At 40.6% G+C, this 72,089-nt stretch overlaps 2 protein-coding genes across 5 annotated transcripts; one reads left to right on the top strand and one right to left on the bottom strand.

The window, feature by feature from the left end:
* The first annotated feature begins 25,674 nt into the window (after nucleotides 1-25,674).
* LOC307044165 (general transcription factor II-I repeat domain-containing protein 2-like) lies at nucleotides 25,675-27,363 on the top strand. 2 transcript variants are annotated; one of them, XM_079689242.1, is made up of 2 exons: nucleotides 25,675-26,759; nucleotides 26,960-27,363. In XM_079689242.1, exon 1 carries the CDS (start codon nucleotides 25,682-25,684, stop codon nucleotides 26,738-26,740), a length of 1,059 nt encoding a protein of 352 aa, XP_079545368.1. In that variant the 5' UTR covers nucleotides 25,675-25,681; the 3' UTR covers nucleotides 26,741-26,759; nucleotides 26,960-27,363. The 2 variants fall into 2 exon arrangements, with proteins under 2 accessions (XP_079545368.1, XP_079545367.1); XM_079689241.1 differs by having other exon boundaries at nucleotides 25,675-26,763.
* A 27,416-nt stretch (nucleotides 27,364-54,779) lies between these two features.
* LOC307044745 (uncharacterized protein) lies at nucleotides 54,780-66,958 on the bottom strand. Of its 3 annotated transcripts, none has more exons than XM_079690065.1 (5): nucleotides 66,925-66,958; nucleotides 55,751-55,843; nucleotides 55,530-55,648; nucleotides 55,297-55,350; nucleotides 54,780-55,175 (listed from the first exon to the last, which is right to left on the bottom strand). In XM_079690065.1, exons 1-5 carry the CDS (start codon nucleotides 66,941-66,943, stop codon nucleotides 55,026-55,028), a joined length of 435 nt encoding a protein of 144 aa, XP_079546191.1. In that variant the 5' UTR covers nucleotides 66,944-66,958; the 3' UTR covers nucleotides 54,780-55,025. The 3 variants fall into 3 exon arrangements, with proteins under 3 accessions (XP_079546191.1, XP_079546192.1, XP_079546193.1); XM_079690066.1 differs by having other exon boundaries at nucleotides 55,530-55,645; XM_079690067.1 differs by lacking the exon at nucleotides 66,925-66,958 and having other exon boundaries at nucleotides 55,530-55,645; nucleotides 55,751-55,934.
* Nucleotides 66,959-72,089: the final 5,131 nt, after the last annotated feature.

Here is a 72,089-nt window from a genome sequence, read left to right as displayed (position 1 = left end):
GGTGTATATCAGTATGTAGTGTCTCTACTTTAAAGAGTCCTCTCCTGCTGATGTTCAGGTGTATATCAGTAGCTAGTGTCTCTACTTTAAAGAGTCCTCTCCTGCTGATGTTCAGGTGTATATCAGTATGTAGTGTCTCTACTTTAAAGAGTCCTCTCCTGCTGATGTTCAGGTGTATATCAGTAGGTAGTGTCTCTACTTTAAAGAGTCCTCTCCTGCTGATGTTCAGGTGTATATCAGTATGTAGTGTCTCTACTTTAAAGAGTTCTCTCCTGCTGATGTTCAGGTGTATATCAGTATGTAGTGTCTCTACTTTAAAGAGTCCTCTCCTGCTGATGTTCAGGTGTATATCAGTATGTAGTGTCTCTACTTTAAAGAGTCCTCTCCTGCTGATGTTTAGGTGTATATCAGTATGTAGTGTCTCTACTTTAAAGAGTCCTCTCCTGCTGATGTTCAGGTGTATATCAGTACGTAGTGTCTCTACTTTAAAGAGTCCTCTCCTGCTGATGATCAGGTGTATATCAGTATGTAGTGTCTCTACTTTAAAGAGTCCTCTCCTGCTGATGTTCAGGTGTATATCAGTATAGAGTGTCTCTACTTTAAAGAGTCCTCTCATGCTGATGTTCAGGTGTATATCAGTATGTAGTGTCTCTACTGGGACATGTCTCCATGCTTTAATGTTCAAAAAGCTCTTTATTTTTCTCATACTGCCTGTGCTGCAGCACCTCTTTTCACCCTCTGTCTGAAACGAGAGCCCAGTCTGCTCTGATTAGTTAGCTGGCCGGCTCTGTTGTGATTTGTCAACCGCTTAGAGATGTCCCGCCCCTTAGCCTATCATGTACAATGTGCTGGAGCGCTAGCCAATAGAAGCGCAAGTGGTGCACATTGATGTCATTAAGTGAAAGGAAAGAAACTCCCTCTGAAAGGAACACAGGGATTTTAGCCTTTGCAGACCATTTACATGCACTAAAACCTACATAACGCACTACAGGAAAGGGAAACCCCAAAAATACATAATATGGCCCCTTTAATGTGATCCCTACTGAGTTTGTTTTTGAGCTTTCATACACTCACGAATCACAGAATGAAGTAAAACATTTACATTCAAAAGCTTTACTGTCTTTTATATTTACCTCAGTTGATTGGATCCTGGTTCTCTTGTATCAGATGTGGTGAGGCCAGTGCCGTCCACACTGTCCAATCAGCAGTGATTTATGGTTTGTTTGTTTCACGAGACAGAAAAGGGTAGCCTTTGATACCCACAAACAATCGTGGCACTGGGTGCTCTTGCTTCAAATTGATTCTCCTCTGTATCTGCTTTGGAAAATGCACTCGCTCAACCTCAGAGATCAATTGCTTTCCAGCCTTACGGTCTTCAGACAAAAACGGTACGAAAAAAGAAAGCCTGTGGATAAAAATACAATTACAGCAGCAGCAGAGCATGAACTGAATCATATTTCCAAATGATTAGTGTTATTCTTATGTATGTATGTGTGCCAAGCTATTTAAGGCATGGGTGACTTTAATAATAAGAACAGAATGACAGGACATATTGATTTGAAGATGGCAGCATCAACCAAAACACTTTATTTGCCTGTATTTAACACCTAAAAGGTTCAAATAAACCACTGGAGAATGGGATTAATATGTACCCAGAGTACTGCTGGTTGAATATTCAATAGCAGACTGTCTGACTTTATGACCTATGTTCTGTAGAGAGAAGAAAATAAAGTTTATTTCACATTGACACTTTCTAAATATCCCTTAACCTCAGAGCAGTGCAAAGCGCTTCAAAAACGCTGACACAGCACCGTGGTCACAAAGGTGGAACAATTATTATATTAAAGGATCCCTGGCAGGGCGAGGGGCACACTGAACAGATTTCAACTATTTTTACAGACTTCTGGAACCATCTAAGAAAATAACCTACCGATGTGGCAGCACTGACATTTAGAAATGTCTCGAGTTCAGGGTGAATGCTCAAAGTCACATAAAACAATTTAACGCACAAAGAATTGGGAAAAGAACAGATTTTCCATACCATTTACTTCTGGAAACATTTAAATGACAATGTCCAATGCCACTTAGTTACTTCCGGGTCATTTCCCTCACGAAGGAACCATCCTTAGCACGATTTACACTAAGATCGTAACCAATGTCCAATGTCAGGATCCTGCTGTTTTCCGTTTTTCGGAAGTGGTAAAATGCCATCTTATATATTCTGCTTTTAAGACTAATTCCTGGTACTCTCTATGTACTGACACACCCTTGAGTGCACTTCTACATTACTTCAGGAGGTAACTCTGATGATTGACTGCATTCATGTAATAAAAACCGAGGGATTGCATAAGCACCCCTGTGTAGAGGGTTACACATATATGCAAATAAAAGGAAATGTCATGAACAATCCCCAGATGTTTTAAATCTTTGTTGAAATGTGATTCCAACACCGTCTTTATACTACTCTGTTAGCACCGTATAATATGACACAGTGACTGACAACTTCATGCACTCATTATGTAACGTGCCTTCCACAGTGTTAGTGCACACAGTGTCCACAGCTAAAGGCAAAAAGAGAGACAAAAGATGTCACAGATCATGTTGGTGCCGTTGATTAAATTCGGCTTTTTAGGTGGATTAACTGTTCTTTTCAGACTAAGAAACAAAATACTTAGATAATCCTAGTGGGAAATTTTGTTTTGTCACATTTGCATCATATTAGAAACAGAATATAGAGTGTATATTAATATAAACATAAGAAGTTGAAGTATAATGTGCAATGAAAGTGCTTTTAATCCCAGGGACACATCGTCTGAGGCACAGGAACGAGGCAGGAGGTCCTCCCCTGCACAGAGACCCTCTGAAGACTTTTGGTGAAGGAATGATGAAGACTCAGGCTCATGATGAAGACATGATGAAGCTCTCGGTGCAATCCTTATCGGCCCAAACAGTCCGGAAGCCAATAGGCGCTTTCACACCAAGTACTTAGTTAATCAGAAGTTGGAACTTTTTTCTCCCAGGAAAGTACCACCTCTCTAGCAGGGACTAAAAAGGGGGGAAAGTTCTCATGAACTAAGTTCTGTTTTTGGTGTGAACGCAAAATCCCAGGAACTATCGGAACTAAAAGGGATAAATACGGGGGAAAGTATGAGGCACTTTCACGGTACGTCCACACTGCAGCTTTGAAAAAATCTTGGAGCTGGGCGTGTCTGAGAGCTTGGGGATTTTTGCGAGCAACGCGACCAACAACCGATCACATGAATATCCCGCCCCCGGCATACAAAGCAAAAACCCCCGGTTCTTCTCCACTCAGAATATGTGCAGAAAGGAGTATGACATTGTGTGCATTAATGTGATGCATATAGTCTATGATGTGGCAGAGGTAAAGTGTCAGCGGGAAGGGCTATGATGAATATGTATGAGATTAATGTCTATGGTGCTATTTTATGCTACATTCCATGCTGGCTAAAGATACTGTCTATGCTTGCTAGCAATGTTTAAACGAAGTAAACTGGATATAAACTCTCCAAACAGGAGAAAAAACTATCAGTTTCACCCACTGTCTCTGCCACCTCCCTCCATGCCTGGTTCCTCCGGTTTGAATCCCGGTAAATAGTTCTGGTCGTAAAGAACCGGGTGATTTGCTACCGTAATTTCTGGTTTGGAATATGAGGAAATGAACTGCGGTCTGGCTCTCCCAGCTTGCACGCGGTTGGATTGGCTAGCGCTTGTACTGTCAGATTTGCATAAACGGGATTTGATTGGCTGACGCTTCCAGCTCAGCTTCAAAAGTTGAACATTGCTCAGCTTTTGAATCCTGAAAATCCTGGAAATCTTCGCTTTGCTTCCCCACAATGCAGTTCGGCGAAAAGCGAGGCAAAGTGACGTCATCCCCATTCAAAGTCAATGAGCAGAGAATCGTTGGAAGATTTTTTTAAAGCTGCTGTGTGGACGTACCGTCACACCGGAGTACTTTTCCCAGAAATAGTTCTGATAGTTCCTGGGATTTTGCGTTCACACCAAAAAGATCTGGAACTAGATTTTTTTTCCCTAACTTTTTTACCCCTTTTTAGTTCCTGCTAGAGAGGTGGGACTTTCCTTGGAGAAAAGGTTTCAAATTTCTGATTGGCTGGGTGAATTGCAAACCACGCCCCGTAAAACTCTGAAAAGTTTTGTGAAGCTGCCATTGTATTTGCTGGCCTTAGCATTATTAGCATTAGCCCACCAACAGAGAGAGTCTAACTTATGGCAACACAAAATAAAACATGGGAGCGGTGGAGATGAGGAGGTGTCGGCGTTCTGGAGATTTACTCGGAAGGCTTCAGTAGAAGCTGCTGGGAGTCCCAGCAGCTTCTACTGAAGCCAGTCCCCAACTCCGGGGACTTCCGGCCGCGGATTTCGGGTGGCAGTATACACCGTGAAGTTGTTTGCGGCCTGCCAGTAAACCCAAAGCAGAAGAAGAAGAAGAAGAAGAAGAAGAAGAAGAAGAAGAAGAAGAAGAAGAAGAAGAAGAAGAAGAAGTGATGTCATCGGCTCCCTCAGGAACTTATTCCGGTGTGAACGCGATTTACTAGATAGTTCCAGGAAATAAAAGTTCCGGGGGAAAGTTCCGGGAACTATAACTAATAGGTAAGATCAAATAAGAAAGCTGAAAGTTGAAATGAGTACAAATCAACTGCAACAGGCTGCGTGCGCCAGAAATGATCAAGAATATGACTTTATTTTGGCGAACAGGGGCTCTTCTATTTTGGGATGGAACAATCCTCTCTGCTGGCAGCTTCACGTCCTCCTGGATGATTCAACAGCTGTATTTCTTTTATATAAGCCATCTTGCCAAGAAGTGAAGCAAGATTATGGATGACAGAATCAAATCAAACTCAGCCTTGTTCTCTGCCTACATTTTGGCTTTGAGCCTTCCCATCCCATTCACCAAAGGCCTCTCAATGTTATCCTCCGTCCTGTATCGACAGCCTTTAGATTGCTTTCCATGCTTGATTGATGAGAAGGTGAAACAAGCACGCTCTCCACTCTCTTAGAGAACTCTATATCCTGCGTGAGACACTCCATAATTTATTCAGGTTGCTCTAAAGAAACTGTGCTGTTCCTGTAATGTAAATCACTGCTGCTCTGTCCTTGTTGACGCCATGCTTTCTCTGGACGCTTAAAAATGGGACCACAAGTCCTATTTTCCATGTTCTAGTTTGAGAAGTAACTGAGCCAGCAGTTTCTTTAGATGCCAAGATGTGACCCACCAATAAAGGCATCAATTAAAAGAGCAGTGCATTTCAATGGAAGCTATGGCTGCTTTTCCTGAATACAGTAATCATGATGTTTCTGAAAACAATTGTTTGTGGGCTGGTAATTAATTATGCCCTGTCAGGATTATATGTAAAGCGTAGCTATTTTAATTTGGGGTCCTCGGTAACGCTCATTAATCTTCCCGCTCTGTGCCTGCGGCCATGTTGTTTATTCTCTCCAGAATTACAATACATTGTTTTTCCACTTCTTCATGTTGTTGCTCTTTGATTTCAAGAACACATAAACAGGTCACGCTATCACAGGTGTAAGCATATGGGAATATCATATGTGTGTTTCCAACAGAGCTCAATGCTGTTCACAGTGGTGGGATGTATTGAAGTACATTTACTCAAGTACTTATGTGCAATTTGAAGCTATATTTGTTTAATATCTAGTCAGAATATATCTCTACACCTGATATAAGACATACTAACTTCAGAAGTAACATTGCAGTGAGATATCGGGTCTTGTTTTTAGACAATGCGTCGTCTAGTTGAGTCAAAAAATCTTATTTTGAGTCCTATCTCAGATGAAACACATATTCTTTTACATACTTATTAGAAAATCACCAACTAACATCAGAAAACTGAACACTTTGGAGCGTTTGCGGCTTATATTCTAACAACATTTCCTGATTCTGGTCAAATATAGTTCCAAATGAGTTCTCCAGCTAATTACAAGATCTGATTTATCTAAATATCCCATTTTATTTCAATAAATCTTACCAAGCTAATGTTCACTTGTTATATTGGCAGATTTTTTTACTTATTTCAAGTGAAAACAGCTTGTTTTTGGAGCAGCATTTTTTGCAGTGCAGTATTTTTAATTGTCCGCCACCTTTTAATTCTTCTCCACTTAATTTATCCAACAGCTTCAGTTTCTTTACAGAGTCAGATTATTAAATAATGATGAAACAATTTATAAATAAACATTGATCTATAATTGTTGCTTTGAGTATCCAACAGCATGTATATAAAGTAATTCAAGATTAAGGAACTTTGCCATGGACGAGCCTATGCATAAAATATATCTACCTACCTACCTACCCACCTACCTACCTACCTACCTACCTACCTACCTACCTACCCACCCACCTACCCGCCTACCTACCTGCCTACCTACTTACCTACCTACCTACCTACCTACCTACCTACCTAGGACACATTTAGAAACATGCAAATAAGACACAACAAACTGCTGAGTTCACACTTCTCTAAAAGGAGCTTCCTGTCCCTCGTTCTTGGCAGTAAACGGCCTCCCTGGCTCTCAGTCTGTTCTCCTCTCTGTGATGACATTGTTTTGACAGTTGTGTGCCGGGTGTTTGATCCTCGGGCTCTCGGAAAGAAGCGAGGCCTCCGGGGGGTTTGACAGCGAGGTGCTTAAGAGCTCGGGGGACCCAGAAATCAGAAGCCGCTTTCAGATGTGATCCGAGCATTTTCTCCCCTGCAACACATTGGAAAACATGCTGCTCCAAAAACAAGTTTAACAATAATGAAAACAAGCTGTTTTCACTTGAAATAAGTACAACAATCTGCCAATAGAACAAGTGAACATTAGCTTGGTAACATTTCCTGAAATAAAATGGGATATTTAGATAAATCAGATCTTGTAATTAGCTGGAGAACTCATTTTGAACTTTATTTGACCAGAATCAGGAAAATGTTGTGTAACAATATAAGCTGCAAATGCTCCAAAGTGTTCTGTTTTCTGATGTTAGTTGGTGATTTTCTAATAAATATGTAAAAAAAGATGTGTTTTTTTCTGAGATACAACTCAAAATAAGATGTTTTGACTTAACAAGATGATGCATTGTCTAAAAACAAGACCCGATATGTGTTATGTGTTGTGTTACTTCTGAAGTTATTGTGTCTTACATCAGGTGTAAAGACATATTCTGACTAGATATTAGATACATATATTTGGCAAGATTTCGAGTTGTTGTCGTGCATCAGCCAAACACCCCAGACTTCTGCAGGCTGACACACAACGCACGAAGCAACAAGAGGATTCATTTACGTCTCCTGTGTGGCGTGAGTTATTCTAACTGCTCCAAACAAGGCCTAGCGTTCAGGCTCTGCCGTGTTGCCTCTTGTTCCTGCAAAAATGGAGATTTAATTTCATTGATTTTTGTCTTGTTTGTCAGCTCTGGCTGGGGAACATCATTTCCATAAAACCACTTCCTGGCTGTCAGCATGAAATGTGTCATTGATGTGACACAAAAAAGATTTTGGAAAAGTTTCAGACGGTTCATTTCAAGGATCGTTTCCCCTCTGAATAACTTTAATCTTTACTATTACTAAAAAAGTCATGTTTTGTTTTCCCAAAGCAAAAGGATCAGATGCTAGTTCTTGTGTAGTTAGCCGCAAGCTAGGCTAGTAGTTGTGTAAAAGACATATAGAACCACCCATAGGTCTTATGAAAAAACTGCCAGAACAAAGTATTTAAAAAGATTAACTCCATGTTTTATGACACTCGAATATTTTTTTACAAAAGAGTTCTTTAACTTTGGTCTAAAAGTCCTTTCTCAGTGTATGTGCACCCGAGACGTGTGGCTTCTTGGGCAGTTGTTTCTTAAAAAATGTCGTTTTGAGTTCATTGATTTTTGTCTTGTTTGTCAGAGCTGGCTGGGGAAGGTAATTTCCATAAAACCACTTCCCTTTTAGCATGACATGTTTCATTGATGTGACACAAGAAAGGTTTTGTAAAAGTGTCAGAGGGTTCATTTCAAGGATCGTTTCCCCTCTGAATAACTTTAATCTTTACTGTTACTAAAAAAAGTCCCAGTTAAGAATAAAATACTTCTTTCAATTATAAACATGTTTTGTTTTCCCAAAGCAAAAGGATCAGATGCTAGTTCTTGTGTAGCCGCAAGCTAGGATAGTAGTTGTGTCATTGATAAAGAAATACCCATAGGCCTTATGGACTTAAGAACTCCCAGAATATAGTATTTATTGGCAGTTGTTTCAATAAAAATTGAGATTTGATTTAATAGATTTTTGTCTTGTTTGTCAGAGCAGGCTGGGGAAGATAATTCCCATAAAACCATTTCCTGTTAGCATGACATGTGTCATTGATGTGACACAAAAAGGTTTTTGTAAAAGTGTCAGAGGGTTCATTTGAAGTTGAAAACCTTTCCAGTTAAAAATACTAAACTTCTTTGGGGAAAAAACATTTTAATTATTGAACATGTTTTGTTTTTCCAAAGCAAAGGATCAATTGCTAGTTCTTGATGTGCAGTTAGCCGCTAGCATGGCCAGTAGTTGTGTCATAGATAAAGAAAAATACCCAGAGGCCTTACACAACTTGAGAAAGCACTGTTTTGAATATAGTATTTAAAATACCTGTTCCATGTTTTATGACACTTAATATATATATTTTTTTATATAAAACCACTTCCTGTTAGCATGAAATGTGTCATCAATGTGACACTTGGTTTTTTGTTATAGTTTCAGAGGGTTCATATCGAGCAGGGGTGTCAAACTCAACATTTAAAAAAAAGAGTCAAATTCTGAGAAAAAAAGTCTAATTTGAGATGCATTGTGGGACATGTAGTTTATGGGCAACGTGCTTCTGTAAATCATCATGTGACCGTATAATAAACACATCATATTCTTTGCAAGCTCTTGTGGGGCCACAGAAAATGAAGTCACGGGCCGGACTTGGCCCCCGGGCCTTGAGTTTGACACCCCTGACTTAGAGGATCATTTCACCTCTGAATACCTTTACTGGACTCTGATTCTGAAATGTGAGTTCCAGTTAAAAACTTCTTTGGGGAAAAAAACGTTTTAATTATTGAACATGTTTTGTTTTTCCAAAGCAAAGGGATCCATTGCTAATTCATGATGTGTACTTAGCCGCTAGCATGGCCAGTAGTTGAGGACTAGATAAAGAAATAGCCATAGGCCAATTAAAAAACATGGGAAAGAACTGCCAGAATATTGTATTTTAAAATATCCCTCTACGTCTAAAACTAATACATTTTTTTCTACAAATAAGTTCCTTTGTCTTGTTAATAAAGTCCATTCTTGGAGTATGTGCACTTGATGCATTTTGCTTTTCAGGCAGATGTTCCTGTAGCAATGGAGATTTGATTTAAATGATTTTTCTCTTGTTTGTCAGAGCTGGCATGGGATGATAATTTCAGTAAAACCACTTCCCGTGTCACAGTCTGCTCCATCATTCACCAGTAGTTTTCCATTCACCTGTCTCACCTGTTAACCACACCCACGTTTTTGCTCACTCTCTTTCTCTACTGCACCCATTAGCTTTACTGCCAGTATTTAAGACACACACCCGTGGCCAGATCGTACTTTGCCTTCTTGCTAGTCTTCCACACGTTGGTTACCATATTGCCTACCCGGTTCCGACCCTGCCTGTCCCCGACCTGCCTGCTTTGCCTGTTCCCTGATCCTGCCTGTCCTCGGACTATCCTGCCTTGCCTGCTGTCTGAACCTCTGCCCGACCCTGACTCACCTTCTGCCCGCTGTCCTCTGGTTCGTTTGCCTGTAATCATATGGCTGATACTGTTCTGCTGGTATCCCTCTGCTCTGGTATTATTACCAATAAATCACATTACCAATACTCCGTGGTTTCTCGAGTGCTGCATTTGGGTCCTTCATAAGATTGTCACATCCCGTTAGCATGAAATGTGTCATTGTTGTGACACAATAGTTAAAGGGGGATCATGTAACCCCTAAAAACCTTTACTCTGCTGCTCTGATTCAAAAAATGAAAGTTCTAGTTAACAAAGATACAAAACTGCTTCGGGGGAAACATGTTTTTAATTATTAAAAATGTTTGTTTTTTCAAACCAAAGGATCAATTCTTAGTTTTTAATGTGCAGCCTCAGGGAGCCTTTAGCAAGTATTTTGTTCATATAAAAAAAATACCCATAGGCCAACCCAAAACTCAAGCAAGCGCTGCAAGAATGTAATATTAAAATATATTTCTTGCATGTTCTAGGTTTTATTCATTTAAATATTTATAAAAGGTAGTTTTTTTTACACAAATGAGTTGTTAATTACCAGTCCATTCCCAGAGTAACACTTGAGATGTTAATTGTCAACATCAATATTGGCTGCCATGTTAAAAATGTGTACGTGCAAATTTAAACAGAGATTTAAAATGTTATACCTCCTAAATTCAGACCCATTTGGAGGTTCTTTTTTTCGTTGATTTTCTGCCTTAAAACTGACTAGTAATTTAATCTGTAATCCAGATGTCATCGTTGCTGCTGAAGTGTTTTGACCGTTCATTTATGCCACCCACATTTTAAAACACCTGCTTTCCATATGGCTCATTACTTATTTATATAGGAGCATTTACAGTGCAGCGGTAATTTACAAAATGGATTTTGAACATAAATTAAAACCACTTTGTGTCAGTTTTGGTGCCATTTCTGGCCATTTACAATAACATCTGTTTGGTTTCAGTTTGTAAATACTATTCCTCTTTTTATTCCATGAACAACAACACAAGGGCCATTACAGAGTCTGCTTGGATCAAGTAATCACTAAGGAAAGCATAAAAGGGGACATATTATGCAAAATCCTCTTCTTCATGTCTCTTCTACATCAACATGTGTCCCCTCTTCTTCATGTCTCTTCTACATCAACATGTGTCCCCTCTTCTCCATGTCTCTTTTACATCAACATGTGTCCCCTCTTCTTCATGTCTCTTCTACATCAACATGTGTCCCCTCTTCTCCATGTCTCTTCTACATCAACATGTGTCCCCTCTTCTTCATGTCTCTTCTACATCAACATGTGTCCCCTCTTCTCCATGTCTCTTCTACATCAACATGTGTCCCCTCTTCTTCATGTCTCTTCTACATCAACATGTGTCCCCTCTTCTTCATGTCTCTTCTACATCAACATGTGTCCCCTCTTCTCCATGTCTCTTCTACATCAACATGTGTCCCCTCTTCTCCATGTCTCTTCTACATCAACATGTGTCCCCTCTTCTTCATGTCTCTTCTACGTCAACATGTGTCCCCTCTTCTTCATGTCTCTTCTACATCAACATGTGTCCCCTCTTCTCCATGTCTCTTCTACATCAACATGTGTCCCCTCTTCTTCATGTCTCTTCTACATCAACATGTGTCCCCTCTTCTCCATGTCTCTTCTACATCAACATGTGTCCCCTCTTCTTCATGTCTCTTCTACATCAACATGTGTCCCCTCTTCTTCATGTCTCTTCTACATCAACATGTGTCCCCTCTTCTTCATGTCTCTTCTACATCAACATGTGTCCCCTCTTCTTCATGTCTCTTCTACATCACCATGTGTCCCCTCTTCTCCATGTCTCTTCTACATCAACATGTGTCCCCTCTTCTTCATGTCTCTTCTACATCAACATGTGTCCCCTCTTCTCCATGTCTCTTTTACATCAACATGTGTCCCCTCTTCTTCATGTCTCTTCTACATCAACATGTGTTCCCTCTTCTTCATGTCTCTTCTACATCAACATGTGTCCCCTCTTCTTCATGTCTCTTCTACATCAACATGTGTCCCCTCTTCTTCATATCTCTTCTACATCAACATGTGTCCCCTCTTCTTCATGTCTCTTCTACATCAACATGTGTCCCCTCTTCTTCATGTCTCTTCTACATCAACATGTGTCCCCTCTTCTTCATGTCTCTTCTACATCAACATGTGTCCCCTCTTCTTCATGTCTCTCCTACATCAACATGTGTCCCCTCTTCTTCATGTCTCTCCTACATCAACATGTGTCCCCTCTTCTTCATGTCTCTCCGACATCAACATGTGTCCCCTCTTCTTCATGTCTCTCCTACATCAACATGTGTCCCCTCTTCTTCATGTCTCTCCTACATCAACATGTGTCCCCTCTTCTTCATGTCTCTCCTACATCAACATGTGTCCCCTCTTCTTCATGTCTTTTCTACATTAACATGTAGTCCCGTCTTCTTCATGTCTCTTCTACATCAACATGTGTCCCCTCTTCTTCATGTCTCTTCTACATCAACATGTGTCCCCTCTTCTCCATGTCTCTTCTACATCAACATGTGTCCCCTCTTCTTCATGTCTCTTCTACATCAACATGTGTCCCCTCTTCTTCATGTCTCTTCTACATCAACATGTGTCCCCTCTTCTCCATGTCTCTTCTACATCAACATGTGTCCCCTCTTCTTCATGTCTCTTCTACATCAACATGTGTCCCCTCTTCTCCATGTCTCTTCTACATCAACATGTGTCCCCTCTTCTTCATGTCTCTTCTACATCAACATGTGTCCCCTCTTCTTCATGTCTCTTCTACATCAACATGTGTCCCCTCTTCTTCATGTCTCTTCTACATCAACATGTGTCCCCTCTTCTTCATGTCTCTTCTACATCACCATGTGTCCCCTCTTCTCCATGTCTCTTCTACATCAACATGTGTCCCCTCTTCTTCATGTCTCTTCTACATCAACATGTGTCCCCTCTTCTTCATGTCTCTCCTACATCAACATGTGTCCCCTCTTCTTCATGTCTCTTCTACATCAACATGTGTCCCCTCTTCTTCATATCTCTTCTACATCAACATGTGTCCCCTCTTCTTCATGTCTCTTCTACATCAACATGTGTCCCCTCTTCTTCATGTCTCTTCTACATCAACATGTGTCCCCTCTTCTTCATGTCTCTCCTACATCAACATGTGTCCCCTCTTCTTCATGTCTCTCCTACATCAACATGTGTCCCCTCTTCTTCATGTCTCTCCGACATCAACATGTGTCCCCTCTTCTTCATGTCTCTCGTACATCAACATGTGTCCCCTCTTCTTCATGTCTCTCCTACATCAACATGTGTCCCCTCTTCTTCATGTCTCTTCCACATCAACATGTGTCCCCTCTTCTTCATGTCTCTCCTACATCAACATGTGTCCCCTCTTCTTCATGTCTCTTCTACATTAACATGTAGTCCCGTCTTCTTCATGTCTCTTCTACATCAACATGTGTCCCCTCTTCTTCATGTCTCTTCTACATCAACATGTGTCCCCTCTTCTCCATGTCTCTTCTACATCAACATGTGTCCCCTCTTCTTCATGTCTCTTCTACGTCAACATGTGTCCCCTCTTCTTCATGTCTCTTCTACATCAACATGTGTCCCCTCTTCTTCATGTCTCTTCTACATCAACATGTGTCCCCTCTTCTCCATGTCTCTTCTACATCAACATGTGTCCCCTCTTCTTCATGTCTCTTCTACATCAACATGTGTCCCCTCTTCTTCATGTCTCTTCTACATCAACATGTGTCCCCTCTTCTTCATGTCTCTTCTACATCAACATGTGTCCCCTCTTCTTCATGTCTCTTCTACATCACCATGTGTCCCCTCTTCTCCATGTCTCTTCTACATCAACATGTGTCCCCTCTTCTTCATGTCTCTTCTACATCAACATGTGTCCCCTCTTCTTCATGTCTCTCCTACATCAACATGTGTCCCCTCTTCTTCATGTCTCTTCTACATCAACATGTGTCCCCTCTTCTTCATGTCTCTTCTACATCAACATGTGTCCTCTCTGTGGAAAGAGACTCTGAAAGTTTCAGGAACAAAGATTCTCTCTCTTTTTGATCCATTTATATAAAAACCTGTCTGAAAATGAGCTGATCAGATTTTGGTCACTTTATGATGTCATAACAATGTTTTGTCTTGTGTAACCATTAACCAATCAGCAACCAAGGTACCCCCCCCCCCCCCCCCCCCCCCACCCCCCTTATCACCTGAATCTCCTCCTAGAGCACCATTGTGTTCTTTGTAACCAAATGTCTCTCAGAGGGGCGTGGGGAGGGGCTCCTTATTTTCATCTAAAGTAACAGACAGAATCAGCACTTTGGAAACAGGGCTGAAACAGAGGGGATTATGGGTAATGCTGCAATGATCTGTTTGGTGTGTCAGCCAATCAGAGACAGGTTCTGTATATATCTGAGACCTGTGATATATTAATGAAAAACAGTATAATAGGGGACCTTTAACGTGTGAAAGGCAAGATACCAGCAAACAGTCGTACAACCAGTCGTTTTTCCGTCAGCGGTGTAAGAAACCCTTCCAGTGCCTGTATGTTTGACAGAGTTGTTTGTACGATGATTTTTCACGTCATCGCGACGATCCTCCTGTAGCGTAGGCGTCTTCTCTTATTTCGATATTTGTGTTGTGTGTCCAGGTTATGTATCCGTAGAGTGCAATGCATGTCATCTCAGTGTTTCCCATATATCGTCCGCCACAAATGGATCTCATAAAAAAAAAAAAATTATTAGTATAATTAATTAATTAATTAATTTATTTATTTATTGTTTGTACTCTGATGGATAGTGAGGTGGGCTGATGATCGGAAGGTTGTGAGTTCAAATCCTGCCTGGAACACCACTACTCGTGTGCCCTTGAGTAAGGCACTTAGCCCTCGGTTACTCCAGGGAGAATGTCCCTGTGATTGGTCATTGTAAGTCGCTTTGGAAGAAGGGGTCTGAGAAATGCTTAAATTGTAAATGATATTTTTGGGAGAATAAACCCCACGGATCCTCAACTCCGGTGTGTTTCACTCATTAGCAACGCAACACAGAGCAACAAGATCGTTGTCTACAGCAGCCATGAACTCGCATGTATTATCTTATTTGAGAGGGGGGGGGGGGGGGGGGGGGGTGGATGCGGTGCCCCCACAAATAGAATCAAGTTCTGTGGGAAACACTGCATCTTCTTTAGCTTGGCAAGCTGAACTGTTGCAAAGGCCAATCTTCCGAAAAAAACTAAATTAAGCCGTTTAACTTGAAACTGCTTTGCTTCCAATATAAATCCTGACCACAGTTTAAACACAGTCCACAGATCACACGTCTTCACTCAGCGTTATCAGAAAATAATTTTAAAAAGCATGGACAACAGCCGCTCACGATGTCCTTTATCCTCCAGATATCTTATATATCATCACAATAAAAGCCTTGCATTTTGAGATATTGTTTATATATCAATGTTTATTTATTATTTAATATATGTTTTGTATTAGCTAATAATCTGAATATGTAAAAGAAACAACAGCTGTCAGAGAACTGGACTAAGTGGATTACAAAGCACGATGCTGGCCTGCAAAATGTAGTGGAGTAGAACGATTAAATTCCACACAGTTGAATAAATGTACGTTATTAGATTGCACCACTTCTGCTGGTAAAGTGGTAACGATGAATATGATTTATTTGTGACATTGTCAAACACAGAAAGCATACATACATAGACCCTCACATGTATGCATGTATGTATAGGGAGTAAAAGAGACCATTCTACCAGGGTCAACAATACCAAAAAAACACCAAACAACATTTAAATAAAATAAAATGAATAATAATAATAATAATAAAAACAAAAGAAACATATAAAAGCCGGTACTAATTCTGAGGCAGAATGTCATAATAAAATGAGAGACAGTAAACTTCAAGGATGACAGTCCACTGATGCATTATTCAACCCCTTTTTATTTCACAATATGTATGATCAGAAATACAGAACCAGATTTTTTAACATTTTAACAAGCTACGAACAGTATATACTCTCTGATTCACTCGGGTCCTTTGTCCAGGATGTGGAGGTTTCTGCTTCACATCTCTCGTGAAGCTCCTCTGACATCCAGCGGCTCTTCAAAAGCAGCTCCAGGGAGTCGATGGGAACCCCCGACGCTCCGCTCCGAAGAACGCTCCAGGGAATCCACATCTCTGTAGATCAAACTGCGGCTGGCAGTGATGTGATGTTTCACTGTGATGTGAAGATTGCAGCATGTCAGGCAATAACGAAAAACAGCACCAATCAACGCTAATTGTCAAAATACAGAATATACATGTATTTCTTTCTTCATTTCAGTACCTTGTGATGGATGATATGTTGGGGGATGGTAAGTCAACTTCTTCCTGGCCCTGAAGGTGTCTATCTTTGATTTGTTGTCCCTCAAATGAATCCCTTGATTGATGGAGTGAACTTTATCGTTTAATAACTGGCATGTCCTGCTTGCATCACATCTCAGCTTTTACTCTACACCACCTGCTTACAACCAAACAGCAGATGGACACAGTTATAGACAAGCCTAGTGGAAAATATTCAACAGCTAAATAGGAAGGTATTTACTGTGCTTTCATAGGTGGTGGAAACCAAAAGGACCATTTGTTCCCTATGTGCTGGTATGTGTTATGTAAGGGATAATGTGCTGCGACGCGGTCATTATGGGGAAAAGAACACCGACAGGCTGATCAGGAGCCCGACGCGAAGCGGAGGGATCTAGATCGGCATGAAGGTGTTCATTTCCCCATAATGACCAAATCGCTGCACATTATCCCGCTTATTACATGGCCATATTCTCAACAAAGTAACGTTATGACTCCCAATATTAATTGAAATGCTTTTATGGATTTAGAAAATGATTTTATTGATTTAAAAAATAGTTGTATGTATTGATTTAAATTGACATGCATCCGCTAAGAAACATAGTCCGTTGTTACCGTTTGAACTAACGTAGCAATGGCAGGAACTGCTTCGATAGCGTTTTTGAGGAGCTTTTTGATTACAGATTTGAAAACATCGCTCCTTGCTTTAAAAGTAGCACAATTCATTATGTCAAACCTTGGAAAGTATCTAGATATCCCTGCCCTAATGCCAAAGTAACTGGCAACTGAATATGTGTCGCCGTTTGATACCTATGTCTGGACCGTTGCGTAAAAAGGAGGATTTCTCCGCTGTTTTCTTGTCGCTCTTGTCTTGTCAGTTTCGGCCAAACTGTATACAGTTAAATCGAACGGACTTCTTTCTGCAGATGTGAGCGTCCTTAACAACGGTCAATAAGTCATTGACAGCGGTCTGTCTGACTCTGTTCGGTATTAACAATGTGTCACGTGTTCTGAATTGACCAATCAGAATCGAGTATTCAACAAAGCCATGTAATAATAAGAGATGTAACCTCATCAACAATTTATATGATGTCTTACAAAGGGACGTTTTACGGGCGTTTTCTTATCGAATTAAACAGTACACAGAAAACAAAAGCAACTTCTGATTTGACAAATGACATAAACAGTGTTTTCCTTGTTGAAAGTCCCGTCTTTTTCTTGTTTTTTTGTATCTACCATGACCTTGGGTTTCTCTGCAAACGTCGTCGCAATTCATACTACGTTGCCTGTCCTGGCTCACGGTCACATGGGCTTTATACAACTTCTAGAAACGTATTTTTTGTAGGTTTTAGTAAGAGAGTACAGAGAACAGGTTGAATCATCGACTGCTAACTACTTTACCATAACCAAAACGTTTAAGCTAATTTTCACAGGTTGTTTCCACTGCCTAAAAGTGAACAAAAATATTAATTATGATCAATTTAAATTGTATTTTTTCTCATTTTCAATGCAAACAGTGCATGAAAGCATGGAGTCAACAGACTTGCCTGTTCGATGTGTACAAGAAGTCACATTTCTGGCAGTAATAATAGTTCAATCAGGAGAGACGTGGTGTATGGAATACATGTTTATTATCGGGTCACATTATATAAATGAAACATAATGATGACAGTTTATAACAAGTGAATGAAATGGTGTTTGGCGATTAGGCCCAGGTTTGGTAGGATGTCATTCGGGAAGGGAAGAACCGTTTCCGATGAACCCCCCTGGGTCTAGACACTGGTGGTGGTGATGAGTGGTTAGGTCCGGTTGAAAGGGAGAAGGTTGAGCTTGGCCCTGAGTTGGAAGCAGGAGGCGAAGGGGTGGAGGAGGGTTGCTCGTTGACACCTGGAAGACAGCTGATGGAAAAGGGGAGAGCATATATAGAGGGATTAACAGGTGCGATAATTAGGCTTGTGAATGGAGGGAAGTGATAGGTTGGCTTGAGGAGTGGCGCTCCCTCTCATTTAGTGAAGGGAGCGAGTATTGCCATGACGTGCAATACGAAGTGATAGGTCTTCCTGCCTGAACTTGTGCTGAGCTTCATTTATGTCTTTCTTCTCAAGTCCACTGACCTATCCACGGTAAATATACTAAAATGCCGAGTTGTAGATTTCTTCCTTATATTGTTATCCCTTAAGAACTCCTTTAGTTCTGATATTTTCCAGACCAGCATGCCTCGTTCTCCTTTTAACTATCAGCCCAGCATGCAGCGGCGTGTTTCTGTTGCTATTTATGAGAGATTAATAGCTTTTGTTTAATTTCAGCCTTAGGGACGCTTGAGTATTATCAAAAATAACCCAGCGGAGAACCATTTAGATTCTTACTTATGGAGTTTTAATATCTTTTTATGATGGTAGAGTTGTAATGATGCACTGGTCCATTAGTGTTTTTATAACGGCCAAAGAGAGAGTTTGATATTAAGTTAGCATCTTATTGTTTAAAGCAAAAGAGAAACATTTAAAGGACAAGATAAACATGTTGTGTTTTAGCGTTAGAAGAGAAGATTATTGGCTACTACTGTTGTATGCTAAAAATGAAGCTAATCAGTCCACGGTTAGCTTAGCATAGCATAAATACTGGACGAAGAAGGGAACAGCTATCAGTCACCAAGTGAAAGATTTAAATTTCAATTAAAGGCACATTTCCTTTTTGTACAGGCAAAGATGACCTGATACTTTGTCACGCTTTTTTTGCAAAGGGCAGTGACTTTTGTTAGGAGTTTTGACATCATCAATCAAAGTAGAGAGACACTACATACTGATAGATACCTGAGCATCAGCAGGAGAGGACTCTTTAAAGTAGAGACACTACATACTGATATACACCTGAACATCAGCAGGAGAGGACTCTTTAAAGTAGAGACACTACATACTGATATGCACCTGAACATCAGCAGGAGAGGACTCTTTAAAGTAGAGACACTACATACTGATATACACCTGAACATCAGCAGGAGAGGACTCTTTAAAGTAGAGACACTACATACTGATATACACCTGAACATCAGCAGGAGAGGACTCTTTAAAGTAGAGACACTACATACTGATATACACCTGGACAGCAGCAGGAGAGGACTCTTTAAAGTAGAGACACTACATACTGATACACCTGAAAATCAGCGCAGGAGAGGACTCTTTAAAGTAGAGACACTACATACTGATATACACCTGAACATCAGCAGGAGAGGACTCTTTAAAGTAGAGACACTACATACTGATATGCACCTGAACATCAGCAGGAGAGGACTCTTTAAAGTAGAGACACTACATACTGATATACACCTGAACATCAGCAGGAGAGGACTCTTTAAAGTAGAGACACTACATACTGATATACACCTGAACATCAGCAGGAGAGGACTCTTTAAAGTAGAGACACTACATACTGATATACACCTGAACATCAGTAGGAGAGGACTCTTTAAAGTAGAGACACTACATACTGATATGCACCTGAACATCAGCAGGAGAGGACTCTTTAAAGTAGAGACACTACATACTGATATACACCTGAACATCAGCAGGAGAGGACTCTTTAAAGTAGAGACACCACATACTGACATGAAATCCGAAAATGAGCATCGTCTTGTTGAATTGTGCTGAATAAATAAATAAACCTGCCTCTCCAAGAAGAATATTTCACATTGCATGAATTCTTTCTAAATATCTATCTAACATTTTACTCAAAATTAAATATTTTTGTTCGAAGTCCTTGGAGTTTTATGATTTGAAGACGCTCCAGACGGAGGAAAGTGGCCTTGGGCGTCCTTTTAATTCTCGCGCTGATCCCAAAAGGCATCATCTGTTTGTATTTAAAATCTTCCAGCATGCCTCCTGTTTGATTAATTGATTTCTTTCCAGCTACTCACTACTTCAAACTCGTTCTTTATGTATCTAGAAGGAGCTTGAGGAAATTGCATTGGTCTTGTTCTCTTCTCTTAGATTCTCATATCTAAGTCACAGCCTTCGAGTCTTAGAAATCAGTTTTTTTAAAACGCCTTTGGGGTTTCATTAAAAAAATAGATGTATAAGAGGTCCATGCTCCTTCAAAATCTCCATATCCTGGTCACTTAACAACTACAACATGAGAGCGAGGATCCAATAAAATAGTCCCAGTCCACTTCTCCCTGATTTCAGACAAGATACAGGGTTACAAGCACTTTTCACTGAGGCGACCTTCTGAGAGCGTAATCACAGTCTGAGTAAATGTGTTCCTTTAGAGCCAAAGATCAACGTTAGAAGATAAATTGCTGTTTAAATTAGAGAAGCCGTCTTCAAATCTGAAAAAAAAAGGCACACAAGTTGCTTCTAAAGCCACGAAATGATAGATAAAGATGATGTTACATAAGATAACTGTAACCAGGGCCGCCGCTTGCGGACAGGCAAGGTAGGCAACTGCTTGGGGCGCCTGACCAGAAGGGGGCCCCCGAAAAAGGTAGATTAAGAAGGTCCACAGCAACGACAACATGAAACACCCTTTAATTTACAGCAACGACATGTCGGGAAACCCCCCAAGGCGGCCCCATCCATAGCGTGGAGGCGTGTGGTGCAGTGGATAGAGCCTTGGTGTTGGGATCAGGGGGTCACAGGTTCAAACCCCACTGCAGTCAGCATGTCGTTGTATCCCTGAGACACTTCACCCCAAATTGCTCCTGTGGGGATTGTAATGTAATTTAATAGCGCGCCGTAAAATGCTGCTTCTTATCTTAAGTTTCGTTGCCTTGCTCCACTCCGGGGGGGGAGGGTGCTGTCGGCTGTGCGTGGTGATGAGAAGTTGGTTCGAGGGGCCCCCAGTGAATGTTTGCCTAAGGCCCCCACAGACTCAAGAATCGGCACTGATTGCAACCATATGTGTTGATGTTTAACCAGGGTTTAAAAACGTAACTTAAAAATGTGTTACAATTACCTGTAATAAAATGTAATCACTAAACCAATCAGAGAATGAAATCCTTGTTTTGTGTCCTCTTAATCGCCTAGAAATTCACATCACACAGAAATAGGAGCACTAAAACATTTGATGACCATTTTGGTTTTCACTTCATAGCAGCACTGTAAATTGCATGAAATGATGAGCTGTTTTGTTTTATGTATGTTTATGTATGTGTTGTGTGTGTGAGGACCCCAGGAAGAATAGCCAATTCTCATGCTAGTGCTATAGGGGATCCTAATAAAGAATAAGAATTAGCACAATGCTACCTCTTTTTCACAGAGGTATACAAAGCACCAATACCATCTTGTAGATTGATATCTTTCTCGGCCAGAGACACTGTAAATGTGTATTCTCTTGTCATTGCACCTCCCTTTATAATACTGCTGCTCTCGATAATGAAAACCATGTTCTATTAAGATGTAGCTCGTCAGTTTTAGAATCAGAAATCTTGTCGAGATGAGCTGCAGTTGAAGTGAATAACAGCTTTGACCTTTACAGCTGTATAAAATAATTATAGCTACTATCTGTTATACTTTAAGAAGGATTATAAAACACATTGCCGTCCTTGTAAAGCCTTAAATAACACTTCAGCTGAAACTCAGATGAGGTCATAGTTTGGCTCAAATTGAACTTTTCTGGGCTGCTATTATTTATTGTGTGTTATTGTCGAATGTTCTGATAAACATTACTAAACAGAAAACCAACATACTTCCTTTTCATTTACTTTTGGTTGTGTCACGGTTTTAAGTGTGTGTGTCTGGTAGTGGGTGTGTTTCTGTTCTCCTTGTCACGTTTTCCTCCCTGTATATTGTCTGTTCTTTTTTCCCTGTGTTTTCCTGTCTGTCGTTAGTTTCCCTGGTGTGTCTAATTTCCTGATTGTTTTCACCTGTCACCATACTTGCCAACCTTGAGACCTCAGAAATCGGGAGCATTTCAAAATGCAAAATGGGGGGGGGGGGGTGCTAGTGGATCGCCGGAGCTGTTAGATTAACATGAATATGCTTATTGTAGTTCTAAGTGCAATGCCTTGCAGCCTGTAGCACCGTCCTTGATGGAGCATATGTGTGGGCTGGAAAGGAGTGAGTAGAGAGTAGAGTAGTTGTCGATTTTTGTTCTGTTTACTGTGATTATCTGCCTCACCCTCTCAGACGTTCAGTTGCGCGCGCTGCTAAAGAGACGTGTTACCATGGAAACCAAACAATTTCTGTAGCTGTATTAAAGTCCGAGTGGAAACAGTCCTGAGTAAATCTGATTCTGTCAGAAATCGGGAGAAATGCGGGAGAAACATGACCCCGGGAGGAAACCGGGAGAGGGCAATGAAATCGGGAGTCTCCCGCGAAAATCGGGAGGGTTGACAAGTATGCCTGTCACCCCTTCTGTGTCGTCTTCTTCTTCTTCTTCTTCTTCTTCTTCTTCTTCTTCTTCTTCTTCTTCTTCTTCTTCTTCTCTTGCTTTTGGCGGATTGCAAACAACTTAAAAGGTGCATACCGCCACCTACTGTACATGAGTATGCATCATCACATCATTCCAACTCATTAACCTATGTTCTAATCAAAATTAAATTAAAATAAATTAATCCCCTTCTGTGTCTCCTGTGCTCATCAGTGTCAGCCCCGCCCCTGATTGTTCCCACACGTGTTTTGTTACCCTGTGTTCAAATTCCCCTGTCTCCCAGTGTCAGTTCGTTTTCGTCTCTTGCCATGTTCAGGTCTATGTGCTCCTTGTTTTTTGCCTTGGTCTATGCTCTTTTTTGTACTCGTGAAAAGTTTTGTTCCTCACCACGTGAGCGATTTTCTATTTGTTCTCATTTTTTGCCATCTCATCCTGAGATTAGTTAGTGACCATTTTTTGCTGTATTTTGGAAAATAAAGTATCCTACCAATACTTTACCTCTGTCTCCCGGGTCGTGCAATTGGGTCCTATCTCCTAAGTTCTTAACGGGTTGTACTTTTGCTTTGTTCCACCACTTTTGATAATCATCAGGAAATGGTATGGATTTGTAGTAAAAGCAGGTTTAATTAACACGTGTTCTCGTACTTTGACTATTTGTATGCGAAAGCGGTTGCTCGTACAAACCAGAAAAGATAATTATCCCTCGACTCTGCAGTTTCCCCTCAGCCCTGAAGGGTTTTTCAGCTTAATGTTTTGTTTTTACTGCCCACAAATGTGCTGTTGTAGCTCAGTCTCACTGCTCTCGTTGGGGTTGTTTTCAGCTGCAGAAGGCACTTTCAGGAGGAAAAGCTAAAAAAAAAAAAAACACGCTTCACCACCGAGCAGCAGACAAACAAAGTTAGAAAGTAGCTGCAGACACATATATCTCTCAGAAGTTATTGAAGAGCAAACAAAGCTATAAAGAGACCACCTGGTCAGCGATATAAATCTCAATTTAATGATAATGTTGTTTGATGTATTCTGGGTGTAAAATAATGTCAAGGTTTTGTTTTTAGCTTTTTTTTGCCTCTCCCAAGTGGATGACAATTCAGTTATTTATGATTTAAAAGGTCCAGTGTGTTATTTAATGACATCTAGCGTCGAGGTTACGGATTGCAGCCAACTGAATATTCATTTAATTATTAAATATTTATAGTTTGAAACAGGTTTTACACTCATTCAAGTTCACTCTTTTTGATATTTCTGCCTTTTTAGTTAGATATGTGACAGTACGTTGTTACGCCCAGATCTAGGGGAAACTAGGCGCAGCTTTACTTTCATGGAACACATTTTGGTGATAACAAACAAATGTAACAAAGTAACATATTTACCAACACATGTTCTACGCCACTACATACTTACATTTAAATGTGTGCTGTGCTGCGTCAGTTCAGCCATTCTCCGCAAGGGTTTTTGAAATTGATCCGTGCGCAAAGCATTGTGGGGATTTGAAGGACGCGAAGTCTACCCATGTGCAGCCTCGAAATTACCCCCAAACCAAGGACGTGGCCTCGGTGGAATTCCAAGTATGCTGGAGATTGGAACAGTCCTTTGGCGGCACTCGATGACGTAGCATCCTTGAAATATTGGCTTGGAAGCCAGTTTCCTCGCGATTGAGAAACGGCCACAGACACAGGAGGATGGAAAAATCTCTACACACAATACACATAACGACATATAAATATTCTACTTAACTAACATGTTGAGTTAATTAGTATTTAAATGTTATGCTACTTTATTATTTTACTCTACTACATTTTGGAAGCAGATGTTGTTCTTTCTCACAACAATATTTATTTGACATGTTTAGTCCCTTATACATATTTACATTATTAGCTATTATACAAGATATAAATAAACTGATAAATCAACTTTAGACATGTAATTATCGGTTAACACATCCAGAAGCAGTACATAACATTATTAAAATGAACCCCGCGTTAACTTGCTGTGACAGTTTAAATTAGAGAAGCCGTCTTCAAATCTATAAAAAAAAAAAGGCACACAAGTTGCTTCTAAAGCCACAAAATGATAGTTAAAGATGATTACATAAGATAACTGCAACCATATCTTTTGATGTTTAATGTTAACTTGCTGTGGCAGAAATATTATTGCATTAATAATCATAATACAGTCATCTTAAATCAGGGGTGTCCAAAGTACGGCCCGCGGGCCAACTGCGGCCCGGGATCCATTTTTTATTGGCCCGCAGCAAATTATAAAAATAGAATAGAATGTGGCCCACACATGAAACTTGCACTTGACTGTATTGTAGTTCTTAGTTTGACCAGTAGGTGGAGCTACTCACTAGCTGCAGTCCTAATGCAGCTTCTCCACAAAAAAAAGTTTCAAATAAAAAAAATCCGCGACGACAAAATGGCAGAACCAAAGAAACGCAAGATAGCAAGTGAATGCAGAAAATTTCAAACACAGTGGGAAAATGAATATTTCTTCAAAGAAGTCAGGGGGAAATGTGTCTGTTTGATTTGCAATGAAACGGTTGCAGTGATGAAAGAGTACAATGTACGACGACACTACGAAACCAAGCATCCGACCTTCACGTCCTACACTGCTGCTGAGCGAGAGGAGAAAGTCAAGCAAATGGTAGCTAACCTGCAGGCTCAACAACAGTACTTTTACCGTGCTAACAAAACACAAGAAAATGCTACAATAGCTAGCTATGAGGTAGCTCAACTCATAGCGCGCCACGGGAAAGCTTTCTCAGACGGTGACTTCGTTAAACAGTGCCTCATTAAAGTCGCTGGAATAATGTGCCCCGAAAAGATGCAGGAATTCAACAACGTGAGCATGTCCAGAAACACAATTGTGCGGCGAATCGAAGACTTGTCAGCTAACATACAAAATCAAGTGTCACATAAAGCTTGTGCTTTTGATTTTTACTCGATTGCATGTGATGAAAGCACAGATGCCACAGACACCGCACAACTGTTAATTTTTTTGCGGGGAGTTGACGATAACTTTTGCATTACGGAGGAGCTGCTTGATCTTCGGAGTCTAAAGGGCACAACAACGGGTAAGGACATTTTTGAAGCCGTGTCAGGTGCAATTAACAAGATGCAACTTAAATGGGACAAGCTGTGTGGAGTTTCAACGGACGGGGCTCCCGCTATGACAGGCGAGCGCAAAGGAATGGCATCTATGGTGTGCGCCAAGGTGCGAGAGAGTGGAGGCGAGGCTGTAAAATTGCACTGTATCATCCACCAAGAAGCTCTCTGTGCCAAGACAGTCCAGCTTGGCGATTTGATGACCACAGTTGTGAAAACTGTCAACATAATTCGAGCACGAGGGCTCTACCACAGAGAATTTCAAGCTTTCCTATCTGATGTCGATGCTGAATACGGGGACGTACTCTATCATTGTGATGTGCGCTGGTTTAGTCGCGGCTCCGTGCTGAAGCGGTTTTATTCCCTGAGATCAGAAATTGACCAGTTTTTGAAAGAGAAGGACCGACCTCTTCATGAACTGAGTGATCCTCTATGGTTGGCAGACCTGGCCTTTCTAGTTGATCTTACTGGTCATCTTAACTCACTGAACAAGAGCCTACAAGGCAAAGACCAGCTTGTACCACAACTTTATGCACACATGAAAGCATTCTGTGCGAAGCTTCGTCTTTTTGAAACACAACTACGCAACTTCAACCTTGCGCACTTCCCTACGCTGTCCGAAATCAAATGTGCTCATCCAAAGGCCGACCTCTCTGCTAAAAAGGGGAAATATGTGTCTGTGATCACAACTCTTATGACAGAATTCAATCAGCGCTTCCAAGATTTTTCTGTCATTGAGAAAGAAATCAAGCTGTTCTCAACTCCCTTCCTGATGGATGCAGAAGAAGTGGAAGAGAGTCTGCAATTAGAACTCATCGAAATGCAGTGTGATGATTCTCTGAAGAATCAACATCAGCTCCTCTCCCTACCCGACTTCTACCAGAGCTTGGAAAAGGCCAAGTTTCCTCTGATGCGACGCCACGCAAAAAGAATGACGAGTCTGTTTGGCACAACATACATATGCGAGCAAACATTTTCTCTGTTAACTCTGAACAAAAGCAGATTGAGAACCAAAATGACCGACAGCCATCTCTGTGATGTCCTTCGCATCTCAACCACCAAACTTACTCCTGACCTTTCAGCCATCCTTCAGTCCAGAGCGCAGCATCACTGCTCCCATTAAGTGCAACGCTGTTCCCATTGTAGGTGAGTTAAAATATATTACACAGTATTCATGTGTTCAAAAGCCCAATTACTTAATAAATTCAGTCAATTAAAGTTGATAACATTTTTCAAAAAAACATTAGCTGATGTGTTAACAACCGCAATAAATTATTTGCATAACTAGGTTAAATAAAGCCTACCCTTTCCCTTGTCCTGTTATTTTTCCCTCTTTATACAGGGCTGTGAAGGGGGTCCCCATCCTGACAAAGAAGCAATCTGAGGCTGCAGTTTTGAGAATGAGCTGCCAACCCTTTTTGTAAAAAAAATTAAAACCCATACATAGAAAGATGTGATGTATAAAGTTTTTTCTTTAAGTATAATAAATTATCAAGAATAATTTACCTACATTTGATTGATTTTATTTGAAAATAGATAAATGAATACCCATACATAGAAAGATGTGATGTATAAAGTTTTTTCTTTAAGTATAATAAATTATCAAGAATGATTTACCTACATTTGATTGATTGATTTTTATTACTGTTAATACACTAGAGGTGAGGCGATATACCTTAACTTTAGTGAGTGGCCCAACCTTTCGCATATTTTTCTGTATGTGGCCCTCAGTGAAAAAAGTTTGGACACCCCTGTCTTAAATGTATATCATTCTGAAATGGGCCATAGCAAGTTAATTTACTTTCTGTACTTGATTACATTTTAATGAAAATGCTTATGACTTTTACTTAAGTAAGATTTTGATTGCAGGACTTTCACTTGTTACAGAGTAGTAGTATAATTTAGTTTTACTGCTTTTACTGAATAAAACATATCAGAGTACTGCTTCCTTTACTGAGCGTTACTCTGTTTGCTTGGTTCCTTCACTGAGGAGATCAAACGTTTCAGGGAGAAAAACATCCTGAAATCTACCTCAGGAGATCTGAAGGCCTCTGTGTCTCAGTCAGGGAGGTGAGGAGGAGGATGAGGAAGAAGATGAGGAAGAGGATGAGGAAGAGGAACAGGAAGAGGATGAGGAAGAGGCTGAGGATGAGGAAGAGGATGGGGAAGAGGATGAGGAAGCTCATTCGGGCTGCCAGCAAGCATAACAAATTATTTTACTTTCTGTACTTCAGTATATTTGGATGACAATACTTCTGTACTTTTACTTCATTCAGATTTTAATTGCAGTACTTTCACTTGTTACAGAGTATTTGTACAATTTAGTTTAGCTGCTTTTACTGAAGAAAACATATCAGAGTACTGTTTCCTTTCCTGAGGTTTACTCAACATGTCAGTGAGAAAAACATCCTGAAATCTACCTTAGGAGAACAAATCACATCTGCAGGCCTCTGTGTCTCAGACAGGGAGGTGATGGCAGGATGAGGAAGAGGATGAGGAAGAGGAAGCTCATTCGGGCTGCCAGCCAGCGTCCCCCAGGCAGCATGAAACACTGATGGACTTGATAGATTGGCGAGAGCTCCAGGGGGGTTTGGGCTGATCCGAAAAACTGACCGAGCTCCGGTGCTGCGGGGGGAAATAAATCTGTCTGACACCAACCGAACGAGATCCGCTGCACAACGAGCCTCCATCCAACAACTTATCAGCTTATTGTGGAACAATCAAAAGTGAGATTGTGTCAGAGGATAAACATGCCGTGTGTGGTGGCTGTCACAGTGAGGAATGTCTCCCATTGGGCGTTATATGGAGTTCATTTCCTGTCACAGCTTAAATTAAGAAATATGGAGGGATAGTCATTGTTTTTTGGACCTCTGATTGACACTGAAAATGTTTTATTATTCGCCTCAGGATGGACTTGATGCATGGAATAAAAAACGCATAGTGAAGCGTGACAAACCCAGTCGTTTTTAGTTCACAGAGACAGGCTCGTCAAAGTGGAAATCCTTCTTTCAATACAATTGTTGCACGTCCAATATGTGTGGTTATATATATGTATAGACAAAGGCATACATCACCTGTCAAGAGGGTGTCTGGTGAGCCCAAGGTGTTATTTTGGCAGGGTTTTTAATCAGCCAAAGTAAATGTTGTCTCTGGATCCCCGGGGGGTTGCAGTCAGGGAGGATGATGGAGGACGGGGGGAGATGGGGGAGGATGTGACAGTGATGTGCCTTCCTCCATTAGCCAATCCTGGTGTGATGGAAACAATGCTAAATCTCCTCTGCAGTGCCACAGATAACCAGAGATGGTAAAAGTACGGTACACACATCCTTTACTCAATTAGAAGTACAGATACTCAAGTTTAAACATACTTAAAAGTACTGACTAAACTTCTTTACTCAAGTAAAAGTAAAGAGGCTTTGAAATGTACTTCAGTAAAAAGTACCCATAACTAGCAGCTGTTTTAAAGAGTACCTGACCTCCCTTTATATTAATAGAACAATAATGTCATTGTTAGCTAATGAATGTTTCCATGCTGAACAACGGCAACATGACAACGTTTTCATTGGTCCCTCTTCTTTAGAGAAGACCAGGAAATGATGGATACACGGATCGTGTTCAAATCAATAGGCACGCAATGACTCTAAATAATAATGATCACGCCACCAAACACACATTCAGACTAAAGGAACCAGCCTGTTTGGAAAATGTGAGAAGTAGAAAGTACAGGTGTTTGTGTTCAACATGTAAGAAGTAGAAAGTACAGGTATTTGGGTTCAACATGTAAGAAGTAGAAGGTACAGGTATTTGGGTTCAACATGTAGGAAGTAGAAAATACAGGTATTTGTGTTCAACATGAGAGAAGTAGAAAGTACAGGTATTTGTGTTCAACATGTAAGAAGTAGAAAGTACAGGTATTTGGGTTCAACATGTAAGAAGTAGAAAGTACAGGTATTTGGGTTCAACATGTAGGAAGTAGAAAATACAGGTATTTGTGTTCAAAATGTAAGAAGTAGAAAGTACAGGTATTTGGGTTCAACATGTAAGAAGTAGAAAGTACAGGTGTTTGGGTTCAACATGTAAGAAGTAGAAAGTACAGGTGTTTGGGTTCAACATGTAAGAAGTAGAAAGTACAGGTATTTGGGTTCAACATGTAAGAAGTAGAAAGTAAAAAGTCGTCAGAAAAATAAGTAGTGGAGTAAAGTACTGATACCAGAAAGATGTACTTAAGTAGAGTAACAAAGTATTTGTACTCTCCTACCTCCCACCTCTGCAGATAGGAGAGAAAACACTCAGCCAGCCGTCTCCATCATCTGTCCTCCCACATGAATTATAATGGAGAAAATGGCCAATGGGTGATGGAGATTGATTCAAAAGAAACATGAGTGTTAATCAACATGTCTCGTTGTGCAACCAAGCAACATAAGACTCGCCACCCACTGCTACCCCGGGCTGAAGTTTGACGCCATCATGCCGCCTGTACGTAATTTATGATAGAGGTGTCACTCTCAGAACAATACGCCACAGCTCATGAGGAAAATAAAAGCTTTTCATCCCCAAAAACTAAAAGAGAAGTTGCCTGCGCTGTTAAATTCTGTTCATGTGATGATGGATTGATCCAAGGTGTCGCGTACAAAGTGAGAACTCAGTGATGCATCTAAAGTGGCTCTGAATGACAAATGATGCAGATGAAATGCTTTCAGGACTGTCGCAAAACTTCATGCAGACTTATAGAATTTATTATAAAGAATAGTTTGACGTACTGTATACCATTACTTTTTTTCTCATCAAGAGAGATGACAAGATCAATAAAATATCATCTCATTATGCTAAGCCTTCCTGAGAGATGGAAAACAATGGGAAACTGCAGGACTTAAATAGAACAGCACACAATAACACAACTCAATGTTTTTATTATACACAACAACATGAGATATAACATGCTAACGTTGTAGCTTAAGAGGAGGTGGGAGGCTATGCTATGCTAGGCTAGGCTAAGCCCTTTGTGGTCAAGGTATCTTTGGAGCATGAACTTACTATTGATCTCTTTATCTCACTCTTTGCAAGCTTACTGATATTATTCATACAATGTTTACCGTACAGAACAATCTAAATATACCAACTATAGTTGCATCACATTTACAGCAACTTAGCTTAGCTAGTTAGCTTATAGCTCAACGACCGGTAGCAACAGATAGCCTTAAATTCACAAGAACTTACTGTTTTAATTTGACATGTTTCAGTTATTGTAGGTATTAAACACATGAGATATAACGTGTTAAATAGTGAGATGTAATGGTGTTGGGAGGCGGATGCTATGCTAAGCTAATCACCTTTGGTCTAGCTAGCTGCATATGTATCATTTAGCCACGATCTCATCTTGCAAGAAAGCTAAATCCCATACTATTTATATCGTCTTTTCTATGTGTATAGTGAAATAAGAAACCATAAATATTGAAATAGAAAGTTGCAATGCAGACAGCAGCTTTTTCAAATAGCGTTATTGGATTGTCAAGAGCAACTTTCTGCGGTCTAAAGATTAAAGAGGCAAAGGATCCGATGAGATGACCTCAATGTGTCTTACAGTACAACCTCAGCAGCACACACTGCCTGCTTATCAAAGACAGTCCTATTTTTGTTGTGAATTGCACATAGAAGGAGACTTGTGGGCCGGCGTGGATGTCTATAGATAACCGAGGCAGCTCAGCGGCAACCGAAAGCGATGATCAATAATGAATTTGTGGCAGTTCATAGCTCAAGAGCAGGGTAGTGAGGGGTGAAGCACACGATTCTGTATCCACACGGGGCGCATACAAATATTCTGCTTCTCACAGTCAAAGGCAAGAAAAGGGATGTTGATATGCTCGACTTCTCCGAGGTCAACTGCTCTTGTTTTTCCCAGCCACAGGCAAACCATGACAGCAGCACAATATAAGAAGATAAGAAGGAGGGAAAAGGGGGGATTGGAAATATTAGATTTTGCTTCCACTGTCAGAAATCATTTGTATGTGATGCATAGTGTGGTGGAGAGGAGAGATATGTGAGGAGCATTTTAGTGATAGGGGATGCCATTTTGCACAACAATCAGTTCACATTCAAAGTAAATGGCCAACCCAGCCTCACGGTATTTCGTGTTATAGTCACGATATTTAATCTATTGATTCGTGTTCACCATCATGATTTTCCCCTTTTTTTCGTGTCACACAGAACGATTTTAAAAGCAATGTATTTCTATTGGTCTTTTTGTCCGTTAGGGTCTTGGAAGACCGGAAGCTGCGGGGTTCATAAAAACATGTTCTTACTCAATATCAAGCCACGATTATTGTTTTTATTTTAAATCGTATAATGTCTGACTTTTTTTGTCGTCTGTGAGGAAAATAAATGGGGCTCAGAGCCTCAGAATACTGAAATCTGTATTTTTTTAAATCTTTTTTTCCTTCTCATTTGTTATTCTTTTCAAAATAACACACTGTTATTTACTCACCAATAACACACAATTATCCTTGTTTTTATTTATTTGTTTGATTCCATCATCTCTGGCTTTTTTGGCGTCCGTCAGGAACTGAATTTCAAAATAAAAATAACCGGAAACAGACGTAGGCCTATAAGGGAAATTTCGAGCATCATTGCGATACACAGCGATGGCCGAAGACATAGAGATGATGGAATTAAACAAATAAATAAAAACAAGGATAATTGTGTGTTATTGGTGAGTAAATAAGAGTGTGTTATTTAAAAAAGAATAACAAATGAGAAGGAAAAAAAGATTAAACAAAATACAGATTCCTGTATTCTGAGGCTCTGAGCCCCATTTCTTTTTCTCACGGACGACAAAAAAAGTCCGACATTATACGATTTAAAATAAAAACAATAATCGTGTCTTGATATTGAGTAAGAACATGTTTTTATGAACCCCACAGCTTCCGGTCTTCCAAGACCCGAACGGACAAACATACTACCAATAGAAATACATTGCTTTTAAAAATCGTTCTGTGTGACACGAAAAAAAGGGGGAAATCGTGATGGTGAATCAATAGATTAAATGTCGTGACTATAACACGAAATGCCGTGAGACTGGGTTGAAATGGCATATAAGTCTAAAAGTGATTAAAATTGAAAGTCATATAACATACTAAAAGAGAAGCAAGACTTTTTTGACAAGATTTAGAAACCATTTAATCTGTTTGTGGAAGGTATGGAGCGAGCAGATGATGAGGATACTGAAGTGTGCAAACCTCATACTGTATGATTATTTTGAGTTCGGACTATGTACCGTGAAACTGCCTTGAATGAAACCAAAGGGGCTGGAAATGTCATTCAATTTTGAAATGTATGTAAGATATATGTTTGTAACTGTACACCGTGTACATGTGTCTTATTGTATAAAATGTTAATGAAAACATTGTTAAAAAAGTCATAAAGTGCTAATTGAATTGTTCTCCTGGCACAATATAAGAATATAAGAGGGTTGAAAAGGGGGGATTGGAAATATTAGATGTTGCTTCCAGTCTCAGAAATCATTTGTATGTGATGCATACTGTGGTGGAGAGGAGAGATATCCTTATGTGAGGAGCATTTCAGTCGTAGGGGATGTCATCTTTCCAACGAGGGCTGAGTGGTACACACACTGACAGTCTCTCCACTTCATTTGCACACTGAATGCATTCTCCTTCATTTATTCATTCATTTCCACGTGGCCAAGTGCTGTCACTTTGATGAATGGGAGCTGGAACTGGCCAATTGTTTTCACTCAACGGGACAAGTCTCACACGCTCTGAACTTAAACGTCCTTCTTGTCAGAGTGTGCAGTTCCCGTGCTTTCTGAAAGCCACACAAACACCCCCCCCCCCCCCCCCCTTCATATGACACCCCTGAGGCTTTTCTTATTAGAAACAACCTGAGGAGTAGACGCTGTTGGCTTCAATTGCATCTCCATGGTTCAGAAAGTGTCAAGCCGGGCGGAGATTATAAAGGCGCAGATTTCTGGAAGTGCTGTGGTGAGGCCTTGTTAGAGTCAGAGTTAGAGTCAGAGTTAGACTTAGATGGTGAGTTAGGGTTAGCCTTGGTTGCTCTTCGAAGAGGACCTGTTTACTCATTGCACCCCGGCTCAGAACCATACACGCTGAAGCTGCTTTTAGTGTTTAAGCTCCCCACTAATGGAACAAATGTCCAGAACACCTGAGGTCTTCACCAACGATGAGCTCTTTTAAGTCGAGTTTAAAAACATTTCTTGTTTCGGCTGCTTACCCAGAAGTCTTTGAACTTGTTTTAGCACCTACTGCATTTACAATGTTGTTTTTAAACTATTCTGCATCTCTTTTATGCATGGTTTTTATGAGTCTGTTATTCCATTGTGTTTATGTATTGTGTTCCTTTCTGTTGTCTCATTATTAAGTGTTAATGATGAGGTGAAGCACTTTGAATTGCCTCTGTGTCTGGCATGTGCAATATAAATAAACGTACCTTACCTGTCAGCAGCCTATGGTTTGTATCAGTGAAGCTTATCTGATCAGATTCAGATTACTTAATTGTCCATTAAATGTACATAGACTGGAAATGCGTCTTTGGCACTAGCAAATAAAACAACACTGAAAATATGAAGCAGAACAAACAAAAAATGCTTATTTCAGTCTAAAAGTGACAAAAAGTGGCATTCATAACTAATGCTAATAGAATTGTTCTTCCACTGGCGTGTAGTCGAATAAAATATCACGTAAGAGCATGAAATATTTCCTAATATGTCTTTTTGAAGTATAGAATTGAAAGAAATTCCTCTTCAATTAATTACACTATTAACTACGAGAGGATATACAGTATATACATACATTATGGTATCTTGAGTTTCTTGTCACCCACATTGTGTGAAATAAGATACAGTCTGTCAGTTTGTGGGTTTGTTTCTGTCAGAAAACATTGGATTTAACAAAGGACTAAGATGTTGCCACCCTTACTAATACCTCATTCACACCAACGCAACTTCGGTTCAAGCTCCGTGCTAGAGCTTTTCAGGTTCAGAACCGGTTCTTCGGTTTAGCTCTGGCTCTTTTCACACTGCCCAGAGTCCGACTGGTGCTGCGTCATTGAGTCATGACGTAACCGTTTGCGTGTCTGCTTCATAAAGCCAAACCGCGCAGAAACCCCTCACAGCTGACACCGACAATAACAACAATGGCCGATTGTGCTCCAGCTTCCTCTGTACCTCTTCAGAAGACCAGATTCCCAGTAGGTAGCTGGTCTCTTCAGTGGACCACTGCTGCTTGTTAAGTTTCTCCATCGTTGTGTACAAACTGGATAAAACGCAGGCTTTTTGTTGTTGTTCAGGAGTTGATCCCGCCCCTCCCCCCGCCCCTGCCCCCGCCTCGACGTAAGCGTGACGCATGCAGTGCTTTTGCTCTGGCCGGACAATTTTTTGGTGCTTGAACGGAACCGGATTCCGGAGCTAAGAGGCTGCTCCGCTGCGGTGTGAACAGGAAAACCCGGTGCTTTCAAGCTCCATCTCCGAATCGGCCCTGAAACACCGTTGGTGTGAATGAGGTTTAAGTCACATGCAGTTTGTAGCTGTTTGTGTTTACATTTAGACACCGTAAGGCTAGCTGTGTCCTCCTGGTTTCAGTTGTATACTAAGCTAGGTCAATCATGTGCTGGTGCTGGCTTCATATTCAGGGTACAGATATAAGCGTGACATCGATCCTCTTATTTAACTTCAGGGGGAAAAGTCAATGTGTGTATTTCCCTGTATATTAAATTACATTTAGAGCATAAACACGAATAACAATGGAATAATACCACGATTAGGGCTTAATTAAAAGAACCACAATGCACTGTTGGTTAAAAAAAGACGTTGTGCATACTACACCTGCTGAAATATACATGCATCGATATTATAGAATTTTCTTCAACCAAACATTTGATATGACACATTGCTCCGCTCTTACATTGGGTGTTTCGGTAAATTGGATTCCAGCTCCATTAAACCGACCAGTCTGAGATACTTCTTCTTCAACAAAGTACATTTTAATGTCTTTAACCGCATCTAAAGTAACAGAACCGGAGTCTTTCCAGTGAATATATCACTACTGCCCGTCAGGGGTGGGACTGGGAGCAGAGATCACACCTTGAAGAGGGAATTGAAATGGAAGTTTATGAATGTTATTTCTGAATGAATCATCTCAAGCTGTCAAATCACTGCTGCTGTGGCAATTCCTTATGGTGGAAGGAGAACTCAATGTACTCTGGCGTTAATAATGTGTAATCATGCACAAAAAGGGACTGTAATACAAGAACACAACCACAGACAAAGCTGTTCAGTCAACCTGACATAGAGCGTAATCTGAGCCAATTAAATGGCAGAAAAACATGTTGCATGACCCCTTTAATGTCTGAAGGATAACATAGGATAGCATTGCAAGTCAAAAAGTCAAGGTCATCTTGGTCGTCAATGTCTCTATGCGTTGGAGACAGACAGGGAGATCGAAGTGCTGTTTCTCACCATCCCAAAGATTACAAAATATATAAAAACATACACCTGTACAGCCACTTATATATTACACATACATACTGATACATAGACACATACACACACATTAAGAGACATCAATAAAAAGGCACAACACAATATGCGTAAAAAAGAATAACGTCCAGTAGACTACACTCATAAACAGATGAAGATGAATATATTACAAAGGTAAAAATATCTAAAATCTAAAGTGCAAACACATTAACGTGATGAAGGTGAGAACAAATGGTTATGCAACGCGCAGTAAAGGTGTGATAATCTGCATATCTGCCATCAGGGTCTGACTTTTATTCTTAGACGTTTGGTTTAAAACTTTTGCACCATGGCTCTAACTTGTTAAGTTGTGTCTCTGGGAAACCTGCACGGCTTGTATTGTGATGTCTGGATGAAGTTTATTGCCAAAAGGTTAACACATACACAGGAATTTGCTGTGGTGTGTAATGTTGCATACATAAACACTGCAAAAAATGAGCGTATATACACTTTAAAAACCTATTTTAAAGAGGCCCTTGTTTTTTCTTTTTTTTGTGGTGTTCCCTTTCCTTTGTCGTGATATCTTGTTTCAACAGTTACTGTATCACTTTATTTATGTATTGTTATCTTTATTTGTTTTCTATTTTATGTGTGAAACCTGTTTTTCACTGTTGCTGCTATGTAGTGCATGTTTAAGCATGTAGATTTTTTTAAAGAGGTATACTGTAGCAATGAATGTAAATGTGCAACATATACAGAGGAATGCACAAAGTTTACAGTATGAAAATGGACAGAATGAAGAAGATGTCTCTCATAAAGTTAACTTAAGTTTCAGTGGACAATTGGGTTCCCAATGTCTGATATATAATACTGATTTACAGCTTCCGTGCGTAGCATAACAGATAGTGGGAATGCTGATACAGCATTCCCACTATCTGTTATGCTCCGCACGGAATTCTTTATTATTCCGCCGGGTTATTTTGCGCCTCTTCTTCTCCCACATTCCACATCGCAGAAACTACGTTCAAACATCAAAGCGTTCAGCTCGGTCGGGAATCGATGGCTATTACTTTTCTCATTCATAACTTTCATAATTCCAGAGATACATCCCATAATTGATCACATTTTTAACATGGAAGTCAATGGAGAACTCCTCAGACTTCAACAATCTTCATGCAACTCCAACTGCTAACTGCTCCTTCATACTTTCACTCAGAAACCTCACTTTCTTTTCTGACATTATTCGTGTAACACAACTTTTAAATCTGATTCTTACTTTTACAGATATTAAACATTGTTCAGACCTTGGTAAAGAGGCCTTCCTCAGATTTTAGAGTGTGTGATGTCACAGCTAGAGTGGAGGACAGATTTAAATTTGCCTTCATATTTTCTTTAAACCTGCCATAATTCCCAAACCCTACATTCCTGAGACATAATTCTTCATGAGAAACGTAGGAAAACATCTCATAGCTTGAAAGGTAAAAAGAAATTAACCAAAATAATTGAACAAAATGCCTTTTGAGGGCAGGAAGTGACAAAAACGTTCAACACGCCTCCATTAAAGCCCATTGTAATTTCAGGCTGATATTTCCTCACGGCAGCAGCCGCACGCCTTTAGTTAAACTGCCAAAAAGGCTTCATTATTGACCCGAAAGTACACAAAAAGCACACTTCAGATGCTCAACTTCCTTGAGATGCTTCACGCTTTGAAATTTCACCGATATCTCCTACGGTTCTTCAACAACACGCTCACATGTAAGAGGTTTATCTCTCATTCAGAACAATGGAAACATGTGATCTCTGCACACCTCGTTAGCTCAAATATAAACACCTGTGTCATGGAACACGATGATGTCATCGCTCCAACTGACATGCTCAGAGCAGCAGACTTCAGAAAAAGGTTAATGGTCCTGCCCTCAACAGCTCTACGTCAATTATGGCATCCCTCGCCATAAAACACGATGTCGCTGCAACTCCGATGGACACGGTCCGATCATCCCCCAAACTTCGCTTGTATATCACCGGTCCATGTCTCAACAGCTTTACGCCAAATCTGAGATCTCACCATAGGCTGTCGCCATGGAAACGCATCCCTCGCCATAAAGCACGATGTCGCTGTAGCTCCAATGGACACGGTCCGGTCGTCCCACAATCTTCACCTGTAAATCACCTCTCCACAGCTCTACGTCAAATCTGACATCTCACCATATGCCGTTTCCATGGAAACCCATCCCTCGACATAAAACACGATGTTGTCGTAGCGCCTATGATAAGGGTCAAAACAGCACCACACTTCAGATAATGGTTAACGGTACAGCCCTCAACAGCTCTACGTCAATTATGGGGTTTCATCATATGCCGTTTCCATGGAAACGCATCCCTCGCCATAAAAGACGATGTCGCTATAACTCCTATGAAAAGGTTCAAAAAGTGCTCAAACTTCACATGTGTGCCAACAGTCCAGCCGTGAAGACATCTAGGGGACATGCCGTTGCCATGGCAGCACAATGCCCGCTATGAAACACAGTTTTCTTATAACTTCATCAAATGCCGTTGGCATGGCGACAGATCATTCACCATCAAGTTAGTTCCGAAGTTTGCAGGTCAAATATACTCTGTTGCTTTTCCAAGCCTTTTTACTTTCTTTTCTTCTCTCATCACACATTCAAGCCCCCAGTGTGCATGTGTCATTTCAATCTAAATTCTTCACTTTCTTCTTACATATTACATTTCAGCATAGCAGTTCAGCGTCAGCTTTTCAGCATAAAGCATTCCCACTAGCAATTTATTCAGGAATTGCATTCTCTAGTTATCAGTCTACTGTCAAACTTTAGTTGCAACAACAAACAACAACAACACTTTTAAAAAAACATCTTCTGCTGTAATGAAACATTTCAGAGCAGTTTTATTTCCACGTCAGTGATTTGACAAACAAACTGATGAGAAATAAAGTATGCAATCTAATCTTTATGCATGAATAGATGCACCATTGGGAATACATAGACTTCTCACCTGTCTCAGGCGATGGAGGGGAAGGAAAAAACTAATTATTATACTTTTTAGAAATTATTTTTCTTAGATTGTCAGCGTCTGTTTCCATGCCGAGTTTGAAGGAATTAAAGAAAGCTGTCGGTCTGGAGCTCCCTCTGTAATCATCTGTCTCTGGCGATGTCGATGGGTTGTCGACTTGCTTGAGTTACCTCAGAGTTTACAAAGAGTGCATATTCGCCCGAGGAAGCCTCAGCTCCATGTGAAACCCCATTGTTGAGCTGTATCCAGTTCCACTCAGATATCACTTCCTTTATGCATCTGTTGCTGCTCATCCCTCTGTTTTGTTTTTATTGATGCCAAGTGACAATGATAGGCTTATTTATAACATAATAGACATGAATCATTTAAATATTGGCAGCTCATAGGTGCTGAAAATGGCATCCAGGAAGCAGAATGGCAAACTGGCTACACTGCATTATCTCCCAGATTATTTTCAACATTATATACTGGTAGACAATGCTCTTAATGGCACTCTCTTCCTCAGAGATTATCTGTTGTTTTACGTCCCTGTGTGAACCCAAAGCAGGCTTTTTAAAATATAATTGGGAGAGCGGCTTTCATCCATTAAGGTCCCACACTTTAGAAACCAGGAGATACTAGAGAGGCAAACTCAGAGGACATTTTTAAACGGCAGCTGAAAACTTTTGGGATCATTTTTAATTAGCAAAATCCTCCTTGAATTAGTCCACTGGTCTTTATTATTCATATCATATTGATTCTGTTTGTCTTCTGTCTTTCTCACTTTTCTGAGTCTGTTCTCTGATGTTCTTGATTACTTTTGATTATTTGTTGTGTTTATTCTCTTGCCTATTTGTGTCTGTTGAAATGATATGTACTGTATCATGTTAATACGCTGCATGTTTTAATAGGTTTTAACATTCAAATGGAATGTCTTATTTTCTGTACTGTATGTTTTGGTGTTCTTTTTTGTTGTGTGCTTGATTGTTAAAGCACTTTGAGCTGCATACTGTGTATTAAAAGTGCTGTATACAGGAGGACAAAGCACTGCTCTGTAGCTCACAGCTGATCTATAAAGAAAAGTAAAAACATTATAAGGGCGCACTTAATAAAAAGTTGGACCACATTTGTAAGCCTCAATTAAATCTCTTCCTTTCATAAGAAAAGAGTGAACAACCACAACATTAATTTATAAAACCGTCCACTTACGTTCAGAGCGGATATGCTTGCTGTTTTGTTTTTTTATAAATCCTTTTAGTTGCTCAGTGGGCAAATAAATAATCCACTTCCGAGTGATTCTTTATCCTGTGAGAGATTACATCTCTCTGGGAGATCGAGGGGTAATTACCTGCTGTGTGTGGCCAAAAACTCCTTCCGTAGAAAGGTAGATATTTAACAGCCGCTCGTGAAATAATGGCAAATTATAAGCAGTAATTTCTGCATATTTGCTCACAGGGACAAGTATATTGTGTCTTCTTTGGTGAAACGTAACCAAGTAGTATACATAAGTACATCCCTGAGTTAATATTGAGGTAATATTTCCCATGTAATGTAATTTTCTACAAGTTTGAACAAAATATTCTACTTTTTAGTCACTACATTTATTTGACAAGATGAGTTACTTTGCAGGTTCATATTTTTATCAACAAAAATGACATGAATTATAATGTACTATTATGGATTAAGATACATCAGGTGTAGCTTCGTCTAGTTCAGGGGTGTCAAACTCAAATACACAGTGGGCCAAAATAAAAAAGTGTGTACTAGTCGAGGACCGGACAGGTTCAATGTTTATTGCAAAACTTATTGAAATGAACTTATTGCATATATTAAACCTGGAAATAACAAAGCTTAAATTATTGCCTATAAAAACAACATTAAACATTAAATAATCAATTGCATTCATTTCTTATGGCTCTATCTGCAGCTTTTCCAGAGTAATTTGTTATGATTACATTTCTCCACAGGCCAACAACAGCTTCAAAAAAACGATTTCCCTCAAAGAACAAACCAAACATGCACTGTTTTCGTGAGAGAAAGTGCAGAAGGAAACATCCATTAAACTCAGTGTGCTGCTCTGTGATGCTAGTTCAAGCAGATACTTGGCATCTCATCTTGGGTGCAAGTTCATCAATGTTTGGGCTCAGGCTCTGAGCTGAGGAGACCCTCAGGATGGAGTGAAGGTGTGCGTGCAATATACCGGCGGGCCAGATCTAAAAGTAATTAGAAATTATCATGCGGGCCGAAATAAATCCACCAAGGGCCTGATTTGGCCCCCGGGCCTTGAGTTTGACACATTTGGTCTAGTTGGATAATTAATACTAATAGTTTTATTCAATTCAATTCAATTCAAAACCTTTATTTATCCAGGTAAAATCCCATTGAGATCAATGATTTCTTTTTCAAGGGAGACCTGCAGCAGTAGGTTTCACATGAAAACATAAAAACATAAACAACAGAACAACAAAAGGACATCATACAGCAAAATGTACAGGGATTACAATTTACATATCTATCCCCATGTACAGGTTCCAACAGCATCTGATTTTGTAGCATCCAACAGAGCTTTAAAAACATGTAGTGGTACTAGCTTGCAGACTGTTCCATGTTAGTGGAGCTGCACATCTAAAAGCTTTCTTCCCTAAGACAGTCCTAGCACTTGGCACATTTAATAAAACCATAGCATGCGATCTCAGGCCATAAGTACTTTCAATTTGCCGAGAGATCAGGGAGCAGATATAAGATGGTAGTTTATCCAACATGGCTTTGTAAATGAAAAAGTACCAGTGACTGAGCCTCCGTACAGTAAGCGATGGCAAAACCGCCTTGGTATACAGTGTACAGTGATGCGTAAGTGATTTACAATTTGTCAAAAATCTCAGTGCACTGTGATACGCAGCATCTAACTTCCTCAGGCAATGGGCACGTGCATTCATATATAACAAATCACCATAGTCCAGCACAGGTCAAAAGGTCACAGTGACTAGCCTTTTCCTGGCCTCAAGCAAGAAACAGCCTAACCCTCAGCTTTTTAAGCAGGTTATTTACATGAAATTTAAAAGTGAGACAGTCATCAAGCCAGATACCCAAGTATTTGTAACAGGTAACCACTTCAAGTTATATTCCTTGCGTAGTTACAATATCCAAAACAGTCTCTGGTGTATTTTTAGCTTTAGCTTTAAAAAAGAGCATTACCTTGGTTTTATCCACATTTAAAAGAAGCTTAAGCTCAGAGAGCTGAGCCTGAATAATGTTAAAAACAGCCTGTAATTTAACAACAGCCTCGTTATTCGAGGGACCTGCACAGTCCATCACGGTATCGTCCACATAAAAATGTAAGGTTGCTTCTTCGACATTTTCACCTAAACTATTAGTATAGATAGAGAATAATAGCGGACCTAAAACTGAACCTTGAGAAACACCATTAGCAATGTTTAACCACTCAGAAGACAGCCCATGAAACTGAACACATTGGGACCTTTCAGAGAGGTAGTTCACAAACCACCCGACTGCATGGCCAATACTGACCAGCCTCTGCTTCAAAATGCGATGATCGACGGCAGTGGTGGCCGGCCCATAGGGGCGCTAGGGGCGCCGCCCCCCCTCTTCCCACATGTTTGATTGTCATTAAAAATTAAAAATAAATTAAAGAAAATATTTAAAAAATATATATATATTTTTTTTTTTTAATGAACAAGGTAAATATTATATAGTTGGTATGAGTAAAATGTATAATCTACAATAAAATCTCGTTTAAAATGTTTTTACGATGTCTAAAGTTACTGATAAGTCACATGTTTCCTGCCTGGCGTGTATCATTACCCTCTCTCGTCCGGGCGGTAGAAAGGAGCCCTCAGCCAGAGCAGCTGCAGCCAACAAGCTGACTGTTGCTATCTGGAAACTATGCCGCCGAAACATAATTTCAGCCAATCAGCGTCGTCAGATCTGATGCTCAAAGGGCGCCCTGTCAGCGCCCTGGCCTGTGTGTCTGTGAGTTGTTTGAACTCGTATCCAAGGTGACGCTACAGTAGTTGTCTGCAGGTGTAGACTCCTGTGCTAGTGGATCGCCGGAGCTGTAGATTAAAATGTACATGCTTATTGTAGTTGTAAGGGCAATGCTTGTAGCACCATGGAGCATATGTGTGGGCTGGACCTGTATTTTACAGGAAAGGAGTGATCAGAGGGTCGAGTTGTCGATTCTTGTTCAGTTTTCATCCTCCTCACCCTCTCAGACTTTAAGTTGCGCGCGCTGCTAAAGAGACGCGCTACCATGGAAACCAAACAATGGTGTAGCTGTATTAAAGTCCGAGTGGAAACAGTTGTGAGTAAATCTGATTTTGTCAGAAATCGGGAGGAATGCAGGAGAAATTTGTGTGTGTCCCCCCCCCCCCCCCCCCCCTCTTACATCACCAGAAGTCATGATTTAAGGGGTCATTTCACAAAAATGTCTTCTGGGGGAGGACCCCCCCGGACCGCCCTGGTATGGTTTGGTCACCATAGCCCCACCAAATGTTCCACCATGCCGCCACTGATCGACGGTTTCAAAAGCTTTGGATCGGTCAACAAATAGAGCTGCACAACTCTGCTTATTATCTAAAATACTCGTAATATCATTCACCACTTTCATTGTGGCAGTGATGGTGCTGTGTTTCTTTCTGAAGCCTGACTGATGTTTAGACAGGATGTCATTGCTACATAAAAACTCCTTTACCTGCTCACTCACTGGCATTCAAGAACCTTGACCAGAACTGACAAGTTAGAGATGGGTCTATAATTGTTTAATAAGGTGGCCTCCCCTCCTTTTAGTAGTGGCAGGACATAAGCTGACTTCCATACTTTTGGGATTTTGTTCGTGCTGAGAGTGAAGCTAAAAAGAGTAGTAAGAGGTGGAGCAATAAAATCTGAAGCTATCTTTAAAAAGAAAGGTTCTACATTGTCCGGACCAGCTGGCTTTTTAGGATCTAGCTTGGTTAAGACATGAACAACATCAACAGTAAAAGGAGTAAAACTGAAAGGGTTTTCAAGACCACATTGTTCTGAGTCACCGACTGTGGTGTTCACAGAAGCAGAATTAGAAACAGAATGAAACGATTGAGAGCCACAGGACACAAAATGCTCATTAAAACAATTTAGCATGGTGGCCCAATCCGATATAGAGCCAGATGCTGTGCTAAGGCACGGAGGTACCTCATTACGGATATCACCGGTGGATATCAATTTTATGGCTTTCCAGAATTTTCTAGGGTTGTTCAGGTTCTTTGTGGTTACTGACAGATAATACTTAGATTTAGCACTTTTGACATTTGAAGTGAAGCTGTTCCTTAGCTGCCTAAAACGTAGCCATTCTACCTCTGAGCCTGATTTCCTAGCCTTTGCCCAGGCCTTGTTTTTCTCATGCAGGAGACTGGACAGTTCAGCAGAAAACCAAGGATTGTCTCGTCCCTTCAGTCTAAATTTACGCAGGGGTGCATGTCTATCAATGATCTCCATAAAACCAAGATAAAAATAAGACCATGCAGTTTCAACATCAGCACACAAATCGATTTCCCCCCAATCAAACCCAAACAGATCATGTACAAAACCCTGCTCCACAAAATGTTTATGTCTTTCTTGATGATAATAAGAGGTTTAACCTTTTGGACTTTTGTGTCCCTAATTGTGGCTACAACACAGTGGTCACTAAGATCATTCGCAAATACTCCCACAGCTGAGTATTTATAGGGAATATTAATTATACTTTTACTCAACGAACATTTTGATGCCGAACTTCCGCTTGTAACAGAGACAGTGATATTATTACTATTACTAAAGGAACAGATCTAGGTTCTTCTTCCACCGCTGCGTATCGCATTGTATCGTTATGTATTGTATTGTTTTGTTATTTATTATATCGTGTTTTAGTGTATTTTATCATATCATACCTATTCTATTTTATTGTATCACATCGTAATGTATCGAAACGTATTGTATCGCATGATATGGTAACGTTTCAAATCATATTGTATCGTATAGTATTCTGTCTTATCCTTATGTATCGTTATGTATCTTATCGTATTGTATTGTATCGTATCGTATAATCTGGCTAGTACTTTGGTACAATAACAAGTAACTGACCAATCATCTTCCATGAACAGGTATGTATTTGTATCTTTCACAGTAGAACAATCAGTTGCCAGCCGGTGTTGTCCAGCCTCGGCATGTGAGAGCACGGAGCTTTGTTACAGCCATGGAAAAGGGGAAGTTGACGGCCGTGGGAGCTGAATGTGTTTTTTTTGTCACCCCGCTTGAGAGTGGTTGTTTGGGCGAGGTGCGAGTGGCTGAGGGAGCCCCGGCTGCACTTTGCAGATACACAATCCTGTGCTTTCATGCCGAGAGCCGTCAGAATGGCCCTGTCAGGCTGCTATCTCCTGGGACACGCTGCTGCAGTACAGGGGGATTAACGCTTTTTATGAAGCATTTTCACAGCCAAAGGTGTGTGCAATAGCAGCCTGTGTGCCATTTCCCACATCAAGGGCGGATTGAACTTTGCTGGACCCTGAAGACTGGCACTGTGCAGGAGGGATTTTTGCAATGTAGACTAATTGGGTTGTTTTTTAACTGCACGGCAACAGAAAAAGTCAGACAATCCTTTTTTTCAGAACATTGTTTAAAATCTAGTTAATTATGCTCACAGAGAAGTGTGGTAAAATGGGACAGAATGTACTCCTATAGACTGCAAGGTGAATTAAAAAAGTGTAATTGTTTATATTTGCTTGAGGTAATGCATTCAGGTTGATGCAAGAACCGTGAGTCCTCGGAAAATATCAAAAGAAACATGTGTGTTCATTAAAATCCTCTGATGTAAAAGGATTCTAATTATGTTTTTAAACTTCTATACTTTACTTTTCTTCTTAGCAGTGTTATTCCGTATTTCACTGATGAAATCAGACTGAGACCAGTCTGGAAACGATCTGTAAAAGCATTTTCAAATTGAGCACACAATCTGTGACAATTAACCGTCCCTTTGACCCAAGAGTGATAAATTGCTTGTACTTGAAGCCCATTTGTTACAGCCTTATCTCTGAGGGCGCTGTTAAGAGGACTGAATCATCCAGACTGCACTGGAAATGAGAGAAACACAAACACTGAAGATTTGAGCTATGACTTCGGTACTTTTGTGGCTTTTCCTAAAACATGTTGAGTGTCTGTGTCCAAACAAACATATTTTGCCCAAAAACACATTGAATGTGTTACATTTTGTGGCATAATGGGTTTTAAAAAATGATATTTCAGAGAGCTTACTCACATTTTGAGTACAAACATACATTGAAATGCTTTAAAATATATATCGATTCTGATTGGTCAATTCAGTCTTACGCATCCGACCTGGAAAACTTTGCAGCCAATCTTATTTGTTACAGTGTACCGTGCACCAGGTCCTTATTCAGAATTCTTATCAGAATTCTCTGAGTTTTTATCAGCTTTGGTACTTAAAACAGATAAAGTAATTATCGTAGGTGACTTTAATATTCATGTTGACGATGATAAAAATAGCCTTACTGTTGCATTTAACTCTATATTAGATTCTGTTGGTTTCTGTCAGAGTGTAAATAAACCAACCCACTGCTATAATCACACTCTTGACCTTGTTCTGACTTATGGTATTGAAATTGAGCAACTATTAGTCGAACCGCATAATCCTGCTTTATCCGACCATTTCTTAGTAACTTTTGAAGTACTGTTACTAGACTACAAAGCATTAGCCAAAAGCTCCTGCAGCAGAAACCTATCTGTTAGTGCTATAGCCAAATTTAAGGAAGAGATTCCACCAATACTTAACTCGATAGCATGTCTGCATGTAGGGGAGGAAACTTGTACAAAATGTACACCACCCCAAATAGATCATGTTGTTGATAGTGCTACAGATGCGCTGCGAATAAAATTAGACTCTGTTGCTCCTTTGAAAAAGAAGAAAATAAAACAACATAGATTAGCTCCATGGCATAATGCCGAAACCCGCAAAATAAAGCAAAAGTCGAGACAACTTGAAAGGATATGGCGTTCCACTAAACTTGAAGAATCTCGTTTAATTTGGCATATTACTCTCAATGAATATAAGAAAGCACTGCGTAAAGCGAGAGCAGCATACTACTCTTCATTAATAGATGAGAATAAGAATAATGCAAGATTTCTTTTCAGCACTGTAGCCAGGCTGACAGAGAGCCACAGCTCGACTGAGCCTTCTATTCCCATAGCACTCAGTAGTAATGATTTTATGTGCTTTTTTAACGATAAAATTGTTACTCTTAGAAACAAAATCAATGACCTCTTGCCTTTGACCAGTATAGTGTTATCAACAGCTCCCGGAAACGTAAGTTCTAATAATATTACACTAGATAGTAAACTAGAATGCTTTTCAGCCATAAACCTTGAACAATTAAATTCAATGATTCTCTCTTCTAAACCATCAACGTGTATCTTAGACCCGATTCCAACTAAGCTGTTAAAAGAAGTTTTTCCATTAATTAGCACTTCTTTATTAAATATTATGAATATGTCTTTATTATCAGGCTATGTTCCAAAATCATTCAAAGTAGCAGTGATAAAACCGCTTCTTAAAAAGCACAACCTCGATCCAGAGGTTTTAGCCAACTATAGACCTATTTCTAATCTTCCGTTCCTCTCAAAAATTCTTGAGAAAGCAGTCGCAAAACAGCTGTGTGATTACTTAAGAAACTATGATTTATTTGAAGATTTTCAGTCTGGCTTTAGAACACAACATAGCACAGAGACAGCTCTGGTTAAAGTCACAAATGACATTCTAATAGCCTCTGACAAGGGACTTGTCTCTATTCTTGTCTTACTCGATCTTAGTGCTGCATTTGATACTATCGACCATGATATCCTATTGCAAAGACTAGAGCACTTAGTTGGCATACAGGGAACTGCTTTAGGCTGGTTTAGGTCTTATCTATCTGAACGCTCTCAGTTTGTACGTGTCAACGATGAATCTTCCATGCAAACCAAAGTTAGCCATGGAGTGCCACAGGGCTCAGTGCTTGGACCTATTTTGTTCACCCTATATATGCTTCCGTTAGGCAATATTATAAGGAATCATTCTGTAAACTTTCATTGTTATGCGGATGATACTCAACTATATTTATCAATCAAGCCTGATGAAATTAATCATCTAAATAAAATTCAAGACTGCCTCAAGGACTTAAAAACGTGGATGACCTTAAATTTTTTGATGTTAAACACGACCAAAACTGAAGTTATTGTACTTGGCCCGAAGAATCTACGAAACAAATTATCTAAAGATATATTAACTATGGATGGCATTAATTTGGCCTCCAGTGAGACTGTAAGGAATCTTGGTGTTATATTTGATCAGGATTTATCCTTTAACGCCCACATAAAATCAATTTCAAGGACCGCCTACTTCCATCTACGTAACATTGCAAAAATCATGCATATCTTGCCTCAAAACGATGCAGAGAAACTAGTCATGCATTTGTACTTCAAGGCTGGGATTATTGAACTCCTTATTATCAGGGTGTACCAAGAAGTCAGTCAAGTCGCTCAGCTGATTCAAAATGCTGCAGCTCGTGTACTAACCAGAGTTAGGAAAAGGGACCACATTACTCCTGTTCTGGCTGCCTTACACTGGCTCCTATAGAACACAGGATAGAATTTAAAATTCTTCTTCTCGCCTACAAAGCCTTAATGGGCAGGCGCCATCTTACTTAAAGAACTCATTATACCCTATTGTCCTACTAGGGCATTGCGTTCCAAGAATGCAGGGTTGTTGGTTGTTCCTAGAGTCTCTAAAAGTCAATAGGAGCCAGAGCCTTTTCTTATCAAGCTCCACTTTTGTGGAATCAGCTTCCAGTTGTGTTCGGACGCAGGACACCCTATCCGTTTTAAGAGTGCGCTTAAGACCCTTAAGACCTTCCTTTTTGATAAAGCTTATAGTTAGGGCTGATTAGATTCAGCCCCTAGTTTTGCTGATATAGGCTTAGTTTTGTCGGGGGACATCTCACTTCTTCCTTCTCTCTGTCTGTACCTGTGTACTCTCATGTTCCGATTAACCCAGCTTCCCCAAATTTCTTTCTTTTTGGTGTCTATATACGCCGGGATCCGGAGTCATGGATGATCCTGCGGTCCTGTGTCATGGATTGCGAGTCCTGGATCTTGAGTCGTGGCTGCGGTCCTGGATCATAAGTCCTGGATGGATATCCTCGTGGATTCATCTTCTTATTATACACACATGCATTTCAAAACATTTGGACTACCTATGTTGCAAATGTATTATCTTTTCAATTTACACACGGCATCTATTGCACGTCTGTCCGTCCTGGGAGAGGGATCCCTCCTCTGTTGCTCTCCCTGAGGTTTCTCCCATTTTTCCCTTTAAACTGTGGGGTTTTCTCTGGAAGTTTTTCCTTGTACGATGTGAGGGTCTAAGGACAGAGGGTGTCGTATTGTCATACTGATATTCTGTACAAACTGTGAAGTCCACTGAGACAAATGTAACATTTGTGATATTGGGCTATATAAATAAACATTGATTGATTGATGGTTCAGAACATGTGACACGTTGTCAATACAGTAGTAAAGACCGCTGTCAAGGACTATAATGACCATTGCTAAGGAGGATCGAGGGAGAAAAAGGAAAATAAGTTAAAAGACGGACGGAGCGCTGGACGTCAGATACATCAGCAGAAGCAGAAGGACAGTACTTAATGATCGCATGAATAAACATATTCATCAAGTGTCACACCAAGTTTCCTTTGTGTTTAAAGATATGTCAAAAAAGCAGTGCAAATCACGGCCGGTTGGCTCAGTTGGTTAGAGCGTGGTGCTGTTGACGCAGAGGTCGCGGATTCGATACCCGTGCTGGCCAGGCATAGATTTTGGAGCGGTGGTTTGAGGAGACTTGCGCTGGAAACTGGAGGGTTGCCGGTTCGAGTCCCGATGTGCACAACACTGCCGAATTGCTCAATTTAACACATGACATAGCGCTTGAGGGACATGCCGAATTAAAGAGTAATATGGAATGATAAAAATAAATGTATTATAAAAAAATATTCCAGCAGCATAACACAAAGCAAGTTACAGATTAAAAGAGTAGAAATAAACAATTCTAAAATATAAACATCTCAAAATAGAAATAGAAATAAACCAGCATTAGAGAGTAAGAAAGATATACAGATGACCGTTCAGATAACAAATCTATAAACTGTCTGACAAATAAAAACACAATTGGAGGGCCATTATATGGTTGAAAAAAGTAATTTGAGGTATGGACTTTAATATATTTAAAGAGAAGTATTAAATGTTCAAATTTCACAGTTCTTAATTGCAAAAATATATATATTCATCTAAAGTGTCACACCAAGTTGTCGTTGTTTTTCAAATGATGTCAAAAACACAAAGTGTGGCCGGTTAGCTCAGTTGGTTAGAGCGTGGTGCTAATAATGCCAAGGTTGTGGGTTCGATACCCGTACTGGCCAATGACATGTTTTAGGGCTCTGATTTGTTGGGACTTGGACTGGGGACCGAAGGGTCGCCGGTTCTAGTCCCGGACTCCTCCACGACTCCTTAACACCGCATTGCGTGGTCGAGTCACGGAATCTTTTATATTTGCGTGTCGGCACCACGCAAACAACGCCAATGTAAAGTGAATGAGGCTCCTTTGTTGTCGTGCACACACGCATTTCTATTCTATAAAACGTTTTAAAAATCTACTTTATAGCTTGTAGTAACTCACGGGAGGCTTCTTTTATTTTATTTGTATTCATAATAATTTTAATTTTTCGTCAGAATGTATTATGGTGCATTATTTACCAATGTTTGTTCTCAAAAAACGGTGAATTTTTATTAAATTAGTTATATTTTAAGGAAGGCCAGAGCTTCAGCTGTGTCAAATAAATCCTTCCCTTTAGTTTACGTTATTTGGAGCCTCATTCACTTTAAATTGGGGTGGTTTGCGTGGTGCCGACACGCAAATATAAAAGATTCCTTCACTCCACCACGCAATGCGGTGTTAAGGAGTCGTGGAGGAGTCACGCATTCTGGTGAGATCAGGTTTCCTGGACACACAGGGGCCGTTTCTCAATGTCGAGCAAAGCCCTTCCAGAGACACTATTTCAAGCATACTCCGTCATCGAGTGGCGCCGAAGGACTTTTTAAATGCCCAGCATACATGTGCTACCAAGCAAGCCTCCTCGACATTGAGAAACGGCCAGAGTATGGACCGGGAGCTGAAGAGGTGCCAGTTCACCTGCTGGTCGCTGCCGAAGTGTCCAACCAAAGTGTCTTAGTCCTACTGCTTCTCAGAGACGTCAAAAGTACACACATCCTTTACTCAAGTCAAAGTAAAGAGGGCTTTGAAATGTACTTCAGTAAAAAGTACCCATAACTAGCAGCTTTTTTAAAGAGTACCTGACCTCCCTTTATATTAATAGAACAATAATGTCATTGTTAGCTAATGAATGTTTCCATGCTGAACAACGGCAACATGACAACGTTTCCATTGGTCCCTCTTCTTTAGAGAAGACCAGGAAATGATGGATACACGGATCGTGTTCAAATCAATAGGCACGCAATGACTCCAAATAATAATGATCATGCCACCAAACACACATTCAAACTAAAGGAACAAACCAGAAATATGTACTTAAGTACACTAACAAAGTATTTGTACTCCACCACTCCCCAACTCTGCTGCTTCTGCATCTATTTTCACCTACTTGTACCTGCTGTAGTGTGGATAAGATAAGATAAGAAGTACCCTACTTTATGATCCCAATTTTGAAATGTGTTGCGTTGCAGCATCATAAAAAAACATACAAAGAATAACATAAAAAGACTAGAAATAAACATTCCAAAAATGTAAACATCTCAATAGAAATAAAATAGGATGCTGTCCATGGTGCTGATATTAAAATGATCTGTGTGCACGCTGTGCCCTCCAGTGGCTGAGTGTATAAAACATGCCTGCTCAGGGAAAAGGTGGAACATTAAATTACACTATGTTTGTATAACAAATCCCCTCTGGCTGGCAGAGAAGTCTCTGCTCCATATTTCTCTTGGAATAAAATCACATTATATTTCCTACTTTCTTGTTTATTTGTTGTCTTTTAATTGTTATTGTACAATTCCATGTCTTTTTATGCTGCTGCAACACAAACATTTCCCAAAGTAAGATCAATATGGTACTTATCATCTTATCTTATCTTAACGGGAAAAAGTGACAGTGAAAAGTGTAGGTACTGTGGAGTTAAAGTGGATCTATCATGCTATATTTGAATAATATAGTATAGGACCATACCTATATTAGGCATATTTATACTTTTTATTTTTCAAAATACCAAACAGATCATGCATTTTAGCCATTCCTCATTTCGCTCAATTTAACACTGTCTTTGCATGGGCTGATTCTGTGAGAACAGCACCATCTACAGGCCTGGCATATGTACTACAGCATCTCCAGCGCTTTCCAACGGCAATGTCCGTGGCTGTCTCCTCCTGATTGGTGGAGTTGGCCCAATAGCCGTAGCGCCACTTCTGTGACGTCATAGAAGTGTTCAAATCTGGATCAGTCTGTATCAGATCTGTTGCAGCCCCTTTTTAAGAGATTTGGGTATGGAGGAAAATAGAGAGGGTTGTGCTTTCTGACACTTGGTGAGTTCCCTGGAACACCGGGGACACATATTCATGTATAGAGACGTACAAAAGTGCATTTTGCATGATAGGTCACCTTTAAATAAAGTGGGGAACATATCATATTACATTGCAATATTTATGAAACAAAGAAGGAGACAAACTAAGCTCAGTGATAGGGTCAGAGAGGCAGGAAGGCAGTGGAGCCTGCTGGGGAAACAAGATATACAAATATTTTTGTATTATTTGGGTGAAACATGGCTGATCAGAAGAATTTAAAAGAGTTTAAACATGGTTGTATACTTCCACGAGTGGTGATTTGGTGACATGACAAGGCACACTACAGTAGGTGGCGGCAGGGGCCTTTCCTGGACCTGGAAACATTGCCCACAGTGGCGGCGCAAGAGATTTTCTTTTGGGGGTGCTGTGGGGTAGCTTGACGTTTCATAGGGGGTGCTCAAACATTTAGGGTTTCCCATTAAGGTACCGGGCGCTACAGTGGAATGTTCTACTGCAACAATCCCCACGCAAATACACAGTGTGTATGAAGGCTCGACAATCAGCTCACAGCATATAGCAGGGGTAAAGTGCTATTTTTATAAGTGGGGAGTGGACCTAACATCCTCTATGGGGGTCCGGGGGCATTCTCCCCGGGAAGATTTTTTTTAAATATTGAAGTTAAAAGCATCAATCTGGTGCACTTTGAGAACAACATTAAGAGATCTATGGATACAGCTTTTTTGGATAAAGTTTTAAATATAAGATCTAAGTTTTTAGGCACAACGTATCTACGTCAATGCACTCTTATTCGATTATTTTATTTTATCATTATAAGCTTTATCAAAAAGGAAGGTCTTAAGCGTACTCTTAAAAACGGATAGGCTGTCTGCCGCCCGAACACAAACTGGAAGCTGAATCCACAAATGTTAATGACACAAATCTAATTCCATAAAACTGTTGCTGCCATCGCTGCTGGGATTCAAATGATTAAAGTCAATGGGGACTTAGATTTGATCCAACAGTGAGTGAAGGTTTCTGACCTCACCTGTGATGTGAGTGAAAGGAGAGCGTCTGTACCGGTGACGGATGAAGGGAGTGATTTGATGCCTCACCTCAAAATGTTTTATTCTCTCCTTCCTGTGAGCTCTCCTGTGTGCCTTGATGCTGTTGGTATGTTTGGATGCACTCCTTGGTATTTCTACTACGTCATGCTGTCTCTTAAGCTTCCCTTTCATATAACTAGTATTTTGGAGTTTCTCTTTACAAGAACACACCAGCGTTATACTTTTCTATGAGTATGTGATGACATGCAGGGCAGAAAGTCCTTTGTTACTACATGACGCTCTGTTTTAGTTTGACTTCCACAGGAATAATACGTGACATCTCCAAGTTGTGGGGCCAGAAAACAGCCACAACAGATTTAGTTTTATCAGGCAAATCTCCTGATCGTTGTGTAAAGTTAATTTCTCCTGATGAGCAGGTTGCACCTTGTGTGGTTGCTTCTGCCACAGGTGTGTGCATGTGTGTGAAACGGTGAATGGCTGATTGCGCTTTGAAGAGGAATAAGAAAGGTCCATTTATCACTCAATAAGCACACGAGTATATCTTTCTTTATCTTCCACTTCATTTCCCTTCAATACTTTGTTATTTAAAGGCGTTCCAATATTTGTACTACATATATTTGAGAGAGATGCGTGCAGCAAGTCTTAGAATTAAATCAGCATTGGTTAAGGTTAAAGAATTATATTTAACCAATGCTACAGAAAACATCTGTATCATAAGTCTGGACCATAGACTGTATAGGGTCTGGACCTGATATTTAATGCAGGACAGGTTATTCCTTTTTCCACCTGACACACCCTTTTTAGGTTTGCATACTACTGTGACCACCAGGGGGCAGTATTTGATCAAATAAGTGTTAAACCTGTTGGCGGTGACCTCTCTCACGGCACACATTTTGACTTCGCTGGAAAATACAAGAAATAACTCCTAGTCAGGAAAGACACACTGTACAAAGACATGTTATACAATCATTGTTTTTATTATTTTGAGCAACAACATTGAATATATTAGATTTGAACTATACATTTATTCATTTACAGTTGCAGGTCAACAAACCTATTATCGATAACCTATTTTCAATTACAGAAATGTATGATTTCTAAGCCAGTGTATTGTAAAGTTAAGATGGAGCAGCTCAGTGAGAAATAGAAACCTCCCAGATACAATAGATGCAGTGTCATAGAGGCACTGGTTGACAAGGAGGTTACAATTCAGCATGGTAGTACTCCTCCACGTCTTGGAGAAAATTCTTGCGTGCTCTCAGATCCTTTTCGAAGGTCAAAATCTTCTCATCGAACTTCACATTATCCATCATCAATCCTTGAAGGAGCTCAAATTCGGTGTCGCTTTGTGCCTAATGTGGGAACAAACAGACTTCATGAGATGGCAGTGAACCTATTTGCTGTGTTGTGTCTAGTGCATAAAGTCCCTTCTGAACAGTTACTCCAAATAATTGATGTGACGCATGGACTCACCTTCCATATGTCCAGGTCTTGTTCTGCTTCCTGAAGTAATTCCTTGAATTTTTTCTTTAAAAAAAAAATCCATCATGAAAATGAGCAGTTGTAATTGGGAACATAAAAGCAGCTCTTAAGTAGCCGCACTTTGGTGCCTGAGCCGGCAGAATTACAAAATGTTTTAAGATCAACTGAAAGAAAATGTGGATTTGTTTCCAATTGAAACGGAAGTTATGTGACTATTTATTTACCAGTTGGTTCTGATCAATCCGTGAAGCTGCGGTGCAAACCAGACCCAGCAGAGTGAAGAGGAAGAACAGCCTCCCCGCTGCTCCTCTGCTTCTGGATGAAACTGCTGCTGCCATCGCTGCTGGGATTCAAATTATTAGAGTCAATGGGGACTTGAAGAAATGTTCAAATAATTAGAGGTCTTTATATTTGATCTACAGTGAGTGAAGGTTTCTGATCTCACCTGTGATGTGAGTGAAAGGAGAGCGTCTGTACCGGTGATGGATGAAGGGAATGATTTGATGCCTCACCTCAAAATGTTTTATACTCTCCTTGCCTTGATGCAGATTGGCTATTGGTTATTTGTTGGTATTTTTCCATGCACTCCTTGGTATTACTATGTCATGCTGTCCCTTAAGTTTCCATATGACACTCTGTTTTAGTTTTTAGTTTCACAGGAATAATACATGTTGACGTTTTCTCATACATCCTGATGAGCAGGCTGCACCTTGTGTGGTTGCCTCTGTCACAGGTGTTTGCATGTGTGTGAAACAGTGAATGGCTACTTGTGTTGTAAAGCACTTTGAATGTTCACTTGGAAAATAATAAATGCAAAAAGTGAACATTCAAAGTGCTTTACAACACAAGAAGCCATTCACAGTTTCACACACATGCAAACACCTGTGACAGAGGTGCAGCCTGCTCATCAGGATGTATGAGAACACTTCAACATGTATTATTCCTGTGAAACTAAAACTAAAACAGAGTGTCATATGGAAACTTAAGGGACAGCATGACATAGTAGTGTCTAATAAGAGTGCATTGACGTAGATACGTTGTGCCTCTTCACCTATACATTTTAGTTCTTACTCTTTCACTTAAATTCTAAAAACTTAAATCTTATATGTAAAACTTTATCCAAAAGCTTGCCCCTCTCTGACCTCTCGAGGTTCTATTATGGCGCATTTCCACTGCAGCCGGTAGCCTCGTTTAAGCGTCCTTAATCGTCCTCAAGCGGCCAGGCCAGTTTTTGGTGGCCTTTCCATATAGCGTAGCACCGGTGTGAGTACCATATGTGTTTGGGGTACCATACAGGACTGTCTCAGAAAATTAGAATATTGTGATAAAGTTCTTTATTTTCTGTAATGCAATTAAAAAAACAAAAATGTCATACATTCTGGATTCATTACAAATCAACTGAAATATTGCAAGCCTTTTATTATTTTAATATTGCTGATTATGGCATACAGCTTAAGAAAACTCAAATATCCTATCTCTAAATATTAGAATATCATGAAAAAGTATACTAGTAGGGTGTTCAACGAATCACTTGAATCATCTAATTAACTCGAAACACCTGCAAGGGTTTCCTGAGCCTTGAAAAACACTCAGCTTGGTTCAGTAAACTAAATCACAAGTATGGGGAAGACTGCTGATCTGACTGCTGTCCAGAGGACCGTCATTGACACCCTCCATCAGGAGGGTAAGACACAAAAAGAAATTTCTCAAAGAGCAAGCTGTTCACAGAGTGCAGTTTCAAAGCACATCCACAACAAGTCTGTTGGAAGGGGGAAATGTGGCAGGAAACGCTGCACAACCAAGAGAGATGACCGCAGCCTTAACAGCATTGTGAAGAAGAGTCGCTTCCAGAATTTGGGGGAGCTTCAAAGACAGTGGACTGAAGCTGGAGTCCAGGTATCAAAAGTCACTGTTCACAGACGTGTCCGGGAAATGGGCTACAATAGCCGTATTCCCATGGTCAAGCCACTTCTGAACTCAAGACAACGGAAGAGGCGTCTGACTTGGGCTAAGGAAAAGAAGCACTGGACAGTTGCACAGTGGTCCAAAGTCCTCTTTTCAGACGAAAGCAAGTTTTGTATTTCATTTGGAAGTCAAGGCGCCAGAGTCTGGAGAAAGGCTGGAGAGGAGCAAAATCCAAGTTGCTTGAAATCCAGTGTGAAGTTCCCACAGTCAGCGATGGTTTGGGGAGCCATGTCAGCTGCTGGTGTTGGTCCACTGTGTTTCATCAAGCCCAGAGTAAATGCAGCTGTGTACCAAGAGATTTTAGAGCACTACATGCTTCCGTCTGCTGAAAAGCTCTATGGAGATGAGGAATTCATTTTCCAGCATGATCTGGCACCTGCCCACAGTGCCAAAACCACCAGTAACTGGTGTACTGACCATGGCATTACTGTCCTCGATTGGCCTGCAAATTCCCCTGACCTGAACCCCATAGAGAATATGTGGGGTATTGTGAAGAAGAAGCTGAAAGACACCAGACCCAACAATGCTAATGAGCTAAAGGCCGCTATTGAAGCATCCTGGGCATCCATAACACCTCAGCAATGCCACAGGCTGATTGCCTCCATGCCACGCCGCATTGATGCAGTAATCCGTGCAAAACGATTCCCAACCAAGTACTGAGTGCATTAATGGACATTTTCAAATGTTTGATTGTGTTTTGCTGTTATAAATCTTTTTTTTTTTACTTGGTCTGAGGAACTATTCTAATTTTTTGAGATAGGATTTTTGAGTTTTCTTAAGCTGTATGCCATAATCAGCAATATTAAAATAATAAAAGGCTTGCAATATTTCAGTTGATTTGTAATGAATCCAGAATGTATGACATTTTTGTTTTTTTAATTGCATTACAGAAAATAAAGAACTTTATCACAATATTCTAATTTTCTGAGACAGTCCTGTATGTGTTCGGGGGCCGTCTCTTACCAATGGCGTACGCATTGTACGCATTGTGATTGGCTGTACGGTAATTTACCCAGGGGTGCTCGGGGGCAAATCACATCTACAGATCATGACGAACCGAATTGAAGTATTCCTATACTCCTAGCGTGTGAAAAACATGTAAAAAAAAACATGAAAACGGAGCAATGGCTGTACGCCATTGGCTGTACGGCAACTCAAGAGGACCATCATGCACGGTCAAATTCCGAACATTTAAACATAGCCTACACTTCATTCTTTACTTTGTCCGTTATTATATGTAGAAGATATAACTTTTTTCTCCGTCATGTTGTTTCCATAGCAACAACTTCAAACAGGAAGTTAACCTAAATTACATTTAAGACCCTGCAATGAAAGTAACAAAAACAATGTAAAATCCTTTTCCGTTTCACAGAACACAAATTGGGTTATTTACACTCCCATACTCCTAGCGTGTGAAAATGTTTGTGAAAAACGTGTGCAAAGTCTCCGAAAACGGAGCAGTGGCTGCGATGCTAGCTTTGCGTCTAGCGGTTAGAATTTTCAATGGAAATATACATCGAAACATCATGTTTCAGTAAAAACAAGGCCCCACTGATCATGTACTCTCTGAGACGATTCCAGGGATGCCTGACTTGAGTTTCTAGCACCAGGGAAAGTGGACAAAAGTGCCCCAGATCAGCCTCTTAATTTACCCAGGGCCCAGTGCTTGGCTTTGGGCATGAACATTCAGGAAACTCCCCTGAGTATTTTATTACATATCTCAACTTTGGAGAGGAGTTGGGGGACAAACGACACATCAAATCACATCTCCACATCAAGCCGAAGCTAATTATAATATTCTTGACTGCCTAGCCTGTGGGGAAATTGGTGTGGCCTGTGGGGAAATAGGTGTGCCCTATCACCATAAGAGTGAGAGTGAAAACAGCTTAACGGAAGGCTTTGTTCCGTTTAAAGCCGTACACATTATGAGTAGCAGCGGTGCCAACGCCAATCACAATACGTGACGTCATTGGTAAGAGACGGACCCCGAACACATATGGTACCCCGAACACATATGGTACCGACACCGGCTAGCGGGTACTTTTTCCGGCCCCATAAAAGCGTGGTTCTATCAGGCCAAGGCCAGGGCTGAACTAACGTCAACACTCTCGACTGCTGATTGGGAGAATCGTCACAAGATCGATTTATGAATATAGTTTTGCTGTGTTTTACACTTTAGTATTTATGTTTATAGTTAGCTTTGATATTCGCTTAATTTATTAGAAAGATTTTCTTTTCATGATCTGATATTCCCTAAAATGTTCTTATGGGGCAGTACTTACTGCTGCTTGAAATTCACATATTTTCCTTCTTGCTGTGATAACAAGCCACACACCAAGAAACAAGTAAACGATCGCTTCCACATCCTCCATTGTTGTCGCATTGAAGATGGCGCCACTGCAGTTTTACCCAGCGTCGCTCCGCCCAAAAAGCCCGCCAAAAAGCCGATCGCCCCGCCTACACTACGTAGCTACCCCAGGTCCTAAACTGTAATGAAAATGCGCCACGGCCTCGGACGGCCAGCGAGGCAGCCCGAGGCCTGAGTGAGAACGCTTAGGGACGCTTAAACGGGGCTACCCCGCTGCAGTGGAAATGTGCCATTAGAGGGTAACAGGTTGCCAGTGGCGGCCGGCCTATAGGGGCGCTAGGGGCGCCGCCCCACCTCTTCCCACATACATTTTTTTTTTTAAAATAAAAATATATATATTTTAAAAATATATATTTTTTTTATTTTTATTTTTAATGAACAAGGTAAATATCATACAATTGGTATCAGTAAAATGTATAATCTACAATAAAATCTCGTTTAAAATTGTGTTACTATTTATAAAGTTACTGATAATTCACATGTTTCCTGCCTGGCCTTGCCCGTGGCATTAGTTTATCATTACGGGGCGCCGTGCAAGGAGCCCCCGAGCCAAACAGCAGCAACCAGCACGTTGCAAAAGTCTCAATAGTAAATTGTGCCGCCGAAACATAATTTCAGCCAATCAGCGGCGTCAAATATTTTGGTAACGAGGGCGCTCACGTTGGCGCCCACGTTGCTTACGTGCGTTAACGTGAGTTGTTTTTCGTGAGTGACCAAGGTGACGCAGGCACGCAGCAGTTGGATGAGAATGGCTTCGTGTGCAGGTGGAGTCGCCGGACCTCGGTCCGCACCCAATTCCGTGCAAGAGCTACTCTCCAATCATTTCGAAAGCAGAAGTTTGGGAGATAAATTGATAATTAAAGACCTTTGACCGGACCAACCCGATTTGTGCATAACACAGAACAGCGACGTGCAGTCAGGGGAGGCAGGGGAGGCAGAGCCTCACCTGTCATACTCCAATGTAACGGAAAAACAACTAAAGAAAAACTAAATGGTAATAATAATAAAATGTCTCCACTGATCTATGATGTAAGTGTGATTAATGTATGATTCCAATCGCTTTTTAAAGTCAAAATCAGCAAATTTGCCGAGCTCCGCTACAACTACGGGTAGCGATGAGAAGTGAGGCAGGAACGAGCTCTGCCTCTCGTAAACCCACAGTAACTTGCTGGAGCGCGGGCACTAATTTAGCGCGGGCACTTATTTTGTGAGCGCGCTCAAGCCAGTTGCTGTGGGGTGAGATGAGGCACAGATGAGCTCTGCCTCACCTCAGAATGTGTCACCCCACAGAAACTGGCTGGAAAGCGGGCACTAAGCGCATGCCTGTGTTACCAACTCACTGTAGGTCACCAATGTCATGTTTGTAGATCCCTTTATTACATTTGTCCTCGCCATCCATAGTCTCTAAATAACTTTAACGTATATATGATATTTAGGCTCGCTGGTCTCATCATATAACGGCAATGAAAAAAGCAGCAGGAGAGGCAGCCATAACCTCTGCGCACTGAAGGGGGCGCACGTGAGCCCACAGGTTTTTGTTGCTACTGTTATTCTACGCAGAGACGGTAGACACAAACAACAAGCTAGACTTTTGAAACTACAGGAAGATAAGGAGGACTTTTACAAAAAAGTAAGAGAGATTGTTGTCCAGAAGGAGAACATGGACTTAATCTTCAAGTCAAGGTAAGACCACCATTGTAATGAAAATGGGATCTTACTAAGAAAGAACAATCCAATATTTAGATTTTGGGTATCCTTTTGTCGAACGGTCTGTTTAAAATGAATCGAAGCATCAGACTAAAAAAGCTTTTGAAAATAACCGAATATTTTGATTAAGGTCAAAATATAATATTTGTAAATCTGACTCTGAAAGAATCGGTACCTCACCAGCCATGAAGCTCACCGCACGTCACTGACACAGAATGCTCGTGAGAAAAGCAAATCATATACGCGAAGTTTCACACGTAGCTAGTACACCAGAAAGGCTTGGCTAGCTGGATGCAAATACTAAATGCTGTTTTCCATGCTTGCTATTCAAACAGCCGGGGACAGATACGTCCTGCCCGTGGACTGTGAAGGAGGTAAATGACATGAAACATTTGTCCGAAAGAATTAAAAAGCATGAGTGCACGAAGGCACACATGACATGTACCAGTAAGCTAGCCATGCTAGGCAAAGCTAACATAGCCGCGCAGCTAGATCAAGGGTACAAGATCTCAGTAATAAAGCACAACAAAGAAGTAGACAAGAACAGGCACGTCTTGTCGAAGATTATTGATTGTGTGACATTTTGTAGGGGCTTTGAACTGGTTTTGCGTGGCCATGAGGAGACTGACACATGATGTGTAGGGTTGCCAACTCCCAGAGTTTCAAATAAGGGACACATCTTGGCAGCGCGGCAAAACCCCCCATTTTTGGGTTAAACCCCTCAATTCCAGTCTAAATTTTGTGTCAAACACCCAAAGTGTGAGGTTATAGTTAGGTTATAGACATGAGACATGAGAAACAGATTATCGTTCAATCATTTATTTTTTCAAATGTGCAAAACAGTTGTCTTTAAATAACTAAATAAATCAGTGCAAAACACACCTTCTGAACAAAAACATAAATATACACCTTCTGAACAAAACACATAAATATAAACCTTCTGAACAAAAAACTGTGTGTTTGAGATGTAGTGCAAACATATTTGGCCTCTTTGAAAGAAAAAATAGATTAGTGCAAAACACACCTTCTGAATAAAAAACATAAATATACACCTTCTGAACAAAAAACAGTGTGTTTGAGATGTAGTGCAAACATATTTGGCCTCTTTGAAAGAAAAAAGTAGATTAGTGCAAAATCGTAAACTAAAGAAAAACACACCACCTGTGTGTGTGTGTGTGTGTGTGTGTGTGTGTGTGTGTGTGTGTGTGTGTGTGTGTGTGTGTGTGTGTGTGTGTGTGTGTGTGTGTGTGTGTGTGTGTGTGTGTGTGTGTGTGGTGTGTGTGTGTGTGTGTGTGTGTGTGTGTGTGTGTGTGTGTGTGTGCACATTAAAGCAGAAAAAAAATACTATTGGCAAACCCCAAAACTGCCTATGGAACAACCAGAGACGATGTCACACAACCCTATTTCTTCCACTTGTATTTTTGTTGGCCTTTTGCAGCAGCAAGGAGTTGTCTATCCACCAGAGATGCAGTGTAAAACTCTGAGCAAGACTCTTCATAATTGAGAGTGACAATCAGCTCACTCTTAATTAGTTCAACAGAGCATCTGTTCCGCACATCTGACCATTTATTTTTCATCAAAGAAAAGACCCTCTCCACGTACCCAGTAGAGGAAGGGATGCTGAGGACAAAGGACACCACAGCCAGAATGTTTGGAAGGTCAGCTGCCCGGCCCCTGAGAACTGCTACCCACCTCTCAGCTGTTCCCTTCAGCTCCCAATCATCCTTTGACTTTGTGAGGTGATCGAGGAGGCTGTTTGCCGTAACACACTCATCAAAGAGCTCATCCATGGAGAGGTTGAGCCTGCGAATAGAGATGAAACTGGAATTCAGTTCAGTAGCATTATTAAAAACTACTGAGACACTTGTTGAATTCATTTGATAAAATGTTATATTAAAAACAACACATAAAAGCCCCGTGCATTTGTTTGCATTTAAATAAGACATGATTTGTATGATGAGAAGTATTTATGTATAATTTTGTTTTTTATTAATACAAGACAAAAGTGGTGTGCATAATATGCCAGTATAAAGGGAATAAGTACAAAGTGGTACAGTGTGTGAGTTACATACCTGGCAACTAGGTGTAGCTTCTCAATGATCTTTTCCATGTCTTCATATGAGATGTTCCCAGATGTCAGACAGAGTGGCTGCAGGTAAAAGAGCCAGTTTTCCTGAGAGAATGTGAACCACTTCTGCAGATAAGTGATGGCAGTGTTTAAGAAGGCTGTAAACTCTTCCCTGGCAAGGTTAACTTCAGATGGAATGAGACGCCGAAGCTTTTGTTTGGTGAGGTAGCCATAGAACTGATCATCTCTTCTCTTGATTAGTTTTCTCAGAAAAGAGTCCATGATGGCATATAGGTCAGCAGATGTGGTGGCATCCCTCTCCAGTTTTTTGACCGACTCTTCAAAAAGCATCAGGACATTGTTGCAGAAGAGGAGATACACCTCTGCAAGATCAGCCTCCTCTTCAACCCCAGCTGCATCTTCAGGCAACCTCAGCAACTCTCGCAGCCGCCTTGGACATTCATCACCGAGGCTGATGAAATATGACTTCAGCGCAGTCCAGTTCTCCAACAAGCGGCTGATTGCAGGGTTGAGTGACAGCCATCTGGTCACCACATGGCGCAGAATGTCATGGAACTCTACATCCAGAAACTCACAGAACTCCTTCAGGGTCTCTCTCCTTTTGGCAGAGATGGAAAAGTGACCGTACACCTTCAGGACAATATTTTCCACATCAATTGACAGCTTATCCAAGGCATGTTTCACGGTGTTATGGACCACATGTGCATGGCAGTTGCCACGGAGGATCTCGCTGTTGGACTCCTTCAATTTTGTGAAGACAGAGTTATGGATGCCATAATTGACATTTGCATTGTCTGCACTGAATGCAGACACATGATCCAAAGTTAGACCCATTTTGTCCAGAGAACTTTGGATTGAACTGGCTATCCCTGCAGCAGACTCATCTGCATTTTCAACAAAGTCGATCAGCCTTTTAACAATGCCCTTCTCTGGAGTGAAAAACTGCACAGCCAAGGGAAACATCTTACGATTGCCTCTATTTGAGGCATCAGTTTGTAGAGAAAACTGGAGCGGCTTCACTTCACTCTTCAAATGGCTGAGTACCTCTTCAACTGCCTTTGGTGCCAGGACATCAGTGACCACTGCCTCAGCTTTTGTCTTCCCACACGACATCTTTTTTGCGATTGAGGAGTCACTTAGTGTTTGCAGGGTCAATTTGAATGCACAATCAGATGAGTTATAGCTCAAATTATGTTTGACCGTGTGATAAACATGGGCTACCTCAGCAGCAGTTACCTGTAAAAGAAAAAGAAAATATCACTATACATATAATCATTGTAATATAATATTATATATAATATCAAATACTACCTGATATGTATTACACATGTATATACTAGCTGTTTGAGTGTGTATAGGTTGTATATAGTATGCATTATTTTTTATTATGAACAGAGGTGGGTAGTAATGAGTTACATTTACTTGAGTAGCTTTTTGGATAAATTGTACTTTGAAGAGTAGTTTTAATGAAAAATACTTTTTACTTTTACTTAAGTAATATTGTTCTAAAATAAGAATACGGTTGGCTGCTCTACCCACCTCTTGAATACAATATATATATATATATATATATATATATATATATATATATATATATATATATATTCCTTCCCTCCCTCCTTGCTTCTTTCCTTTCTTAAATCTGTACTTCATTCATTCCTTCTTTACTTCCATCCTTCCCCCTCTTTCCTTCTTTCCCTCCTTACTTCTTTCCATCTTCCACTCCTTCCTTCCTACCTTACTTGCTTATTTCCTTCCTTCAATCTTTCCTCCTTCCTTCCTTCTTTCCCTAGCTCCTTCTGACCTCCCTTCACTCCTCCCTCCATCCTTCAGTCCTTCCTTTTCCTTGGTGTCCTCTATAGTGGACACAATTAATTTCTGGGTCTCCGGAGGTGAATAGTAGTTTTAATGAAAAATACTTCTTACTTTTACTTGAGTAATATTGTTTTAAAACAACAATACTCTTACTTGAGTACACTTTTGGCTACTCTACCACCTCTGATTATGAATAAATATTAGTCATTACATCTACTTGCATCATTATATGATTAAGTTGATCATATATTGTTTAAAAAATATCACAGTGTATCAGTGTTGGGGTACTTAATTACATTGAACATTTAGCAGTATGAAATTGACCAAACAAAATGTTTGTAAATGTAGGTTTAATTTAAATTCATATACAAAATTAACATCCTTATTTGACATACCAAGTTAGCCTCTGGAGTTGCTGGACGAACGAGGAACTGTGTCAAGGCTCCCTGGCTTCTCCTTTGCTTCTCTGTTTTCATGTGGTTTTCACCTGCAGCATGTTGTTTAACGTCAGTTAGTCCTCCGTGACTAACTGAAAATTGTCGGCGGCAGACAGTACAATTTGCCTTGTGCACATCGTCCCTTACGCTTTCTAGCCACACGTATTCTTTTTCCCACTCAGTTCTGTAGTAACTCTTTCTTTTCGTCTTTTTCTTCGGCGGAGGAGGAGGAGAAAAGTTGTTTTTTGCATCACTTTCGGACTCTGAGGAGGTAGTTTTGTTTGTGCTTGTCGTCGGCAGCATCTTCCATGTTGGGCAGGACGAGCAGCATGGAGGTGAAACGGTTGCTAAGATACGATACGTTATAGTGATTGGCTCCTCTGCTGCATGACTATGAGTATTGACCAATGAGCTGAGCGTGCATGCTGCTGCTCCCACAGCTCAAGATAGCCCCCCCTGCTTGTGTGTGTGTGGCTCTGAGAGGTGCGCACGCAGTCCTCAAGAGAGCGAATGACTGAGAATCACCATAACGAGCGGTCATTCTTCCACCACCCCAAAATACGGGACAAGGTGCGTCCCGTATCAGTTCATTACGGGACAGGTACTTACGTTTCCAAAAACGGGACAATCCCGTATTTTACGGGACAGTTGGCAACCCTAGTGACACATCCGACAACCCCGGCGTTTTTCGAGGTTTAGTTAACCTGCTGGCCTCGTTACATAGCGTCTTGGAGGAGCACCTTAAAACGGCTACCGTTTTCAAAGGCACCTCAAAGACGGTGCAAAATGAACTGTTGGACTGCATGTTAGCAGTTACTAAAGATCACATTCTGGAGGAGGTCAAAAATGCCAGTTATTTAGCTATTCAGGCGGATGAGACCACTGATATTTCCACCCACTGCCAGTTAGTCCTTGTGCTACGCTACATCGATCCCCATAACAACGTCCAGGAGCGTTTTTTGGAGTTCATCCCTCTTCAAAATGCGAATGCTGACACAGTTGCCACCGCGCTGATGGAGAGGCTGGGCACTATACTCCCCGATGGACAACAGGGCAAACTAATCGCCCAAGCCTATGACGGTGCAGCGGTGATGAGGGGAGCTAAAGGTGGAGTTCAGCGGAAAGTGAAGGATGTTTACAGTAGTGCGCACTACATCCACTGCTATGCGCATCAGCTGAACCTAATTATGCAGCAGGCAACTTCCCACATCCCCAAAATAAGGGCATTTTTTTCAGACCTTGGTGGATTTGCTGCATTTTTCTCCAGGTCTTTTAAGAGAACTGCAATCCTGGATCAAGTGGTGGCACACAGACTTCCTGGCACTTCCACAACGCGATGGAACTTTCACAGTCGTGCTGTTAACACTGTGTATGAGCAGAAGGAGAACATCCTGAACTGTTTCAAGACAATCAGAGACTCAGGTGATTTTGATCCCATAACAGTGAGAGAAGCTGGGGGCTTTGTGAGAATGATGGAAGATGAAGTTTTTTGCTTTTTCCTGACATTGTTCCACAACATCATGCCACATGCTGTTTAGCCAACTGCAGAAGAGGAACATCGACTCTCTCTACATCACAGGACTCATCAAGAGGTTCACCAGCAGCATACAGACAATCAGGTAAATCATTATTTACAATGGCTGAGATGTGCTTATTATAGGAAATCTGTGAAACCTAAATGTGATTTAGCTGAACACAATAGACCAACTCATACATACTTGTTTAAATATCTTAAACAGGCTTACTGGAAATGTATATATTATATAATGTTTATAAGGTGTATCTCTGAATACTATTTCAAATAGTCAAACCTAATTTGTCAATTCTTCCCACAATGAGTACATGGTTACTTGTGGTTTGGATCAGGGACTCCATTCCTCCTGATGGATCTGTGCAACAGCCGCCCACAACAAAACGGAGGGGACTTGGACATGAAGAGCAACAGCGGTTGGCTAGAGAGGTAAGCAGTAATAGGAACGTGTTCTATGACCAAAAGCTCCTTTCATAATATAGGTCATTTCATATCACAATAATGATACATTTCATAATAAAGCCCATTTTCTGTAAATTCAATAAATAGGTAGGCTAGTTAAAATATCCACATAAAAGGCCTATTGCTTATTACATTCTGAATCGTCTACACTTACTGTAACAAGGCCTAAACTGCAAAAAGTGTCCCACAGTCTCTACATTTCAAAGGGGATCAAGACAGATCAGAAAAGGTTTAGGCCTCCAGAAGCAACCACAGTGGACAGAAAGGGCCCAACAATAAATGAATGAAGTGCAAACATAGTCATTAAATGTATATATTGTAGTGACTGAATTTTAAACAGTAATATTGTTCTGTTGACGCTCAGATAGATGTCCTGTTATTCTGGTTCCATTCACAAGAAAGCTCTTTGTTTGTGACACATCGTATAGGAAACACTAATGACATTATGACTGATATATGTGAAAAGGTGATTCTGTTATTTATTATGTCTTGATTTTTTCATTGTGCATTATTTCATAGGTATGTGATACCATACTGAGTCACGCAAAGGAGAGATTTTCCTTCACCAAACACCTCATCAGCTCCACCCTCCTGCAAGGAGACCTGTTCGAGCAACACAGCCAAACATTCCCTGAAGCAGCGCTGGAAACAACTGTTGAGGCCTACCCTCTACTGGACAAGGCAAAGCTCAAGACGGAACTGTCCCTCGTCTATGACACTGACCAGTTCAGGGCTTGCAGTGGTGCTGTTAATCTGCTCCACTTCTTTGTTGACAACAATCTGCAGGAGACATTCACAGAGACTGTCAGTCTTCTGAAGGTTCTTGTAACCACACCCATGGCTACGGCTGAGGCAGAGAGGTGCTTTTCCACTCTGAAAAGGAACAAGACTTTCTTGAGGAACAGCATGACACAGGATCGCCTGAATGCTCTGGCTATGCTGTCAATTGAGAAAAAACTAATTAGGAGCATTCCTGACTTCAACACCAGTCATTGAGAGGTTTGCCACTCAGAAGGAGAGAAGGGCAAAATTCCTCTACAAATAAAGACACACACACACACACACACACACACACACACACGACCCTTAAAAAATAAAATGCGTTTTATTAGAGAGACAATTAAACGGCCGCAGAATGTTGTTTATTTTATCTTTATTTAACCAGGATAGGTCTCATTTAGATTAAAACTCTCTTTTTCAAGAGAGTCCTGTGTTGTGAAGTTACTTTTGGATACCAAAGATGTTTTCAATGTTGTTCAACCATAAAGTCCAGGAACATGAGGACTGTTTGGAAACCTGTTGCGTTCGACTCATTTCCCCCAGAGGAACAGTTGTTTATTGTTTCTTTTTGTTTTTGTTATTCAAAGCAGTAAAAAAGGTGCTATAGGCCAATAAGCTGGATATCACTTTATACATGTATGTAGAGAGGAGGTTTCCCATGGTTGTGTTAGAAGTTTATTAATAAGTGGGCATTTATCACAGAAGTGATTGTTCTGTCTCCACGTTTGTTGCATTGTCTGTGATGTATTTTCCAACGGTTATAGCTCCTCCTGTGCCAGCAACACTACACGGTTTGCAGCTCCACCACATTTTTGGTTTATCTTCGGTGTCGCTTTAAATCTGCTTCCCATCGGACTAAAACCTCCACGAAATCTGAAGACAGATACTTGAAGTTATTTAAACCTTTTGCAAACTTCTTTATGTTCTTTCTTGCTCTAGTCTTGCCAGTTACATTGTACATAACAAATGTATTATCATTATGCTAACTGGTTGTTCGTGCTAGATGATGTAGCTTTTTCATTTCTGAGTTATTGCTATATGTAAATAAGCCTGTTTGTAAATAATCCTCAGAGAAACAAAAACAAGTCTTGTACAAATTTAAAGCTCTACGTTTTGTGCTGTGGTTCTTTTTTTTTTAAATTGCAATAATTCACAACCACTTAAATATTTATAATTAATGCTACTGAAAAGATGCTATTAATGACCAGAAACACATTATCTACATAACACATGCAGTTCACTGTAAAGCCACTTGGTGGAGGTATTGGTTCATAAAACATGAACAGTTTTAAGAAAGAAAAAAACAAAGACCAGTTCTGAGAATACAAATTCCTGGTACAGTGTAGATGTTCAGGTTGATAAATAATATTTTCCACACTGAAGATTATGGAGGTATTGATCAGTTTTCTCATATTTTTATATGACAACACCAGAAGTCATAATTTAAGGGATCATTTCTGAAAAAATATTTCGTGGGGTTCGTCCCCGAACCCCGCAGGCGAGGGGGGGGAAGAGAGCTAGAGCCCCACCGGAAAATTAGGCCACCGGCCGCCACTGCAGGTTGCAGAGAACGCATAGCCCGGCACAGGGAGTGTGGAATGTAGCCACTGACCTCCTATACCTAACCAATTCAGGTTCCAGTGGGGACCTTTCTCCCTGTGTGTGCCTCTCAACCTCTGTTTCCTACTTCTTACTTGCTACCCTTTTCCCTCAACCTATCCTAAGGGAGTGCATGAATGTACACACCAGAGGTCGCGTTAACCGAATATTTTCCGTCTATGAGGGATTTTTTTTAACAATGACGGAAAAATCTGAAAGCAGTCGGTCATTTTGACGGATTCGAACAAACTCGGAACAGCGGCAACGTGCCTGCCAAAAAGGAAATTATATCATTTCCAAACCCAACTTTTCCCTACAAATCATTGAAATGTCTGTGAGTTTTGGCTTTACGCTGTGCTCACTCGCGCGAGGTGCAGTGGGCATGCATTACACGGCGCTAACAGTTCACCCTAACATGTCACCCATCTCCTTCGCATAGAGTTGATCAGGTTGTTGATTGTGGCCTGTGGAATGTTGGTCCACTCCTCTTCAATGGCTGTGCGAAGTTGCTGGATATTGGCAGGAACTGGAACACGCTGTCGTATACGCAGATCCAGAGCATCCCAAACATGCTCAATGGGTGACATGTTATGGTTAGACTGACTGGTTTTCGGACCCCCCCAATAAAGCAAACTGCACGTTTCAGAGTGGCCTTTTATTGTGGCCACCCTAAGGCACACCTGTGCAATAATCATGCTGTCTAATCAGCATCTTGATATGCCACACCTGTGAGGTGGGATGGATTATCTCGGCAAAGGAGAAGTGCTCACTATCACAGATTTTTTCAGATTTGTGAACAATATTTGAGAGAAATGGTTATTTTGTGTATGTAGAAAATGTTTTAGATCTTTGAGTTCATCTCATGTTAAATGGGAGCAAAAACAAAAGTGTTGCATTTCTATTTTTGTTCAGTGTACATGCACTCCCTTAGGATAGGTTGAGGGAAAAGGGTAGCAAGTAAGAAGTAGGAAACAGAGGTGGAGAGGCACACACAGGGAAAAAGGTCCCCACTGGAACCTGAATTGGTTAGAGGTATAGGAGTAGGTCAGTGGCTACGTTCCACACTCCCCGGCCGGGCTAAGCGTTCTCTGCAGCCTGTTACCCTCTAATACAGTGGTTCTCAACTGGTGGGTCGCGGACCCGTTTCGAGTGGGTCGCGGATGTGTGATTGAAGAAAAAAAAATTGGAATTCTTTTTTTTTTTGGGGGGGGGGGAAAGTCAAACTTTTATTTTGAAGGCCCGATTTTCTCAATAAAACATCTTTGCTGATGTTTTTTTCGAGTCTTCTGGCCAATCAGAATCAAGATTGTTGCCCCACGGAGAATAACTTTGCGGTAGAACTCTTCTTTATTCATCCATGGGTACAACTTCAGATAAAAATGAACACATAATGAAATATGACCCCCGGTTTGATGATTGACAGGTCACAGAACAATGGGGGCTATCTACCCTTACCCACAATTTAAAGTAAGTCACACAGACTATCTCCTCTTTGCTCTTCTCTCTGTGTGGAGCAGCAAGTTCAGCTGTCAGAACAAAGGGAAAAACAAACAATGGCATAAAATATTATTAAAATGTCGGGTAGTAATAGATTTATTTATTTTCTTCTCAGAGTGTACCAGAATGCGTAGTTTATATGTTAGTATTTCTAAAAATCTCCTGGGGGAGAATCCCCCCAGACCCCCCTGCTGTGGTTGGGTTTTCGGCACGTGTTCCTTTTTATAGTTCAGCTTTGATTCCATCATCTCATTAAACCTTTTTTAAAAGCATACTTTAGTTCTGTGAAGGGATATATGCACTGTACTTCACTTTAATTAATATTGTATGCTGAAAAGCGTATATTACAGCACGTTTTTTTGTTGAATAGATTTGAGTGCTTCACCAGTCCCGAGGCCTGACCAGTTGAGAACCACTGCTCTAATAGAACCTCGAGAGGTCAGAGAGGGGAAAGGTTTTGGATAAAGTTTTAAATATAAGATCTAAGTTTTTAGGATTTAAGTGAAAGAGTAAGAACTAAAATGTATAGGTGAA

Source organism: Notothenia rossii (genome assembly GCF_949606895.1).
Source record: "Notothenia rossii genome assembly, chromosome: 6".
In the NCBI taxonomy this organism is placed as follows: domain Eukaryota; kingdom Metazoa; phylum Chordata; class Actinopteri; order Perciformes; family Nototheniidae; genus Notothenia; species Notothenia rossii.
This window is presented reverse-complemented; position numbering and strand designations above follow the sequence as displayed.

Coding starts and splice junctions, on each gene's coding strand:
- LOC307044165 (XM_079689242.1), top strand. CDS start 25,682: ATGACAGGCGAGCGCAAAGGAATGGCATCTATGGTGTGCGCCAAGGTG.
- LOC307044745 (XM_079690065.1), bottom strand. Junction 55,649..55,750: donor TCCTTTCACTCACATCACAG/GTGAGATCAGAA, acceptor TTTGAATCCCAG/CAGCGATGGCAGCAGCAGTT. Junction 55,351..55,529: donor GGATTGATCAGAACCAACTG/GTAAATAAATAG, acceptor TTTTTTTTAAAG/AAAAAATTCAAGGAATTACT.